The following is a 72,089-nucleotide window of genomic DNA, read 5'->3' as shown; positions in this document are numbered from 1 at the left end:
TTTCTGCTCCTGCATACCTTGTCAATTACGTGTACTTTATACATCATCATCATCATCAGCCCTACTACACCCACTGCAGGGCAAAGGCCTCTCCCATGTCTCTCCAATTAACCCTATCCTTTGCCAGCTGCATCCACCCTTTGCCTGCGAACTTCTTAATCTCATCCGCCCATCTAACCTTCTGCCGCCCCCTGCTACGCTTACTTTCTCTTGGAACCCACTCCGTTACCCTTAAAGACCAGCGGTTATCTTGCCTTCGCATTACATGCCCTGCCCAAGCCCATTTCTTTCTCTTGATTTCGACTAGGACGTCATTAACCCGTGTTTGTTCCCTCACCCACTCTGCCCGCTTCCGATCTCTTAACGTTACACCTATCATTTTTCTTTCCATGGCTCGCTGCGTTGTCCTTAACATGGCGTTTAACCAAAGATTTTACACAATATTTAAATGTAGGCTTCTTGAGTAACAAGGGCGTTTTTTTCGGTATACCTTTGTCAGTGGTGTAGCACATCAGAGCACATCTAATGAGTGCTAACTAGCAGCTCTGGTTAACTGATACTACACACTTTACTTTTTAACTGTTACAGCTGGGTTCCTTAATTACTTAGAGGGGTGTAGCCCACCATGCGTACTATCCATGTGAGTTTTTAGAATTTCTAAAACTCGGTTACCCTCGGCGCTGTGGTCGAACGAATTTTGGCTACAACATGCCAAAATACATACGCTTTAGAGAAGCTTGCCGCCAAAGCAATCTCTCCAGTGCACGTAACTTGCCGGAACTGACAAAATTTGCTCGGCCATAGCTCCGAGGTTACCCACGTTTTCGAAATTCTAAAAATTGATACGTATATTAATTAAGCTGCTCTACATGCCTCCTAGTAATTAAGAGCCTAACAGTAATAGTTAAGAAGATAACTACTCAATTTATTTCACCAGCCTGCTAGTTAGCGCGTCTTAGCTCTATTCCGATCTACTACACCGTTGACAATGCTACGCCGAAAAAGGACTCTTCTACTCCAGAAGACAATTTTAAAAACTGTTTAAAGTCTTAGGTGAAACACCCTGTATATACGGTGTCATCTTCCATTACTCTCTTTTTCTCCATATATTTATAAATGTGTGTATCTACGTTGTGCAGTGCCATCCCTGCTGAATAGAATGGGTGCACTGGCCTAGTCAAGCCTTCTTAACTTGCTACCTGGGCACTCAACATCACGTGATGTTGCATAAAGATGAATGAAAAATGCGTGTTCGCTACCCCTCCTTCACCGGCCTGCGCAGAGCAGCGCCCGGAGAAGCGGTCACGGGCCACGCGACGTGCAGCTCGGTTGCCTCGCGTTGCGCCGCGGCGTGCAGCGAATAGAACAGTGAATCCTGCAAGGGTGGCAGCTCCGGCTGGTGAGCCGCGAGCAACGCACGTTTCCGAGCCCTACGCTGGCTCAGTTGGCGCCGAAGTGTCCCTCCACGCCGTACCTGGGGCACACCCGCTTCGTCCCCCCTGGTGTCCCGTGACGATGAGGAAGGCCGGGGGCGCCCACTGCATGTCAAGTTCCATGACCCGGGCTCCGTTACTCACGTGTGTCTTCGACACGAAAACGGGCCCCGTCACCGCACGCACCTTCTCGTAACGGGTGAGTGCCGCTGCGACTGTGTCCTTGCTGACTGCTGGCGACAACAGGAACACCGTTACCGCCGTGTGGGCACGGAGGGTCAAGCATAAGCATGTGGCCTAACATGCGCTTTTTATGCTTCGTGCAGGTTTTGTAGCGATAGCTACACTACGCAAGCCACTTCGTGAGGTTAGCGTGGCTGCGCATTGAGCCGTGGCACCACCGCTCCGCCAGCTGTGCGTATGCGCGGAGTGACGTTATAGCCCGCAGCTGGTGTGCGCGCCACACGCCTCGCCGCTTCGCCGACGGTGGAGCAGACGTCGCCCGCTTCGTCAGTTGTGCGCATGCGCGGAGTGACGTCAGAGCACGCAGCTGGGGTGCGCGCCGCGCGTATACATTACGCTAGTATTTCGAGCCTGCAGCGTGGTGGCGCCGTGGCCGACGTGGCAGCGGGTAGAAGTAGCCAAGCGAAGGTTATCTGATTGGTGGCTACAATCAAGACAAGAGTAAAATTTGATAAGTCATGGCTAGGTGGCTTGAACCACCGCCTGATTTAAAGGGTTCAGCCTTATCCATCCATCCATCCATCCATCCATCCATCCATCCATCCATCCATCCATCCATCCATCCATCCATCCATCCATCCATCCATCCATCCATCCAGCCAGCCGCCGGCGGCGCGGCGCGCCGGTGAGTGAGTGAGTGAGTAAAAACTTTATTGAAAGAAAGTGTAGATTAGTGGTCAGTAAGTGAGGTCCAGACCATGTAGGTCTCGTACCGCACAGGCCCATTCGACAGCCTTGACTTGAGTGCCTCGGTCGTCGCTGACCTTTACTGAAAGCCACGCGTCAGGTGAAGGAGCAGCCATGAGATCTGGGGGTGGGGGATGTGCTTTACAGTCCCAGATTATGTGGTCTAAAGTAGCTTTTGCACCGCAGAAGCGGCAGTTAGGGCTGAAGGTTGTAATAAATATGTGCGAGTACACATTTGGGTTGGGGAAAGAGTCGGTTTGTAGTCTTCTCCACGCCACCTGCTGCTCCCTTGGCAGGGAGGGGTGCGGCGGCGGGAACTGCCTACGTGCGAGTCTAAAATGGGTGGTGTGGTCGTGATAGGAGGTTAGCGCTTCACCGGTTGCCTCCGGGTTCGGACCGTCTACTGCTCGGCCGGCTTTAACTCGAGCTTGTGCGTTGGCGGCCTCGTTTCCGGAGTTTTCTGCGTGCGCCGGGACTCATACCAGGTCAATGTCTCGGAGGGGGGATGTGTCTTTAACATTTTCCTGGATATTTCTGGCCGTGAGTGAGATGCGGCCTTTGGCAAAGTTCGAAATGGCATATTTGGAATCGCTAACGATAATTGTAGCGTCCGTAAAGGCGATAGCAGCTGCAATTGCAGCTTCTTCCGCGGTTTCCGCGTTCTTGGTAAATACTGTAGCGGCCATGAGTGTAGTGGCCGGGTCCGGGTCCTGAGGATGAGATACCCCACAGATGGCGAATCTGTGGGGGCTGTCTTGGTAGTTGGCTGCATCGACGTAGATGACGTCTTGAAGACTCTGCAAGCGTCGATGCAGAGCTCTGGCTCTTGCTTCCCGCCGACCCTGTTGGGTTTGCGCGCCGGCGAAACCGACTGGGGCAGGAGTGCAGAGGGGGAGAGAGTGAATCCACACCCAGGGACGAAGATGAAGAAGGAATGCCAAGCGAAACGAAGCGGTGAAGGACCAACATTGCAATTCGACTGAGCGAGTTCCACTCGGCCAGCTGTAGCTATCGCGTCACTCCAGGTTTAACCAGAACTAAACCATGGCCATTTATTGTTTCTAGTGGGCTTTGCCGGAACACCATCGCAGCAAAATGTGTCAAAGATTGATGCATGCTTCGCGGCTTCGTCTGTATCAACGACGAATTGTTGCTGCTTTCCTGTGCATCATGACATCACAAGTTCGACGCCGTCTACTGGCGGCGTGACGTCGTCGAGCTCCCTGTAAAAAAGGATCTGCAAGCCTTGGTGTCAGGTCCCTGATATCAGGGACCTGACACATGATTTAATATCTGCTGCTGGTCCTTGGATCCAAGATATTAAACTTAGATTTTGGAATATGGCGGAGTGCTAGACGCACTCTGGCACGGGTCGGCCCGGTATTGCACTACCTCCGGGATCGGGCCGGGGCCTATGGGCCTATTAGCGCAGCGCGTCTTTTCGTTCACTCTTTGCTCTCCTATCCTTTACCCCTCCTACCTTCAGCACGCGGCAGCAAGTGTGCCTCGGCTTGAGCCAATAGGCAGGCCCGTGCTCTTTCCTTTTCCTACTTCCTCGCAGGAACATCAGTCAGTCAGCTTCGAGTTCAGTGGGCACGGCGGGCCAAGCATAATCATGTGGCCTATCAAGCCCTTCCTCTGCTTCATGCAGGTCAGTGATTATTATAGCACAATTAAGAGTGATTGCCTTGTCTCTTGGTTTTGCTGTGCCCTGGTCAGTGCATTTCTATTGCTTGTGAAGTGTTTAGCGTGTGCAAGCTCATTCTGTGCGGGGATGTTGAGTTAAATCCCGGCCCGAATACGGGGACACCTGTACTAAATATCTACTGAAACAACTGCTGGTTGGCCAGAATACGCAAATAGATGATGTTGCAGCCATTCGAGCACAGCAGGCAAATCTGTAAAAACTTATGTCTGGCTTCACCTCTAAGTTTGCCGACATAGAAAACCGTGTAGCACGAATCGAGAGCATTGAAGCAACACTAAATAAACTTCAAGCGAAAGTCACTGATTTGGAGCACCGAAGTAGGTGCTCAAACTTGATGGGTTTTGGGTCATCTGAAGACCAGGATGAAACTGTGTCAGCACTAAAACAAAGAATTGTCGATAAGTTTACTGCCAAGCTTAGCAACACCTGCCAGTCGAACGGATGAATTCATAGGATTGAGAAACTAGGGAAGTAAAGGCCGGTCATAATCTTCCAGAACTACAAAGAAAAACAGGAAATATTAAAAAACGCATTCAAACTTTAAGCAACGGACATGTCGGTTCAGAACGATCATTCGCGCGAGACGCTCCGCAAAGGAAAGCTGCTTTGGGCTAGTGCTAAACACGAAAAACTAGAAGGAAAGAAGGTCGCCCTGAAAAACGATGAATTGAAATTAGTGTAATTTACGCGTCGGACGACGCCGCATGTGCAAGAGTTAAACTGTCCAGTCGCTAGTTCTGTCTTCAATCGAGTTCAGGCACGGACTGACGCCAGCCGCCCAGCGATAAGAACCTACGCCTGCTGAACCGTGATGCTCGTAGTACAGCAAATAAAAGCGATCAACTAGAAGCCCTAATCTTGGATTATAATCCGCGTGTTGCAGTCATCACTGAAACTTGGAAGAAAGAAGAAACAGATGATGCTGATGTTTCCCCATTTCGTATAGCGTATACCGCCGCGATAAACATTCAAGAGACGGTGGTGTTATTGCTGTTTTAGTGAAGCTCAGTATTCGAGCTTTTGTGTTACCGCAAATTCATGATCACGAGAGCGTCTCTTTAAAACTGTGCTGCCGGTGCCGGCCGTTAGTGTTATTTGCGGTTTACGAACCAGCCGATTCGCCATAGCGGTTTTTTTTTCTGATTTGCCTGATCACATTGCCAAATTCAATCAGGATAAGATTATTCTTTGCGACTTCAGCCTGCCGGCAGTTGATTGGAATTGTCCTGTTTCTGTTTCCGGCCTATACAAGCAAGAAATTTTTGATATTATGTTACAAGACAACCTTCAACAGGTGGTTACGAAACCCACGCGTGTCAGAGGCACTAGTGCCTCTATACTTGATCGTGTTTTTGTTAGCGGATCCATTGAAAAGTTTTCCGTCTCTGTAGAAAACAGCCTTTCTGACAACCATATGGTGTTTTTGTGCTAAGCCTGTTTGTGTTAAAGATTTTTCGCGTGCCAGGGATGAAAGCGTACTTGATTATCTTGATCTATGCCTAATATTTTCAAGGAAATGACATGTCTGTACTATAAAACAAATTTTAAAAAATATGCACATGCTGCCTAAAATTTTATTCCCAACAAAGCAAAGAACACCCGCAAAACTAATCCCTGGATTAAGCGTAAAATCTTGCATCCAAAACGAAAACTAGAGCGATTAAAGCGAACACGCGCCTGCCCAAACGCTATGGAAGCTGCGCAAGGTGCTCTACGACAGGCTGTCGGTCATTAAAAACGTCATTATTTTGAGCACACGCTACCAAGTTTTATTCAGAATGCTCCGCAGAACATTTGGAAACACTTGTGCAGAAAAAGCAAACCTGTCGACCAAATTCTGCACATTGGTTTTTTTTATCACTGATAAAACAAGCATTGCTGAACATTTTAATAGATATTTCCAAAGTGCCTCCACGAAATCAAATTTCCTCTTATGTCAACCTGCTGTAACATATCATCCCGAATTAAGCGTTGTATCTCCTGTAGGTTTCTTTTCAGTGTTGTTGAATCTGAAAACAAAAGTGTCTCCTTGTTCTGACGGGATTCCAAATATGTTCCTGCGCCGTTATAGCGAAATGTTATCCCAATTCCTTTCCATAATTTTCCATGCGAGTCTGTCAACCGCCACTGTACCTTCGGATTTGAGAGTTGTGCGGATCGTGCCAGTACTGAAAAAAGGTGCAACCTCATCTGTCACTAATTTTCGTCCAATATCGCTTCCACTTTCTTCTTCCAAACTTATCGACCACATTGTAGCCATTTATATAACTTCCTTTCTGAATGACAGGGACGTTCTATCGTCCGACTAGTATGGATTTAGAAAGGGCTTTTCGACCGTCACCCAAGTAATACCTGTAGTTCATAGTTTTGCTGACATTCTAAACAAGTCAGGGCAGATGGACGTCATTATTCCAGATTTTAACAAAGCTTTGGCCTTGTTTGACATGCCAAACTGATACATAAGCTTGAAAATATCGGGCTTCTTTTCTTCACAATTACATGGGTTTCTGCTTACCTTTTTGCTGCGCTCAGTTCGTCAGTATTGATGCCCATTGTTCAAAATGCCTTCCGGTCACTTCTGGCCTGCTGCAAGGAAGTGTACTGGGACCATTATTATTTTAGGTCAACATCAATGACATTGTGGATCTACTTAGTGAACCGGTGAAAATTTGGCTTTTTGCCGATTATATTGTTTTGCTCCATGAAATCAGATCCTACGAAAACCAAGTCATTCTTAGTTCTAACCTTCAGAACATTCACTCATGGTGCACTAGATGGGAGATGAAGCTTAACAATGACAAAACAATTTTTACAAAAGTGACCAATAAACAAAGTAGCCTATCATATCCGTGCGCCCTTCCAAATCATCCGCTTGAGGAAGTTAAGGAATGCAACTACTTACGTGTTACTATAACCAATAATCTTAGCTGGAATAAGCATATAGCCAACATATGTACGTCATCCTTTCGGAATATTTGCTTCCTTAGGCATAGATAAAAAGGCGCCCCTTCTAGTGCAAGCTTTTAGCCTACACATCCCTCATCGGACCGAAACTTGAGTACGCATGCACCGTCTGGGACCCTTACACAAAAACATAACATTGAGGCACTGGAAATCATGCAGCGAAACTCTTTACGATTCATATTTAATAAATATCGTTCTACTGACCTTCCAACCGCTCTTAAGGCACAACACAACATACAGACATTGCAAACACGAAGAAAAATTCAGATTGAAATTTCTTTTCTTACTCAAAAATACCAAACTCTCCATCAGCCCCGATTTATTTCTTAAAAAGATCACAACGCGACTAACACGACATCGTCACACGGAATCACTAGCACCGTATAGCGCATTTAAATACTCAATTTCTCCTCACACTGTAACTCAATGGAATGAACTTCCGCCTAAAGTTGTAAAGAGCATCGATGCCATTGACAAATTTGCTTATTGGAAGTTTCGGATTTGTTTTTCCTTGTTATTTAGTGTGTCCTATTACGGATATGTTAGTTTTCTGCGAGATAATTTGCCGCGTTTCTTTTATGTATATTTTTTCCCCTCCTGCTTTGACCCATCTTAGGGTCTGCAGTATTCTATAAATATATAAATAAAATAAATAAAAAACGCCGTCACCGCCTGGAAGACGTTGAAGTAAACGAGGGTGTTGTTGCGGGCTGGTTGGTATAACGTTGCTGAAAAGGGAACAGCTCGAACACAGGACGAAGAGAGCAACTAAGAGAAGAACACCAGCGCCTGTGTCGTACGTTCCTCTCTTCGTCCTGCGTTCGCGCTGTTCCCTTTTGAGCAACGTTGAAGTAAAGAGCTTTAGCTGTTTGGTTTCCTAGAATTGATATGAATGAGATTAAAGGAAGGTCGTAGCGCTAACGCCGGCTCTGGTAACTGCTTAGCTCTGTCGCCAGGAAGCGGCACGCGCTATCAGCAGACCCTTTTCTTTAGCGTATAGCAATCACTTTCGGCGGTTGTAACGGATGCTTGTTGGTTTTCATATGCGACACACCATGGATTTCTCTGGCCCTACCTGCGATGTGTTTCAAGAGCGATTTGAACCGCCTCAAAATTGCAGTTGGCGCGCACTCCTTACGCCGGCGGGCGGACGCCGTTATCAGCGGCGTGTTTTGAGTCTTCAGTGATGATGTTGCCATGGGCGGGGTGCTGCGGAGCGTTGTATTATTTCTTGTGCTCAGGTCGGAAGATTCCTTGTACCGCCTCTTTGGCGAAACGCAGCTGGAAATCAGTGAATGCACACTCGAAGCACGATGCAGTTCAGAATACCAGCATATGGAAGGCGAAATATAATTCGCATTTATACTGAAAGTGTCCTTCAGCACACTATTAGTCGCCGCGTTGCGCAATCAATCGGCGCTGTGAACTGGATTTGCCAAGCTTACCGAAATGAGGATGGCCGCATTAAAGGCGCCGCTCGTTCAGGGAGATCACGCTACACATCGACAAAAGTCGAACTCCTCGTGGCAGCCGTGGTGGTCGACCCATTTCAGAGTACTTTACAAAATCGAGAGGCCTTATCTCTAAACATCAATAAAGCTGCAATCCGCCGACGCTTGCACGACGCAGGATTGAGCGGCTGCGCGGCCACTCAGAAACCTTACCTCTCCCGTGCCCACTCCCGTGAATACGTGGCTGTTATTTTTGTGCGAACCAGCAAAAGAAGATGCATGATATAATCCAACTGAGTAGATGAAATGTAGTGCTGTAGTCACTGCAACCAGGCATCAGCAGACACTGCATTTCCACATATTTTTCCGTACATTTGTCGCGTTCAGTTTAGGTTTTGTGCGGAAAGAAGCTCTGAGTAACTTTGCGATTGCCATGATGATCCCCTGCTCCAGTAATTCTTGCTACAAAATATTGTAAGTGAACATTGCAAGTATATAAGAACTGAGCATTGCCATATACCCTGCTGCAGTGAATAGCAGGCAGCTGATTAAAAAATTACGATTTGTGATGAAATGAGGTCTTGTGATGTGTTAAAACATTAGTGAATTTATTGAAAACCCAAATAAATTGCACTCAGATTTACTCGCATGAGGAAAAATAAATTTTATTTCTGTTAATAATACCGACAACTGCTTTCAATTGTATGAACTTTTCTTCAAGAATGCTTGCTTTAATTGACTGATTTACACTTCCTTCTAACGACCTTTTTCCAGCTGTGCATTGAAGTGGAGCTCCGATTTAAGCGGAGCATTGGAGATAAAGAAGGAAAACTCAAAGCAGTAGCTCAAGTATTTTCTTCCAAAGAAGGACGCAGGTGCACATTTCTTGCCATTGGAAAGCATTTACAAGGCCATTCCAAGCACGCATTCATCAACGAGGTTTGCGAAATATTTCTTACTCATTCATATAACAGTTTCTTTGACATCCTGGCTTTTCATCTCATGTTTCTTGTGTACCATGTTTCACTATGGTGAGAATAACAGCCATAATTTAAGTATGAATGGTTGCTCACTGGCTCTAATTTAACATTCCACTGATCCCACTGCTCAAGTTGCAAGTGACTGCACCTCATGTATATACCTGTGCTAAACACACTTGCGTTTACGCTGGAAGTAGTAAAGAAGTGATCTCGATCAGCAGCGGCAACCTAGGGCGTGCCCTCGTCTTCTGCCTAGTGACGTTTTACATAAAATCCTCGACTATCTGCCGGAATTTTCCGCCATACTCGTCCTGCCGCTGAAGATTGCCCTGCCAGACACTACCCAAACAGCACAGGCCTTCGGCCCAATACTGCAACAGGATGGTCCTATCCTGGCCCTTTGTAGAGCCGGCCTTTGCCAATACGGCTCCAATGTTGGGCCAATTACTTGTGCTGCTTGGGTAGTACCACGTTGACTACTGGCAACCGACTTAAGAGCCTTTCCATGCTCTTGGAAAAGTTTAATTTGTTCTAATTTTCTGGAAAGAAATGTTTTTCAATTGATCACTTTCTAATATGCTGAAGTATGTTTTCTAGAGATAAATTCAAGTTCTTTTTAAAACTGCAGTACACAAGTTCATGTACTTATGCGAGTGTTGTCAGGCTTATAGCACTGTAAAATGTTACGAGTTATTGGTGATGTCATTGTGCTTCTTTGTTAATAAAGTGACTGGAGGAGTCATGAAGGAATTTTGTTTTCATGAAGGAATTCATGAAGGTATTCGCCGATGTTACGCACCTCTGAAAGCTCTTAGGTACCTCTATATCTGTGAGCTGTTTAGTTATGATGTTTAAATCGATTGATTGTTGTTTAGGTTTGTATGTGGCCGCAAGCTCTTGAAGTCATGTTATCTGCACTGCTTGTATCTCCTTTCTTGATTTCTTATTGTAGTCATTTTAATCTTTCTTTTAAGAAGTGTGATAAAATATGTGATCACAATACTGCCTTCTCTGATATTTTTACCATTTATATTCTGCCTGTTGTATTCTTTACACAATGTCAAGCTGACTTGGCACTTGGTCTTGAATAATTGGGCTTTTATTTTGTTCGTTTTTGTACTATAATTACAGTGCCTATTTTTTTATTTAAATTGCAATAAGAGTGATATATGCTGTTGACAAGCTCTTTTCGAAGCGAGACTTGATCTGAGCTTGCTTTATTGAGTTGCTTGTTCAACGGGGTTCTGTTTGGCAACAGTAATAATGTAATATTGGCCCAGATTTCAGTGCGTTGCATGCTCATTTATTGCGAAAAGTTTGCAAAAAATGGTGCCTTGAACATACCTGCATCTGTTACATTCCTTAGTTTTTCTATAATGTAGACAATATTTGGGAATTTTTGTTGTTTTGTATAACCTCTAGTCTTCAAGATGTTGGAGTCAATGAACAATTTGACTGTCATATACCGATGTTTGTCATTTTTCTCCTTTCTGAACTATTCTCTTGTTTGGCCAATTTTTGTTCCATTCAAATCAAAATCCAGCAGAGCTCTGTACTTCATCACCTTCAGCAAGTTGCAAAGGATATTTTTGCCGTTTTCAGGCCAGCCATTGTGGCGGACAAAGGTTACAAATTTTGTAGCATGTAACCTATGCCTAACTCAATGATGTACACCTTTGTAAAGGTTACAGCACTAAAAAAGTTGCGCAACCTATGCATAAAAAGAAGTAACCTTTACCATTTGTAACTTTTACAAAGGTTAAAAGTGGAAAAGTTACATTGTGTAACCTTTAAATTATAGGTATACTTCAATGTAAAAATGTGCACCTTTACAAAGGTTACCCAAAGGTTACCGTGTTTAGAGTGTACTACCAGCGTGTACAACTAGCTTTCTACTATCTAGCGTTCGGCGTTCGTGCTCACGGTTCGGTGCTGATGCAGCGTTCAATGGGTCCAGAGGCCGGCGTCGAGGTGGCGTTCGAAGTGCTCAGGCTGACGCTGCTGGCGTTGTACGAGCTCCCGGCCAGCAACCGCATGGTAGCTGCTCTCCCGTGCCCATAGTGTTCCCGGGTCGTGTGTATTGGTAGTCTGTGTTTTGTGTTAGTTTTGTGAGTTAGTTTAGTGTGCTAGTGTATGTGTCACGTAGGGCTTAATAAATGTTCGTCTGTGTGGGTGCACCTGTCGCCTAGTCCATTCCTTCGGCCCGAGTGTTCTCCGGGGATCCGTGGCAGACTACTGGCGCCGAAACTACGCACCCATGAGGCCAGGCAAGGAGTGAGAGGGCGAGGCCTCTCTTAAGAGAGCACCCTTTATTCCTAATCTTGAACGACGCGTTGTTTTGTTGGGCGCTGTGCGGCGGGGCTAATGCCTTAATGCCTGGCAGTAACAATGTTCTCCATCTCCTCCGAACATCCAGATGTTGGCCATTCGCACCGATTCACAGCCAGATTTTCAAGGCAGGGGTCTACATATCACCATTCGCCAGGCTGCTGATCACAACGCTGGTTTTCAGGATCTTCATGTTGCACCCACTCATGCCACCAAATTAAACTGCAGAACACAGACCAGGCGACATCGCACAGGCCCAAGTCCACTACTCGGCAACTAAGCGGCCTCCTCAGCACTGACGCACCTGACAGACGGTTCAGCTGCAGGGGACTCTGCAGAAAACTGTCGGTCAGGAGGCAGCTGTCCTTTTGGAGAAGGATGAGATGCAACAAACACGTCTACAGCAAGTGCGACACTGGAAACAGCGTCTTCATCTTTTAACGAGGCATCATAAACTGCAGCACTTCTGCAGGTAGGTGCCACTTCTGATACACCGCCAGTCGCATCCAGTACTTCAGCAGCATCTATAGCACGACACCCCACGCGCTAAACTTCCTGTCTCTCATGCTGGGTTTTAGTATCGTCGTCTTCATCAACTTCCATTCGGGCGGTGCGAACCGATCAGCTTCACCGGCCACTGCATTTAAGAAGAACGCCATCGGCGCAGACGAACACAAAGCGTGCATGCTTTTGTATTCACGGCACCTAAGTCACCGTAAGTGTCGCGCGTAATTTTTCAGTTTATAGTGTACTGGTGACAGGGTTACACATCTTCAGAGACTGCATTTTTAACGGAAAGCGCTAGTTACTGAGAACATCTTCGCATCAAGCTTTGTATGCAAGCTCCTAATAGTATTGAATAGACAGCCTGCAAGTTGTATGACATGAATTCAAGACAGTGGACTTTTAAAGGGTTGTCAAATAGTACCTGCCATCGGAGAACACGCTATGTTTTGTCGCGCGATAGAGGACAGTTTGCAAATGGACGGTCTCGTTTTGGTGCGGTGAAGTCCTTGATGTCGCTTTGCCGCTCCCTTCAAGGCGGGAAAAATATGGGACGCTAAGCCTTCGGAGCACGTTTCGTATGACCGCCTGTGCGCCCTGCAGCGGGGTGTTGTGAAATGCATGACGTGATCCAGGTCACCTCATCCGTCAGTCGCAGCTGCGGCAGAAGCCGGCGGAGCGGCGAGGGAGCACTAGAGCATGTTACGAGGGAAACTATGAACTGGGCACTCCCGTTAGCTTTTTTTTTTCTAGCGATTTATGTGATACAGCCGCTCCGGCACAATGACACATCTCCAACTTCAATGGGGAAAGGAAGTCGATTTTGTTGAGCGGACTGTGTATACCGAATTCATTACTTGTCACAGGCCGAGTCGGCGCTAGATCAACTAAGCTGTCTCGCTCTCGTACAAACTCACTTCACTCGGTGCGCATCACAGGCCGTCAGGGCTGGAAGTAAGGTTTTGATTCCAGTAATCCCGCTGTTTCTTCTTCAGTGTGTGTCTCTATCAATGTGCAGAAAAATTTGGGCAGCGATAAGCCATTTCTTAACGTGTGCAAATTTCTCACGCAAACAGTCATTTCGGGTAATGTTTTATAGTTCATATTTACTGAGCTCACTCGCCAACCTCGCATGGGCATGGTTGACAAGTGACGTGCATGCGAGCATTTGAAACTCAACCTCAGTCGAGCTTACAACAAAATTGAAAGTCACGCAGAGTTCGTTCGTTAAATCCGATGTTCGCAGTAAATGGATTTACTGTGTTACAGTCAAACCACAAAGCCCATCAAAACTGCCGTTTATTTCTTTTCAAGAAATAAACGGCGTTATACCCATCTGTAGAGCCTATTAATGCGCTTCTTAGCTCTCTACAGTGGCAGTGCTCCTCGCCTGGACTCTGGCAACCAACGAGATATTTTGGGGATGCAACATTACTAATCGCTGTCGATGATTTTATGGAAACTGGTGGTAGGTGGGCCTCTTCTTCTTATGTACGATTAAGGTGCCCTCCCGGGAGTGTATGACTATAAAATAAAAATTGCAAAAGACAAATAGGCTCCGCCTTAAAGGTATGGCGCAATATCGCAATTGGTTAATTAATGACCATATATGCGGAAGTGGTCATTCTCGCCTTTGCACTTCTAGATACCTAGTAGTCATCACACCACACCTTACGCAGTGAAGTAGCGGTTAAACGATGCACCACTGCCCTGCGATGGCAGTTGATGCCGCCCGTGGGGCTTGTGCAACCCAGGTTCCGCTTCCCGAGAGACGAATCATTAATTTATCTGCTACGTGCCACCGTCGTCAGTTTCCTCACAATCCGGTGGGCACGTTGTAATGACGCTACATGTCACGTGACATGGGTAGCCCGCTTGGTCGCTTCTCCAAAGATTTTTCGGTCACAACGCCGACGACGCCGGACTTTCTGCAGAACAGGAGCCTTAATCTATCGCGTTAAATGTCTTCCTCCTCCTCCTCAACTTTGATCTTCGACAAACTGGTAAAGATGCAGCGAGAAAGACAGCGCAGCGCGTGTGCGCGTTGAAAGTGGCCGCGTACAGCAGCATCAAAGGAGGTAGAGAGCCGAATGGAATGTGCAGTGCACATATGGCGCCACCGCGCTCCTTAGATTGTAAAGACGACGCACGCCACGTGACCGATTAGACCAGCATTGCATTCCACGTAATGGGCATTCAAACTTCTTAGGTCGCTGCCATTCGTTGATAATCGACAGTGTGCAGTAGTTTAATTTTGAGCACTCGTGCTTTGAACACTCAAGCTTATCGTGGAAGGCACTGACGCAACAGTGGCGGACGCGGTAAAGATGGCGGCAGGTTTTAAATCGGTAGAAGTTAAGGAAGATATCGTACTCGTCAACCACAAGCAAAAATCGATTCTAATAAGCACTTACAGCATGGAGAGGATGGAAAAGTATGTGAAAATAGGCTTCATTTCAACGCCAAAGGGACGAGTTGAAGCATTCGTCTACCTGGCTACTCCGGACGGCTGTGGGAAAAGAGTTATACATGGAATTCCGGTCTCACACATCGTGGAATGCATTCAAGATATGTTCGACTGCTCGCATAACCGGAGGGCGCTGAGACTCAGGCGAATTGGCCGTGAGTCACACACCGTGTTGAGACAGATGAGACAGCTCCGCACTGGATTTACTACGGAGGCATGCCGCTGCGCTGCCATCTCTATAGAAAGAAATATGAAATCTGTGTGACATGAGGCCAAATAGGACATCGAGCAGACGTATGCCCGAACCCAGACAACATCAAGTGTCGAGGATGTGGCATGAGCAACCCTCCTCAGGAACATACTTGCGATCCAAAGTGTGCCCTATGTGGGAAAGGGCACATACTCGGAGACAAGAAGTGGCGGGAACTGTAAAGGGCCCCGCACAAAATAAAGAAGCGACAGTGGGAAGGACGAACGCAAGACAATAAGAACAAGGCAGCAACAGAAAGCGAGAACAACGCATCTGGACGACAGAGCAGACCAAGAACCAGGGCAGAGGGGGGATTTCGCATGCGATATGACTCCTTCCCGCGCCTGGTGTCGGGGAGAGGCTATGGCGGGCACTCCAAGTCCACAGGCCCCTACAACCCCCGATTTCACTCGGGTTCCCAAGACACCCTCAGCCGCAAGGACCCTTCCAACTCACAGGGTCCTTCTAGCTCCCGGGTTCGTTGCAGCTCCAGGGGATGCTCCAGCGCTCGCAAGCGCTCTGCCTCCAGTAGGCGGGTCACCACTTGCACCAATGAAACACCGGAGCCCGGCCCAAAATTGAGTGACACTCTGACTCCCATGGGCAAGGGTCAACGCCACCCAAGGACAAGACCAACGTGCCGGATGACCGCAAGAGGGTGAGCTTTGTGGATGAGGTCTCCCATACTAATCCACCCGGGCTGTCTGAGGGCACCTAAGAGCTTAAACGCATGGCGGAAAAATAAACCGGGCCGGTTACGGCCCTCCAAAATGAAAACGCGGAACTTAAGAAGAAACTGCAGCTTAAGATCCAGATAGATAAGAAACTCCATGAACCCGGAAAACCCAAAAATTACCAGGAGAGTACGATGGTGGTGGATGGTGGTTGAGCAATCCCTACCACCATCCAGCAACAAAAATCGCGAGAGGGCGCACAACCCGAACTTGCGCTAGAGGAAGTCTGCCATAAGCTGGAGGCCAAGATTCAGACCCAGATTCAGCCCCGGAATACCAAACTTTAGGCGCTATTCCAGGCAGTCTGTCTTGCGCTGCAAACTGGAAACAAGGGACAAAATTTCAACAATATCTGAAATCGCTACGCTTGAGCTCCTAGTGCCTACATACCCGCTACGCCGTCTACCGCACTACACCCTTAACGCGCCACGAACTACAGATGCTTAGATATTAGCCTCCCGCACTACTCAACCGTCTCTTTGATGCAGACATTGACATTAATAAATGCAGCAATGCTGACCTCCGGGCGTTCTTTCACTAAATGATTCTCTTTTTTGATTCTTTGTGGTTGTTATGTCTATCTATACGATCGAAATATGCAGTCTCGTTAAATGCTTAGCGTAACCCGTCAGCACGCCATTATCATGTTGTCTACATTCATGTATGTTGAAAATTGTTCTTTTTTATGCGTTGTCAATGTGTTCACTGCCGTGAAATTAAGTGCTATAATGTCTGTATATAGAATTTTTAAATAATGCTTTCAGTGTATGCTTTGAATTTTGTATATTACTTGTCCTTCATGTTTGTGCCTAGTTTGTTTAATGTGCGCTTAGTTTGTGTTTCCGCTGTTCGTTCATAGATTGTGGATTTTGCATTAGGTTTATGTATGCCTTTCTTGTTTGCATGTGACCAATGGCGCCACTCTTGCTGGAGGTTGTGGGCCTCGGGAGCTTGTCAAGCTACGCCTTTTTTTTCCGGGGCCCACTGCTCTCTGTAGCAAGAAATAAATAAACTGAAACTAAAACAGAAATATGCAAAGCCAAATTCAGTCGATTCTCTCCGCAATACAGGGACTCACAGACGTAACACAAGGACACTGGAATGAGCTCTTAGCCATTAATATATGGCATCAAACTGTGTAAAATATTATCCAGCAAATTCAACATGGCCATATGCACAAATACCACCTACTCGCTGTGGCAATGGAATTGCCAGAGGTATCGGCGAAAAATGCCGATTCTTCAGCAGCTCCTTGCGTCTCTGAAGGCCCACCCAGATGTTATCGCCTTCCAGGAACCTGGAGGCGCGTCAAAATTAGTTGGCTATCAAGCTTTTAACGCCGCAGGCGACAAACCCAATGTTACCACATTCCTTAGAAGGAACATTACGACCATTGAGCATGATACCGGCATCCGCCACATAGAGCATGTTCTCGTCGAATTTATTCCGGCAAAAAAGACCTAACGTAGTCTCTTCTTTCTCAATATCTGCAGCACTCCAAGTCAAAATAAAGTTAAATTCGACTCGCAATTCAGAAAAGTCACGCGTATGGGCAACAAGCAAGCACTGGTCAATCTAGGAGACTTCAATCTCTACAACCCTGCGTGGGGCTATCCGAGGCACTGTGCAAAGGGAAGAAAGCTGTGGCTAGACATACCGCTAATGGGCTTCACCCTGCTCACGAATCCTCTCACCCCCACAAGAATGGGTAACAGAATGTGTGCTGACACGTCCCCAGACCTCGCCTTGGTCAAGAATGCGGGTACAGCTAATTGGTAGAACTCCTTGGTAGAAAGAAAATTAATAAAAAAAACCTAGGCAGTGATCATTACATCCTTGCCACGGAAACTGACGTTCGCCCTGCAAAGCGCCAAACGCGCTACCCGCATATTATCGAATGGGAAACTTTCCGTCACGCTTGCAACCAGAGCGAGAGAAAGGCACAAATTATAAACATCCATATGGGCGGAGCAACTCCTTAGTGATGCTAAGAATGTGACTAAAACGCCCGACGACAATGCGCAACTCGAAGTACTAGACAGCCGCCTTCTTCATATGTGGTAGGCCAAAGCTAGTGTGTAAAAGCGATTAAAGAAACAAAAGTGGAATCGCAGTCTCAGAAGAGGCCTAGCGCGCCACAACAAAGAGTTTGAGGAGTATGCACTTAGACTCTGCGATCAGAACTGGGAAACCATGTGTGACCAGCTTGAAGGCAACATCGGCCTCGTCAAAACATGCAACCTCCTTCGGCACCTCCTCGATCCAGAAGGTAGTAAGTTAACACAGTGACAAAATTTACAGAAATTAGGTTATGAATTTGAAGGTTCGGAACAGGAACTCCTCTATGCAATTCGCTGTCTATATATAGGCTCCGCCATCAAAACTCCCTTAGCGCGTTATGAGTTTTAAATCCAACAGCAAACTAGACGCCCCTATCCACGAATTCGAGGTTCGAGCAGAAATACTAACGCTCAAAACCAAATCAGCCTCAGTTCCGATGGTGTAACTATCAATGCTTAGAAACCTAGACGAAAAATCGATAACAGCGCTGACGAATTTCATGGAAGAATGCTGGGAGAAGAGGGAGATTCCCAAATAGTGGAAAACCTCTAAGGTAGTTTCCTTACCTAAGCCAGGGAAACCGTCCGACCTAGAAAATCTAAGGCCTGTATCCCTCACATATAGCGTCGGGAAACTGCTGGAGCATGTGATCCAAACGCGGCTAAACAACTTCATTGAAGACAGCGACTTATACCCCCATTCGATGATAGGTTTTATATCGCACTTGTCCACGCTAGATGCAATGATACAACTCAAGCATGGCATATGAGACCCTAAGTCACTCGACGCGAAAGTAAAGTGGGCCCTGACCTCACCAAATGTTTCCATAATATAAAACACGAGGCGATACTAGAAAACCTGGTTCTTTTAAACGTCGGTGTATGCACACACAACTACACTGCCAATTTCTTTTCAGGCAGGATAGCACGCATCCACTTTGGTGAAAGTCCGTCTCAAGACACACACTTGGGCAGAATAGGCACCCCAAGAGTTCGGTATTTTCCCCTCTTCTCATCAACATGGTCATGATACCGCTACCGATGAGGCTGGAACGGAGAGATGGCTTGAACTTCTGCATGTATGCGGACGACGTCACCATGTGGATGACCCGTGGAAGCGACGTGCACAACGAATGTACGCTACAGAAGGCCATAAATGAGGTCGAAAACTATTTCAGCCGTAGGGGCTTGCAATCCTCGTCGTAGAAGTCTGAAATTATTTTTTATCGACCTCTGCATCAAAGACAAACACGAACCATCCCTAACATCAAATTACAAGCGCAAGGTGCGGAGACACCTCGTGTTGAAAAAAAAATCGGAATTCTAGCACGATTATACAAAGCAACGCGTATCACGTTGATGCAATAAATAAGATGGAGAACTAACTACGCACAACAGACGATGCGCCTCATAGAGCGGATTGCCAACAGGAGACACGGCATGAAAGAGCAGAATCTGCTGGGGCTGGCACAGGACAGGCCTTCGTATTTAGCCGTATCTCGTAAGCTGCCCCCTTCCTCGACCTTAAAGTTGCAGAAAAGGAAAAGATAGATGGAATTATCAGGCGGTGCACAAAGCAGGCTCTAGGATTGCCTATCCGTACATCCACTCACAGCCTCCTAAAGCTAGGCATGCACAATACCCTGGAAGAAATTACGGAAGCAGTAAGAACGTCCCAAATCGAACGCTTAGCCGGGACCACAACCGGCAAGGCCATTCTAGACAACCTCCATCTGAGTCGAGATAACAGAACAACCGCCAAAGTTGACATGCTCGGATAAATTCTGGACAATATAATTGTACCCCCAATACCCGGGAATATGCATCCTATTCATTACTCAGTGCACCGGGACGAACGGGCAGAATCGCTCGAGAAACGCTTCCGCTTCCACGAAGATGATGACGTGGTCTACGTGGATGCCGCTGAGTGTGGTAACAACACGATGACTCTCGCGGTCGCCAAAAATAAACAACTGCTCAAAATAAGCGCCTCCTTACTCTCGAGTAACCCAGAGACTGCAGAGGGAGCCGCCATAGCACTGGCTTGTGTAGCCACAAAAGCGGGTACAACATGAGTGACTCCAAAGTTCCCGTACTAAATTTTAGCAGGGCTCGGATCTCCCCTCTAACGAATAAAATTCTAAGCCGTCATGTAATATATCCGAAAATTACACTAGCCTGGACACCAGCACATACATCCCTGCCTGGTAATGAGACGGTCCACGAGTTCGCCCGAGGCTTTTCCTTCCGGGCGGACCGGAGCGAGGTGGTCTTCAGAAACAGGAATCGCATGGTGACATACAGAGAAATTACACAGCACTATTTATTTATTTATTTATTTATACAGAATACCCCTAAAGGCCCTCGAGAGGGTATTACATGGGGGGGCACAGGCAAATGAACAGAATAAAACAAAACCACAAATATAAAACAACAAAAGCAAAAATAAGACACTTCGCACGACATAAGTAAGCAAAAGAATCAAAAGAATGGCAGCGCGGCAAAGAACGAAGATTACTGCAGTATTAAAATTATACAAACAGAACACTAATGCAATGAATCATTTAATAACATACCCTGCAATAACATACCCTGTAAAGGAAGCCATGAAAAAATAACAATGAATGTGAAGAGTTAAGCAGTAGTTACTGAAGATATAAGATTAAAATATTTATCAGGATCAGTGGTGGTTGCGATATGTGAAGACAGAGTGTTCCAGTCAGATATTGTGCGTGGTAAGAATGAATGCGCATAGTTAAATGTTCTGCACGTTAAACGCCTAACTTTAAAGGGATTATTGCGGCGGTCAAAAATCGAAGGAGGCAAAGAAAAAAAGTCGTTATGAAGTGATGGATGATGATAAAGTTTATGAAAAAGTGATAGTCGTGCAATTTTGCGGCGGAGACATAAATCGTGGAGACCTGCGCGTTTTTTAACGCTGTGATGCTGGTGTTACGTGAATAATCGGAGTAAATAAAACGAACGGCGCGGTTCTGCAATGATTCAATGTCATTTATTAGGTAAGATTGGTAAGGGTCCCAAATAGCCGAGGCATATTCAATTTTAGGTCGAATTAGAGTGGTATAGGCATGGGCACGGAGGTGAGGAGGAGCATGCTTTAGGTTATGTTTTAAGAGACCTAATGACCGATTAGCAGATGCAAGCATAAGGTTAATATGGTGGTTCCATGCTAAGTCTGAATGAAGGTGAAGTCCTAAGTACTTATACGTGGTGACTAGCTCGAGTGAGCTATTATTTAAGGAGTATGCTGTTTGAATTCGAGACATTCGGTTAGTAAAAGACATCAATTTAGTTTTTGAATGATTAAGTTGCATAAGCCAGATTGAGCACCATGCTGTTACTGAATCCAGGTCAGATTGAAGGGATTGGCAATCGGTGTTAGAATAAATTTTGCGATAAATTACACAATCATAAGCAAAAAGTCTGATATGGGAAGAAATGGAATCCGGTAAATCGTTGATAAATATTAGGAAAAGTAAGGGGCCAAGCACACTCCCTTGTGGGACGCCAGAGTGTACTTGACTGAAAGACGAATTGTGGTTATTGACAGCTCTAAATTGAGACCTGGAAAAGAGAAAAACTTTAACCCATGCAATGACAAGAGGGTGAATATTAAGCAGTGCTAGTTTTATTAATAACCGGTTGTGAGGTACTCTGTCGAAAGCTTTAGAAAAATTAAGAAATATAGAGTCTACTTGAATGCCAGCATCAATCGATGAATGTATGTCTTGAATGAATCCGGCAAGTTGCGTTTCGCATGAGTAGCCTTTACGGAACCGATGTTGATATTTAAAGATAATGTTATGTTCTTCAAGATAGTTAATTACCTGCGAGTGAATTACGTGTTCAAGAAGTTTGCAAACAGTGCTAGTTAATGAAATGGGTCGGTAATTTAGTAGTGAGGAACGATCACCAGACTTGAAAATTGGCTCAACTTTAGCTAGGCGCCAGTCCAGCGGAATCACGCCTGATGATAGAGATTGTGAAAAAATAGCGGACAAGATGCGATGAATACCATCAGATGAATTTTTGAGTATTTTGTTATTAAAGCCAAGGTGATCTGATGCTGATGTTGTTTTAAGCTTCCCTAGTAAGGATAAGATACCTGTCTCACTGATACATATTTCGGACATTGACGTATTAGAAGTGCTGACAGAAATAGGAGGTAGAGGGAGATCTTCACGGGTAAAAACGGATGTGAATGCTTTATTGAAAACTGCTGCCTTCCGCGTTGGTAAGAGTAATGTCAGGATAATTAGCGGGGTTTATTATCTGCCAGAACTTCCGTGGACTGTTTGTTAGCATTGCCGGTAGATCGTGTGTGAAGAAGTGCCTACGTACAGATATCAACTCAGACTGATATTCCTTATCACATAGTTTCTACTGTTGACAAGATTCGGGGTGTCTGTTCATGTCGACTTGTCTGTAAAGGCGCTTTTTCTTGTTATTAAGGCGACGTAGATGCCTATTAAACCAAGGTGCTGTGTTAGTGCATGGGATACTGATGACTGGTATGAATCTGTCAATGAGAGTAGCAAGTTTCAGGCTTAACAGGTTCCAGTTCGTTTCCACGGAGCGTGACGAAAAATCGTGAAGAAAATGATCGGCAAAGACTGAAAACTGAGCGTTTATTTCACCGAAGTTTGCTCGGTTGTAGCACCTTATTTGTTTAGTGCGAGTTACCTTTTTATGGGGCACAAAATTCAGGTTACCCGTGATTATGGAATGGTCGGAAAGGCCTTCTAAGAGCGCAATGTTGGAGCAAAGGTAAGGATCACTTGTCAAGATAAGATCGAGAATATTGGCTGTAGTGGCGGAACGACGCGTAGGTTCAAAAATAAGTTGTTGCAAAGAGAAATCGAGACAGGACTGGAGGAAAGCCTGAGCTTCAGGATCATTGCCAGGAGCTGTAAATGACGACCAGTTAATAGCCGGAAAGTTAGTCACCAAGTAAAAGTAAGCTTGAATTCGGGAAACGACAAGTTAGATCGCTTAGTAAATTAGAAAACTGACTTGCGAATGAAGAATTCATGTCCGGAGGGCGGTAAATGACGCCAATGATGGCGACCGTGGGACCACAACTCAACTGCACCCATACCGTTTCTTGGTACGACGTGACCTCGATAGGCACAGCAGTGAGCCCTTTATTGACAGCCAGAAGGACACCGCCACCTCTACGGCCCGTGCGGTCACAACGAACTATGTTGAATTCGGAGTCACAGGTGAAAACGACATCATCAGGAACCATGTCATTTAACCAAGTCTCGGTAAGCGCGATGACCGAGGAGCAGCATAAATCAATTAAAGAAGAAAGTGCTACGTTTATAGAAAGAACACTCCTTATGTTAGTGTACAGAAAACTGACATCGTAATTGGAGCAACGCTGCGCGTTTGGCCGCACGGGTGGTTTGCCAGCCACTTTACGGGAACTGGAAGGGATGCGTCAGGCAAGGGACACGCGCACTGCGCTACTGGTTTCATCATCCCAGAAATACGACACACCATTGATAAGCAGTTTATCAAAAGACAAACGGACCTTGTCACCTTCTTTTTTTACTGATTTGGCATACTTCCACAGTTGGCTGCGTTTCTCACGAACCGTTTTCGAGTAATCCCGCGAAATGCTGAAATCGTTATTTTTGAGATTATAGCCCTTACTCATAAGCGTTTCGACTTCTTTTTCGTTGAACAGCTTTGCAATAATGGGTCTCTTTTTTTCCTGAGAAAAACGGCCTGTGCGGTGAGCACGGGCTAAGGAAGACAACGTGATACCAAGTTTGCTAGAACAGAATTCGTTCACATGACGCTCAGAGTCTTCCCTAGTTTCAGACTCATCAGTGTCCTGAACACCATGAAAAAGAATGTTAGACCAGCGGGAACGATTTTCCAGGTCGTCAAGTTTTACTTGAATGTTGGATACATCATGTGTACAACTAGCGGTAGATAATGTGGTAGGCACTGACTGTTTTTTAAGTTCCAGTTCCTGCACACGGGTAGCTAAAGACTGTAAGTCACTTTGAAGAACTGGAATAGACTCGATTTTAAGATCAAGTTCATGCACACGATCTCATTTCATTTTGCAGGCCAATATGAATTGTAAGAATCTTGTTAACACTTTCGAGGACATTCGCGTGGTTCGTCTCAAGCCTTTGAACAGTTACATATACCAGTTCGAGCTTTTCCTCTTGGCCCTTCGTCATAGGGCCTGGGTTTGTTTCAACGTCCCCACCCAGGATCAAAATGCGCCAAATGTACACTGCCGCCAAGCGGAAACTTTTCAGAATATGGGGTGGCCACGACACTGCCACAAGACAGACATCATCATCACGGTAACAAGAACACTCGTAATAACCAACCTGGAACAGCAGGAACGGTGAGTGACGGGGCATTTCGTGGACAGTGCCGTGGCCCAAGGGGGCGGTGAAATCCGAGTGCTTTATGTAGGTGTCCTCGTCAGCTGATAATGTAGCATGTTGCCAGGCCCGAAGGTCGAAAGTGTCCAAAATCGGCAGGGGTGCGCACAGATGATCAGATGAGCAGCCGCAGATGTCCAGAAACCAGCTAGCGCCGCATCGTTTGCAACGAGCCAGACTTCCTCCAGCGCATAGATCCTTCACCAGATATCAAGCAGTCAAGTGTCGCCGGTCACAAGTTTAGGCCTTTCCAAAACCGGTGCTCAGGAGCCTTATGTACCGAGGCCAATTTTCAGAAAAATGCGCAGACTGCGAACTTAGGGCCAGCTTGGACCACATACTATGGGAATGTCCTCATGCCCCCCGGGAGGGACGAGGCATAAAGAATAAGGACCAATGAGAGACCTTGCTATTGAGCTGCTACCAGGGGGCTCAGCTACAACTCATCCGACTGGCCGAAGCCGCCGCCGAGTGTCCAAAGCTTTCGGCCACCGTCTAGGCAGCTAGCCCTCTGGTTACTGCCATGGCGCAGGGGTTCACTCGAACCCGCGCTCCTTCGGGTAGCGTGTCCGAGCCTTCGGTCTGAGGAAAGATGGAACTTGAAGGTTGGGAAACCGAAAAACGAGCAGGTTTACTGCCACTTTGAAGAAACTTATTTACATAATTGAGAAAAGAGAAAAGTCACAAATTAAAAGTTCATAGCGTCGAACGACTGGATGAGCCTTGTCGTCAGGGCCCAAAGCGATCGTTCTCATCCAGATCGCCTGTTAAATACGCTTACGCTCCGCCCTCTCACCCCGTGGTGGCCAATTCCACACGAGACACAGATTGGAAGAGTGAAACAGCACATAGCACGCGGAGCACCGTAGAAATGGGCGAGAAGGATTCGGAGGTCCGCTGTACTTCGCCCGAAGCTGCACGAGTCTATCCACACACAGACACGGCACCATGGCTACAACCTCGGTGGGCTCTCTCCGGTCGGGACGGCTCTTGTGAGACACGGCTAATTAAAGAAAGGCACCGTTCTCCTCTTCCTACCGCCGTCCTATCCATCGGCGGCGGCGTCTCGCGCCGAGCCAGACAAAGGGAAGGTAATATCCCCCCCCCCCCCCCCTCGTGAAGAGCGTGGGAAAGATTCCGCAGGCAGCTTCTCAGAGACATCCTTTTTTTTCGTGGGGTCAACGAGGGGTCAAATGACGCGTGCCCAGCAGGGTTGTAACAGCTTCCTCCCCCGACAGACGAGGCTCGGTGGGTAGCAGTCACCGCTGCTGCCCGAAGAGACGACTGAATTGCTTGCCTATGAACCAACACTTCTCCGTCGCTCGTAGCATTGTCTTTGACGTTGACCACAATTTTTTAGGCGTCTCTGAAACTTCAGCCGCATGCACTCAAACCCGCTCTAAGAGAACCAGTTCAAAAAAGAAATTGCTACAATCTGGTTAGTATAGCTGTTGGAGAAAAGCCCGCACTGAAAACTCTCAGAACCAACGTATCCAGAGAAAACCAAACATGCTACTACACACATTCACACACATAAACGCCCGAAAACAAAAAACTTAGGTAGCAATTTTGGATAGCTGAACACCATAACGGACCGCTTAGAAAGAATGGCTAAGTGCGTCCACGTTTCCTTTCAATTTGCCCTTCTTGTACTTTATGTCGAAATGAAACGCCGTCTCGTCGACGTTTTCACTCGGCGCGACGGCGCGCCCTCTAAATATGAATATATTTTCCCCCGCAAGTCTAGCTGCGCTTAAGATTTGGATTTGTCTTGTTTAATTCTTTTCCCTATCTGAGGCATATAATCATGTCAAGGAGTCAACATGGCAGTTATGTTGGAATGAATCTACACAAAACAAATAAAAGCAACCCTGCCGTCCACGCATCTATGTATACGTATCGTCACCATACGACGCAACGTGGCATTCCAAAACTTCGTCAAAAGCGCAACATGGTGCAACGATAAGAAACAACGGTTTCGGAACATCGAAATCACGACTTGAGGGTCGCAGGCACTGTGGGCGCGGGTGGAATCAGCGATATGTCTCAAAACGGCATGAACGCATCGTAACATATATCAGCTAGAAAAATGTTCACCTGCTGCAAAAAAGAAAAGTATTTTATATCCTTTTTTTCCGGCAAAAGGCCCTTATGAGAACAGTTACTTCAAACAAATGGTGATTAATATTCAGAACAAGTGATTTCACAAACTGCCCAGACGGAAATATTTGTGTTATAACGTCTATTGGTTGGTTGACAGGTAACGGGCTCAACCAAGCAAACGTTCCCCTCGTGCAGGGTAGCAAACCGGTTATTCTTCCGGCTAGCCTCCCGGTGACCGTGCCTGAAATCAAAGTGTTCTTGACCCTGCAAAACAAGTAGGCGTGTCGATGTTGATGACTTGCAGATTCAACCGATTAAGCATGCCATTGATATTTTAGCGCCCCTGTTGGAACATGTTATCAACCTTTTCCTTTTCGAAAAAGCATTTTCCATCTTGCTTACAAATGGCAAAAGTTTCTGTCATTTTTAAAGGAGGAGACAAAAACCACATGTCTAATTACAGAGCGATATCAATTCTACCAGTCTTCTCAAAGGGCGCTGAAAAATTCATGCCTAAAAGAATAAACAGTTTTCTCGCTAAGCACAACATATTAACGCCTCTGCAATTTGGGTTTACAGCGCACCGTTCAACTGAGACGGCGTTACTAAGACAAAAGGAAATCATTTTAGACTCTTTTGAGCGAGAAAACACTGTGCTGGTATTTCGTGGACTTCTCGAAGGCCTTCGGAAGAATTAATCATACCACTCTTCTAGCTAAACTAGAACACTACGGTTTTCGAGGCATATTTCTGATGTGTCTGCAAGGTTACTTAAGAAATCGACAGAAGCAAGTACAAGTGAATAGTTACAGTTCAAATTGTACACGTCTCCGGTGTGGTGTACCTCAAGGCAGCATTCTCGGCCCATTTTTATTTAACATTTATGTAAATGACCTAGTAAACATTAGTGATCATACTAGATTTATCGTATATGCCGATGACACGAGTCTTTATTTCCTGGACCTAGCTTGACCATACTCAAATATAAAGCAAACAGTGTACTTGAGCTTTTAACAAACTGGAGCGTGGTAAACTCTCCACTTATAAATGTTTCGAAAACGAAAGCAGTTTTATTCCGCCCGAACAACAAACCGGCGAACGTAACCCTCAATCTTAGCCTTGCTGGAACCAACGTTGAAATGGTGTCCGTTGTCAAAAGTCTCGGAGTTTTTTTCCAAGAAAGCATGTCGTGGGACGCTCACGTTCAGATGATTTGCTCCAAAATATCTCGTGGCGTCGGAGTAATATCGCACTTGCGCTTTCTTTTGCCGCAAAACATAAAATGATTGCTTTATCATTGCCTGTTTTTCTCCACACTAAGATATTTCTACTTAGTGTGGGGTACTACCACTGCTACGAACAACACAAAAATACATAAGTTGCTAAAAAAAATTGTGCGTATCATTTCTAATGCTGCTTAAGACGCATACAGCCCCGCCGCGGTGGCTCAGTGGTTAGGGCGCTCGACTACTGATCCGGAGTTCCCGGGTTCGAACCCGACCGCGGCGGCTGCGTTTTTATGGAGGAAAAACGCTAAGGCGCCCGTGTGCTGTGCGATGTCAGTGCACGTTAAAGATCCCCAGGTGGTCGAAATTATTCCGGAGCCCTCCACTACGGCACCTATTCTTCCTTTCTTCTTTCACTCCCTCCTTTATCCCTTCCCTTACGGCGCGGTTCAGGTGTCCAAAGATATATGAGACAGATACTGCGCCATTTCCTTTCTCCCAAAAACCAATTATTATTACTTAAGACAGTGTTCACTTTTAATGTTTTTATGCAGTGTATATCTATTTTATGTAGTGTACTATTTACCTCCCCCCATGTCTTTCTTCTGTCCCCTCACCTCTTTTATTTCATTTCTCCCACCTGCCTGCTATCCTTTCTTTCCGCTGCCCCAGCTCAGGTGCCGCCGCACGTGATGGCAGATGCCGGGGCTAGCAAAAATCTTTTACCTTCCTTTTATGTTATTTTAAATAAACCACTACTACTACTACTTAAGACGCATACACCGGGCCAATTTTTGAGAAACTAGGTCATGTCCCACTTCCTATTCTTTACAATTCACTGCTTGCCTCTTGCTATCAAACCTCGATGAAGAAAAATGACCCTTATCTCAAGGAACTTGCGGCTCTGAAATTACGTCACACTGTCTATGACAAAAGGACCTCGAAACAGTGGCAGATACCGTACACGCAAACAAATTACGGTCGTCAGATGCTACGGTACACCTTGCAGATTGTGTTAAATTCTGATTTCCTTGCACATTCCTAACGCGCCTTGTGTAATGTTGTCTCTTTCATGTATGATATTGCTTTTTCTCGCGCCTATAGCCTCCTAGTTTGCATAAGTATACTTACTTGTTAGCTACATTTTTCCGCGCCTTTTTTTGCTTTGTGTTTTTGGCTCCTTGCGCTGTTATGCATTGACATTTTTCTTTGATTGTTATTACAGTGTGAAAAAAATGACCAAGAATTTGTTGTAAAGTTTTGTAGTGCAAATTCTTGTCTACATATATCGTTTCTTTTTCGTTCATGAAGTGAAAATGTACTCGCCGTGAGTTTAATTTTTGCTCACATGTGTATTTTTGTTTCATTTTCTTTTTTTCTGTTTTTTCATTTGCATACACCTTTTTATGTCAGCACTGCGTCGCTGTCATCTGCACGGGGTGCGGGCCTTATTGTCAAGCCCTTTTTAAGACATTGCTTGCCCCCCTCCCCTCAAAATCCCTCCTGTCCAGTGGACATTGGATGCTGAAAATAAAGTTTACTTTGATCTTTTCTCCTCCTCCTCCTCCTCCTCAAGCAAAATTTGGTCATAGAAGAGGTCTGTTTCTTTTTTACGTAAAGAATAATGTATAGACAATCTCATTTAGAACAAGTGGAAGTAGGATTAACATATCGGGTGCCACGTGCGTCTGCGCCGGATTAACAATTCTAAACGAATTCACTGACTCTGCGCAATGTAAAAATGCCTGTATAACCGAAGGATAGAAAAAGAGAAAACAATTGCGACTACGACGCAGAAAACAAGAGCAAGAAATATATAAACACAATCAACATACGCGCTTGTGATATGTGCTATTTTTTATTTAATATGGCGCCTAAAAAGCAAAAGATTTACAGAAAATTTTGCATTTCTCTCACCCTTCCACCCCTCTGTATTTAGTATTCTGAGCGCTTGGTACTAAAAGCTCGAAAATGTCAACCAGTTTAGTAAAGAAGGCCGAAGCGAAATAGCTTTTCAAATTTGCGCTTTAGCTTTCCACGCCGCCGGCGCCGCCGTCGAAAAATGCCTTTGCGCCGCCGCCGATGAATAACCAAGCGCCGTGCCGCCGTGCCGACTAGAAACGACCGCCACGCCACCGCCGTTCGAAACCGTCACGGCGCACCCTTCTATGTGCGCCTGCTCGAGCCGAGGCTGCACGGTGCATCGCGTGAAAGCAAACAAAGGGGACTGCAGGGCAGATCCCCACACACTGGACCGTGGATTCTCGGTCGTAATCCGGAGTTCGCAAAACCGGGCGGCTAATTAGTACTGCCTTCAGGTTTAAGAAGGACGCTTCCGTCTTGTCGTCCCAGACTACATTTGTCGGCTCTGTCCTGCGGAGAGCATCGGTCAGGGGGCTTGCCAAAGCGGTATAATCGCGGATATAGTGATTGTAATATCCCGTAAGCCCTAAGAATGCCCTAATGTCCGTCTTTGCTCTTGGCCGCCGGTAATCTGCTACCACCGATATCTTAACCTCACTGGGTTTCCTGAAACTTTGGCCACCTTTGCCTATGTTGTGGCCTAAATAGTGGACGGTTACTCTCACAAGGCAACACTTCTCGGTCAGCACTGTTCTCAGATGCAATAAATGGTCCGCCTATGAATCTGAGAAGACAGCAGTGTTGTCCAAATTGGGCACCGCAAATGCTTCACAGCCCTTTAGAACCCTGTCCATTAGACGGGAAAAGATTGGCAGCGGCTTAGCTAGGCTATGCCAGGATATACGTAGCGAGAGGTACGTTTCCCTGGCTGAGCTTGTTTTTAGGAAACTCGAATGGTGTGATCAGTCACCCGACGGGCCTTCATATACTCTTCTCTTGGCTCCCGCTGGCTGACGCCTTCCATAGGCTCCATCTCGGCGGTTATGCGCCGTCTATTACGCTGGGCAGTCTGGCATCTCCGCATGGCAAGCCGTTCCTCTTTCTGTTCGGGCGTCTCCGCTGCTCTCTTCACCTTCTGACGCTCATTCTCTCTTTGCTGACTAGGCAACTGCCAGGCTACAACCTCAGGATAGGAAGCGTTAATCTTCTCTCGTCTATACCGCCGTTTAACAGCGGCTGGACTCTCCTTCTCTGTATCCATGTCGAAGATTTTGATACAGACGTCGATTACATCTCCGCCTTGTATAAGCTAGTGCGCATACGACGGGCTGTTCGGGTGATAGAGCGGCGTGCGGCGTGCGGCGAGGCGGCGACGAAGAACGCAGTGACTCTGTGGGGTCTGTCTGGTTACCATAGTATCGGCGCCTCCTCACAACTGCTCATTCGCGTGACGTCAAGCTCGACATCGACGGTGGAGCGGGCCCGCGGCCGCAGGGAAGCGCACGCCGCACCTTGTTCTTTTCCGGTTGCCATGGTAACGGCACATGCGCACAACTGACCTGTCCCATTGACAGCGAAATGCTCGACTAGTTGCCCAGAGTAGCTCTCGCTACAAAACAAAATGGAGCATTTTTGAGCCCGAAGGTCATCATTGTTGGTTGATAGATCCCGTTGGAGTGACGAAAGCTGCGTATCTGTTAGCGCCGGCACTTGCCGGTACCTTCGAGTAAGGTCTAGCGTTGTTACATAGGCTGCTCGACTTACTTGTTCCACTCTCTCCCCGATATTTGGAATATGGTACACTTGAGCCTGGGTGACAGCATTTAACTTCCGGTAATCTACTACAGGCCTTGGTCTTTACCCGGAGCTTCCACCGAGATCATAGACGAAGCATATTCGCCTTCGGAGTTCTTGATTACTCCTAATTCCAGCCTACGCTTTACCTCCCTATCAAGGATATCTCTCTGCCTTGGAGAGAGTCGGTAGCACCTTGACCCCACTGGCTCCACAGTACTTAGCTCAATATCATGCTCGGGCAAATCAGTTCTGCCTGTCCTGTCTATGAAGCAGTTATCAAGCTCTACTATCACTTCGCCGAGATCAGACAACTGAGATTCTTTTAGTTCTCTTCTCCGCTCAGTCCTAGTGAAGAGTTCCCGCGCGCTGCTTTCCTCTCCGCTTAGGCAGATAAGGTTGGCTTCCATTTCCTCAGGAAGATTCAGCATTAGATTTATCGCGGCCTCTCTCTTCACGTAAGGCTTCATTAGGCTGCACTGATAAATGCGCGCTTCTTCCCGGGAGTTTTCGCCAAGTAGTTGGTGTTAGAGAGCTTAGCAGTTATTTCCGCAGGCTCTTCCCACTGTAATTAGAGCCTATTCTGCCTTGAAGCTCTCACCAATATTACCTTGGCAGCAATACAAAATGTCCGTTGGCGTGCTGTCCGATCATAGTACACCTTAGAACGAGCCTGGTGTCACAAAATTCGGCGCATTTTCGAAAAAAACCGGCGCTGCGCCTTAGCAATCGCGCGCGCGCGCGGTAAAATAAAACAAAAACAGCGGGGAAGGACCCCCGGAGAGTGCGTAGCTTTGCGTAATGCTGCAACTCTGCTCGCCGGCGCGGCGCCGAGGGGGGCATGGCCGCGCGCGGCATCGATTTTTCTCTAATGTTGGAGAAGTTTTGCTTGTTGTCGACGGAAAGGGGGTAGCCTGGTCTGCGCCAAAGTGATAGCCTCTCCCCTTCACTCCTGCGCCGATGACTCAGCATGCCGCGAATGACCTAGATTGCTCTAGAAGGCGGTTTCCGCGCTCGACCAATGGGGCCGCGCGCCCAGCGCGAGAAGGAGGAGTTTGTGCAGTTGAAGCTGCGTGTATGTGCACGCCTGCCTTGGCGCGAAGAACAAACAGACGCGGTCTGCGCCTATAAATGAGGGGCTGCAACCGCTGTCTGTTAGTCTGAGCCGCCGTTTAAGCTTCCGAGAAGTGCGCCCGCTCGACTCCCGGGAGAACGCCACTCGACCAGCCCGGATTACCGAGGCAACGTGCGCCAACCTGCGGGACGGCCCCGTCGAGCCCCTCAGGTCGTCGGACTGTCGCAGTTCCCGGTGAACAAATTGTGTTTTGTTTATTTGTCTCTCTCTGTGTTAGTGCACTTTAGGTGCAAAGATTTTGTTGAATTTTATATCTCTCTATTGTTACTTTTCACGAGTGCATTGTATTTGTAAGTCACTTCCTATCTGCCAGTACGATTGATAGTGAAATCCTCTGTATCGTCTTTTCGCTCTATAAACTTTGTTTTGTTTTGTCAACCTTTGGCTCCGACCCATTCTCTGTCTTGCGACCGGCAAAAGCTGGGCACCAAGCGACCAATCCCCTTGTCCCTTGGTAGCTGGTCTCCGGCTGAGCTTGCCACGCTGAGTCGAGGGCATATCCTTTGTGACCGAGACCGCTACCCCCATACGCTCTAAGGGTGTCTGGGAGCGCACGCAAAAGTGCGCGAAGTGGTGACACCTGGGCTGACCTCACGCTGGCCTCCACGAGTTCTTTATTGTCATTTAAACGCTCCAGCAGAGTTAACACGAACTCTACTACTGTCGGGTCCTCTCCGCGCCCTTCCCAGGCTTCGCGTACCATTCGCAGAGGTGAGTGCAGTGACCTTCCATTCACGAACTCGGCGGGGCTAAATCCAGTGGATTCATGCGGCACAGACCGCAAAGCGAAAAGTGCCGCAGGTAGGCATGCGTCCCAGTCGCGCTTGCTTCTATAGCACAATCCCCTAAGCACGCGCTTTAGAACAGAATGCCACCTTTCTACGCTGTTACTCTGCAGATGATGGATTGAGCTGTGCACTATCCTAATGCCGCACCGCTCCAGAAATGAGGTGGTGAAGGCACTAGTGAATACACTACCCTGATCACTTTGGATCTCGGAAGAAAATCCAACTCGGACAAAGACAGTGAATTCACAACACTCTCTGACGTCACCTCGCACAGCACGACAGCCTCTGGAAACTTCGTGACAGGGCATAACATGGTCAGGATATAACGACACCCTGACTCTGTCACGGGAAGTGGCCCAACTACATCTATCACCAACCGGTGGAACGGCTCAGTAATGATCGGTACTAAAAAAATCGGCGCTTTCTACTTACCTCGCGCCTTTCCGACCCGCTGGCATGTGTCGCATGACCTTACAAAACGCTCCTGGTCCTTAAAACATCCATGCCAGTAGTATTCTTGTAAAAGCATCTGCTTTATTTTCCTGATTCCCAAGTGGCATCACCACGAATTGCCCCGGAAAATTCGCAGTAAGCCTTGTCGATACTTCTGGGGAACGACTAATTTGTCTCGCTCCACTCCACGCTTATCCTTGTATAAGCGATAAAGCACACCGCCTCTCATATGGAAAGCAATATTCTCTTTTCTTCCCCTTACTCGCTCTGTGGGGCTTCCTTATCTTTTGTATAGTCGGGTCATTTGCTTGTTCCATACCTAGCTCTTCTTGCTTCGCACTCAGCAGCGTCATGAAGCTGTTTTACACTGGCGGCAAAAATCACTGTCCAGGATTTCCTTGTTCCGCGGTTCGTCATGCTTACTGCCAGGCTGACCGGTCTCGGGTGCCTCGTTAGCGCGATTTTCTGCACCTTGTTCATCCATTTCTGCCCTAAGTTTAACGGCTGTTTCCTCCCCAGTGAAATTCTCAGGAATAAGCTGTGTTGCAAGTTCTCGCGCCTTCGAACGAGTTAAGGCCTCCACAACTCTGTCTCTAAAATAGATCCCCTTCTCTCGCAATAACATATTCGATTTGTTGGAGAAAAAATACGGATGGTACTTAGGTAGCTTTCCTGAAACTGTGGCTTAAGTTGTAAGCGTACCGAAAGGGCCCTCAATTCCCACTGTCGCTATGGGCAAGCGCACACTTTGTTCCCCAACCACCTCTCGGATCCATGCACATTGACCTGTGTAATCGGACGGCGACTCATACGACGGATGGGCAACATCCATCGTTGCTGACTACCAGGTCATGCATGTACGGTAACACAGCTTCATGTTTTCATCGCAGTTACTGACATACGAGAACGCAAGCTTTTCTTTTTGACAGTTCACTGCAATGTGACCCGGATCATTGCATCTGTATCAAGTGAGCGTCCTCCTAGCCTAGAAAGCGACTTTTTATTTCTGCGCTTTGACAACTTTTGCACCCTTCTCATTGTCTCCCTTCGTTGAGGTTTATCGGAAGAAACCCTTCTTTCGTCTTTCTCGTCTGCAGAGATCCGAAAGTTCTCGTGACGGCAATTCGCACTTCTTCCGAAATTACGGAGCCTATCAACTCCAGTGTTGTTAAACTGCCGGCGCGAAGCGTACTCCTCAAAGAGTTCGGCAGCTTTTGTCGCAGATGTCACGTTGTCCCGGTCCTGTAGCCAATTTCTTTCCTCTATCGGAAGGCAGTTGTAAAACTGCTCCAATAAAATTCTCTCAACTACAACGTCCCGGTCACTATAGGACTCGGTGCTCTTTAACCATCCGACCAAGTTCGCAACTTGTACATAAAATCGGGATAGCTCTCATTTTTCTACTTCTTGGCTCCACGAAATCTTTGCCTGAACTGTAGAAGAACTGCAGATTGGGCTAGTTGGTGATGCATAGTGGTGGTTCGACAGCGCAACAGCACGTGATGAGCGCTGGTTTGTGTGTCTCGTCTCCTACTTGGACTGTGTGTGCTGTTGCGCTGTCGAACCACCACTTTGCCTGAACGCCTCGACGCTAAGTCTGTATTTTCGTCGAAGGCAAGCCTTGACCTTCTCGTAGTTGTCCGCGCCCTCTTTGCTGAGCCGGGCGACGACCTCCGCTGCCTCGCCGGGCAGAACCGTCAGTAGCCTCTGAGACCAAGTGTTTCGACTACAGGACAGTTTCTCTCACGTTCGTTTATAATCTGCTAGATACAGACCGATATCCCCTGATAACACATATGGCTGCATGTGCCTAGACATCTTGACAGATTGGAAGAGTGAAACAGCACATAGCACGCGGAGCACCGTAGAAATGGGCGAGAAGGATTCGGAGGTCCGCTGTACTTCGCCCGAAGCTGCACGAGTCTATCCACACACAGACACGGCACCGTGGCTACAACCTCGGTGGGCTCTCTCCGGTCGGGACGGCTCTTGTGAGACACGGCTAATTAAAGAAAGGCACCGTTCTCCTCTTCCTACCGCCGTCCTATCCATCGGCGGCGGCGTCTCGCGCCGAGCCAGACAAAGGGAAGGTAATATCCCGCCCCCCCCCCCCTCGTGAAGAGCGTGGGAAAGATTCCGCAGGCAGCTTCTCAGAGACATCCTTTTTTTTTCGTGGGGTCAACGAGGGGTCAAATGACGCGTGCCCAGCAGGGTTGTAACAGCTTCCTCCCCCGACAGACGAGGCTCGGTGGGTAGCAGTCACCGCTGCTGCCCGAAGAGACGACTTAATTGCTTGCCTATGAACCAACACTTCTCCGTCGCTCGTAGCATTGTCTTTGACGTTGACCACAATTTTTTAGGCGTCTCTGAAACTTCAGCCGCATGCACTCAAACCCGCTCTAAGAGAACCAGTTCAAAAAAGAAATTGCTACAATCTGGTTAGTATAGCTGTTGGAGAAAAGCCCGCACTGAAAACTCTCAGAACCAACGTATCCAGAGAAAACCAAACATGCTACTACACACATTCACACACATAAACGCCCGAAAACAAAAAACTTAGGTAGCAATTTTGGATAGCTGAACACCATAACGGACCGCTTAGAAAGAATGGCTAAGTGCGTCCACGTTTCCTTTCAATTTGCCCTTCTTGTACTTTATGTCGAAATGAAACGCCGTCTCGTCGACGTTTTCACTCGGCGCGACGGCGCGCCCTCTAAATATGAATATATTTTCCCCCGCAAGTCTAGCTGCGCTTAAGATTTGGATTTGTCTTGTTTAATTTTTTTCGCTATCTGAGGCATATAATCATGTCAAGGAGTCAACATGGCAGTTATGTTGGAATGAATCTACACAAAACAAATAAAAGCAACCCTGCCGTCCACGCATCTATGTATACGTATCGTCACCATACGACGCAACGTGGCATTCCAAAACTTCGTCAAAAGCGCAACATGGTGCAACGATAAGAAACAACGGTTTCGGAAAATCGAAATCACGACTTGAGGGTCGCAGGCACTGTGGGCGCGGGTGGAATTAGCGATATGTCTCAAAACGGCATGAACGCATCGTAACATATATCAGCTAGAAAAATGTTCACCTGCTGCAAAAAAGAAAAGTATTTTATATCCTTTTTTTCCGGCAAAAGGCCCTTATGAGAACAGTTACTTCAAACAAATGGTGATTAATATTCAGAACAAGTGATTTCACAAACTGCCCAGACGGAAATATTTGTGTTATAACGTCTATTGGTTGGTTGACAGGTAACGGGCTCAACCAAGCAAACGTTCCCCTCGTGCAGGGTCGCAAACCGGTTATTCTTCCGGCTAGCCTCCCGGTGACCGTGCCTGAAATCAAAGTGTTCTTGACCCTGCAAAACAAGTAGGCGTGTCGATGTTGATGACTTGCAGATACAACCAATTAAGCATGCCATTGATATTTTAGCGCCCCTGTTGGAACATGTTATCAACCTTTTCCTTTTCGAAAAAGCATTTTCCATCTTGCTTACAAATGGCAAAAGTTTCTGTCATTTTTAAAGGAGGAGACAAAAACCACATGTCTAATTACAGAGCGATATCAATTCTACCAGTCTTCTCAAAGGGCGCTGAAAAATTCATGCCCAAAAGAATATACAGTTTTCTCGCTAAGCACAACATATTAACGCCTCTGCAATTTGGGTTTACAGCGCACCGTTCAACTGAGACGGCGTTACTAAGACAAAAGGAAATCATTTTAGACTCTTTTGAGCGAGAAAACTATGTGCTGGTATTTCGTGGACTTCTCGAAGGCCTTCGGAAGAATTAATCATAGCACTCTTCTAGCTAAACTAGAACACTACGGTTTTCGAGGCATATTTCTGATGTGTCTGCAAGGTTACTTAAGAAATCGACAGAAGCAAGTACAAGTGAATAGTTACACTTCAAATTGTACACGTCTCCGGTGTGGTGTTCCTCAAGGCAGCATTCTCGGCCCATTTTTATTTAACATTTATGTAAATGACCTAGTAAACATTAGTGATCATACTAGATTTATCGTATATGCCGATGACACGAGTCTTTATTTCCTGGACCTAGCTTGACCATACTCAAATATAAAGCAAACAGTGTACTTGAGCTTTTAACAAACTGGAGCGTGGTAAACTCTCCACTTATAAATGTTTCGTAAACGAAAGCAGTTTTATTCCGCCCGAACAACAAACCGGCGAACGTAACCCTCAATCTTAGCCTTGCTGGAACCAACGTTGAAATGGTGTCCGTTGTCAAAAGTCTCGGAGTTTTTTTCCAAGAAAGCATGTCGTGGGACGCTCACGTTCAGATGATTTGCTCCAAAATATCTCGTGGCGTCGGAGTAATATCGCACTTGCGCTTTCTTTTGCCGCAAAACATACAATTATTGCTTTATCATTGCCTGTTTTTCTCCACACTAAGATATTTCTACTTAGTGTGGGGTACTACCACTGCTACGAACAACACAAAAATACATAAGTTGCTAAAAAAAATTGTGCGTATCATTTCTAATGCTGCTTAAGACGCATACAGCCCCGCCGCGGTGGCTCAGTGGTTAGGGCGCTCGACTACTGATCCGGAGTTCCCGGGTTCGAACCCGACCGCGGCGGCTGCGTTTTTATGGAGGAAAAACGCTAAGGCGCCCGTGTGCTGTGCGATGTCAGTGCACGTTAAAGATCCCCAGGTGGTCGAAATTATTCCGGAGCCCTCCACTACGGCACCTATTCTTCCTTTCTTCTTTCACTCCCTCCTTTATCCCTTCCCTTACGGCGCGGTTCAGGTGTCCAAAGATATATGAGACAGATACTGCGCCATTTCCTTTCTCCCAAAAACCAATTATTATTACTTAAGACAGTGTTCACTTTTAATGTTTTTATGAGTGTATATCTATTTTATGTAGTGTACTATTTACCTCCCCCAATGTCTTTCTTCTGTCCCCTCACCTCTTTTATTTCATTTCTCCCACCTGCCTGCTATCCTTTCTTTCCGCTGCCCCAGCTCAGGTGCCGCCGCACGTGATGGCAGATGCCGGGGCTAGCAAAAATCTTTTACCTTCCTTTTGTGTTATTTTAAATAAACCACTACTACTACTACTTAAGACGCATACACCAGGCCAATTTTTGAGAAACTAGGTCATGTCCCACTTCCTATTCTTTACAATTCACTGCTTGCCTCTTGCTATCAAACCTCGATGAAGAAAAATGACCCTTATCTCAAGGAACTTGCGGCTCTGAAATTACGTCACACTGTCTATGACAAAAGGACCTCGAAACAGTGGCAGATACCGTACACGCAAACAAATTACGGTCGTCAGATGCTACGGTACACCTTGCAGATTGTGTTAAATTCTGATTTCCTTGCACATTCCTAACGCGCCTTGTGTAATGTTGTCTCTTTCATGTATGATATTGCTTTTTCTCGCGCCTATAGCCTCCTAGTTTGCATAAGTATACTTACTTGTTAGCTACATTTTTCCGCGCCTTTTTTTGCTTTGTGTTTTTGGCTCCTTGCGCTGTTATGCATTGACATTTTTCTTTGATTGTTATTACAGTGTGAAAAAAATGAGCAAGAATTTGTTGTAAAGTTTTGTAGTGTAAATTCTTGTCTACATATATCGTTTCTTTTTCGTTCATGAAGTGAAAATGTACTCGCCGTGAGTTTAATTTTTCCTCACATGTGTATTTTTGTTTCATTTTCTTTTTTTCTGTTTTTTAATTTGCATACACCTTTTTATGTCAGCACTGCGTCGCTGTCATCTGCACGGGGTGCGGGCCTTATTGTCAAGCCCTTTTTAAGACATTGCTTGCCCCCCTCCCCTCAAAATCCCTCCTGTCCAGTGGACATTGGATGCTGAAAATAAAGTTTACTTTGATCTTTTCTCCTCCTCCTCCTCCTCCTCAAGCAAAATTTGGTCATAGAAGAGGTCTGTTTCTTTTTTACGTAAAGCATAATGTATAGACAATCTCATTTAGAACAAGTGGAAGTAGGATTAACATATCGGGTGCCACGTGCGTCTGCGCCGGATTAACAATTCTAAACGAATTCACTGACTCTGCGCAATGTAAAAACACCTGTATAACCGAAGGATAGAAAAAGAGAAAACAATTGCGACTACGACGCAGAAAACAAGAGCAAGAAATATATAAACACAATCAAGATACGCGCTTGTGATATGTGCTATTTTTTATTTAATATGGCGCCTAAAAAGCAAAAGATTTACAGAAGATTTTGCATTTCTCTCACCCTTCCACCCCTCTGTATTTTGTATTCTGAGCGCTTAGTACTAAAAGCTCGAAAATGTCAACCAGTTTAGTAAAGAAGGCCGAAGCGAAATAGCTTTTTAAATTTGCGCTTTAGCTTTCCACGCCGCCGGCGCCGCCGTCGAAAAATGCCTTTGCGCCGCCGCCGATGAATAACCAAGCGCCGTGCCGCCGTGCCGACTAGAAACGACCGCCACGCCACCGCCGTTCGAAACCGTCACGGCGCACCCTTCTATGTGCGCCTGCTCGAGCCGAGGCTGCACGGTGCATCGCGTGAAAGCAAACAAAGGGGACTGCAGGGCAGATCCCCACACACTGGACCGTGGATTCTCGGTCGTAATCCGGAGTTCGCAAAACCGGGCGGCTAATTAGTACTGCCTTCAGGTTTAAGAAGGACGCTTCCGTCTTGTCGTCCCAGACTACATTTGTCGGCTCTGTCCTGCGGAGAGCATCGGTCAGGGGGCTTGCCAAAGCGGTATAATCGCGGATATAGTGATTGTAATATCCCGTAAGCCCTAAGAATGCCCTAATGTCCGTCTTTGCTCTTGGCCGCCGGTAATCTGCTACCACCGATATCTTAACCTCACTGGGTTTCCTGAAACTTTGGCCACCTTTGCCTATGTTGTGGCCTAAATAGTGGACGGTTACTCTCACAAGGCAACACTTCTCGGTCAGCACTGTTCTCAGATGCAATAAATGGTCCGCCTATGAATCTGAGAAGACAGCAGTGTTGTCCAAATTGGGCACCGCAAATGCTTCACAGCCCTTTAGAACCCTGTCCATTAGACGGGAAAGGATTGGCAGCGGCTTAGCTAGGCTATGCCAGGATATACGTAGCGAGAGGTACGTTTCCCTGGCTGAGCTTGTTTTTAGGAAACTCGAATGGTGTGATCAGTCACACGACGGGCCTTCATATACTCTTCTCTTGGCTCCCGCTGGCTGACGCCTTCCATAGGCTCCATCTCGGCGGCTATGCGCCGTCTATTACGCTGGGCAGTCTGGCATCTCCGTTTGGCAAGCCGTTCCTCTCTCTGTTCGGGCGTCTCCGCTGCTCTCTTCACCTTCTGACGCTCATTCTCTCTTTGCTGACTAGGCAACTGCCAGGCTACAACCTCAGGATAGGAAGAGCCGAGCCGGCTTCGAAACGTTGGGCTTGAAGTTAGTTTTTTGGTTTGAGATGTGCAGTTTAATATGTCTTCAAACCCAACCAGAGAGGCAAATCTGTCAAAATGTTCAGTCTTGAATGTTCTTCCATGTTAGTTCTTATGGCGATGGTAGGGCAGTTCTGCAGCTGATCAATCATGGCATCTGTCATTCTTCGTTTCCCACTGAGACCCCGTAGTGTCTTCAGGTTTCGAACATTTCTTTTGTGGTTGTTCGTCGCCAATTATGTACTTAGCCAAGCGTAAGGATAGCAATCAGCATCGTAAACAATAAAAATTACTTAAAGTAAATCATGGAATTAGATACACAAACTTCTTATTATTGGTTTCAAAATAGGAGTGTAGAAGTTCTTAAATTGGCTGTAACTTCCAGGCTATAGGCAATGTAGGTATAGAAATTTTTTCCCTACATATTTCCCAATGTGTAGCGGCGACGGCGCGATCGCGCGCCCGCGCCTCTCTCTAGTCTGGCCGTGGTTGCTCTTCCCGTGGTTGTCCTTCCCGAACAAACCTCTCGCGACAAATAATTTATTTAGCGTCCACCTGCCACAGCGGTCAGTTTACTCACAATCTGGTGAGCAGGCTGTGATGACACCACAAGTTCATGTGGCCTAGATGGCCCACCTAGGTTGCCGGAGCAGCCGCTCCGGCTGCGAGGCTGCAAATGGTCGCCAGCACCACGACCAACACTGGCGTTGGCGCTGGGCTATTTATTCGACATGGCACTAACGCTCTCGCGTCAAAAATCGAGCTTTGAATCTGGCCTCGCGCCCCGCCGCGGTGGCTCAGTGGTTAGGGCGCTCGACTACCGATCCGGAGTTCCCGGGTTCGAACCCGACCGCGGCGGCTGCGTTTTTATGGAGGAAAAACGCTAAGGCGCCCGTGTGCTGTGCGATGTCAGTGCACGTTAAAGATCCCCAGGTGGTCGAAATTATTCCGGAGCCCTCCACTACGGCACCTCCTTCTTCCTTTCTTCTTTCACTCCCTCCTTTATCCCTTCCCTTACGGCGCGGTTCAGGTGTCCAAAGATATATGAGACAGATACTGCGCCATTTCCTTTCCCCAAAAACCAATTATTATTATTATTATTATTAGTATTAATCTGGCCTCGCACTTAAACTAGACGCGAGCAAGAAGGGCGATTTAGATGTGCAAGCCTGAGGTAATTCGTTCATCTATCTTCTCTCTCATTGCAGAGCGGAATTGCGCTTCGTCTTGAGCGTCGAACTCGCCGCGGTGGCTTACTCGTTAGGGCGCTCGGCTCAGCAGCCGAGCGCTTTAACTACTGCGCCGGAGTTTCCAGGTTTGAGCCCGGCTGCGTTTCAATGGAGGCGAAACGCAAAAGGCGCCCGTGTGCTGTGCCATGTGGTCGAAATTATTCCAGAGCTCACCACTATGGCACTTCTTCCTTATTATTTCACTTCCTGCTTTATCCCTTCCCTTTTGGTGCAGTTCGGTTCGGTGTCCGCCGAGATGCGAGATAGATACTAGGGCCATTGCCTTTCCTCAAAAACTAATTTTCCAAATTTCGGGAGTGTAGTCTGCTCGCGGCGTCTGCTAACGCGCGCAGCATGACGGACTGCACCGTCCAGTGTGCTGTAGTGCGGTGCCACACACTCTTGTTGCTCCTGCTGAACGTGCATGAGTCGTGCAGAAAAACGCTGCTGCGCAGAAAACTTCACGAGTGCCATCGCCCGAAGACATCAGAGGGTTGTTTTGCATGGAGGATACTTCCTCCATGATGCGGTGCATGCGTGCTAAGGTCGGAGCTTCGTGTTGAAGATTATTTTTGCATTGTGTGCAAAATATTTACAGCGAAAGAGCTAATGTAAATATATTCAGTCATCAAAAATTTCTTGAAACGAAAGTTTGTATAGGAGTATGGACGCCTAATTTTGGTGGCATTTTTTTTCTCTACAATGATGCGGAAGACACTACTCCGCATTAATCACCATGTGATATTCGCCTACGACCGCTTAATAATATATAATAAATTTTTTTCTGTTATGCTGTTTCGGCTTCGGTTTCAACAACTGAACGATGGTTGTGACGTCAAAGAGTATTTTGTGTCACGTGAGGCATGGAAAAATACCTGTATATTCGCTGCTTCATCGTTATGAATTACTGCAGTGCTGAAGCCAGTCTTCCTCAAGAGCCGGAATGGTAACGAATGTGCAACCAGCGATCATATTGCAGTTTATTCATGTCTCACGTGACCTGTAAGCACACGTTAATGTCACAGTCCTCATTGGGCTGTTGAAACCAAAACCGAAACAGTGCGAGAAACAATCGCCATTATAAATTATTTAGTCGTTGTAGGAGAATACCAGGTGGTAATCAATGTATAATAATGCGTTACGCATCGTTACGAACAAAAATTGGGCACCCAAAAGTTAGGTGTTTATACTCCTTTAATAAGGCGTTGTTATATTTGTGACTGAAAGGTGTCCCACAATACCCGTGGTCAAGTGACTTTTCCAGCGCGCCTTTCCTTCCTTCCTGCTGCGCGCGCACGCCATTTTGCTTTTTCTTCTCGTTGGCATCAGCCCGTCAGTTGCACGCAAAAAAAAGACGCAAAATGTCTCACGTGTTGGTAAGGTGGGTTACGGAGCGCGCGTGCGACGTTTACAGCGTGCGCGCCCTCGTTGACGCCGAGCTGAGCGTGCGCCTTCTCACAGAAGAGAATGCTGTAAAGAAAGGGCGAGGCCAGGTGGTCTCGGTTCGCTGGAAAGACGGCGAAGCGTCTGCAGAAGCGGAGCTCCTAGATTTCGGTGAGTGCGCAGCGTGGTTCCGGCAGTCGTCAAGGCGCAGTATAACTGGCTGTCTGTGTTATATGGTGTTAAAACAGCGCAGGCTCCGAACGAAGCGTGGAGAAGAAAAGGGCGAACCTTGCAAAGGCTGCCGTGGCAACCAAGGAGCCGGAGGCTGCCGCAGAGGTGAGCGCTTGTCATTGCTACATTTTTCGGATGGATGGTATAGTGTGTTTCTTTATTATGTTTTTCAACACGCGGTCTGACACGATCTGTGACCAGTGGTTTGTGAAGAAACCATAGTGAGGGTACAGAACGGAGAATTGGTGAGCAAGACGAACACGTGCGTTCTTCTCGTGTGTCCCGTCACGTTCTGGATCTGTTGCGGTGTTTTCGATGTAGATAAGAATAATTCTGATACGATTAAAATGTGTGCGGTTGCGTTCGTGCCCTAACTGCACCTAGATGAAACCGCTTCTTGGCAAATTCTTCAGTGCGCCCGGTTGGTCAGAGATGACTGAGCGGCTTTTCAACGCTCTATTCTTTGCTTATATGATCTTATTTTTTTAGGTCATAGGCTCGTTTTTTCTTCATACGAAGACTGCTAATTGCACCTTAGGCCCACTAGGCGCTGGGCCCACTAAGCTTTCTAGTAGCAGGTCGACAAGACCGGATGGTATTCAAATTGCTAATAAAGCAATTGGGCCCAAAACCTAAGCAAACATTGAGAGGTAGTGTTCAAAATGATAATGGATGGAAAATGCCCTGATGAATGTAGACTAAGCTTGATGGTCATGATATAGAAAGGAAAGCGGGAAAAAGCTGATACGCAACTACCATCCTATAACAGTGAAGTCAGTGGTTTACAGGGTCGCCATGCAGGTTATAAAGGACAGACTGCAGGCATGGTTGGAGAACGAAGGTGTGTTAGGGGAGCCACAAAATGGGTTCTGGATGCAAAGAAGATTAGAAGACAAAATCTATCGACGCAGTGTCTCAAGCTCACTGAAAAGGAACACAGGTCCCTATGGCTAGCATTTCTGAGTATCAAGGGAGCTTACGACAGCTTAACTCAAGAGGATTTGTAGGACATACTTGGCACAATAGATGTGAAAGATGCAGTAACTATCTTTCAAAATGTATCTATAAAAGGAACTAATTGCATATAAAATTTAAAAAAATGTCTCTGAGCCTATAGAGGTAGGGGGCACAGGCAAGAGGGTCGTCTGTCACCTTTAATGGTTACAATGCACCCTCAAGGATTGAGACCAAACTAGAGAGGAGGGGACTTGACGTTAACCTTTTTTTTTTCAAACAAGGAGAATGAATTTGGACAGTCATTACCGGAATTGATGTGAGCGGATGATATAGTACTAATGGCTGACAACAAAGATTTGCAGAGGTTGATGGACATCTGTGGTAGAGAGATACAGTAGGTCTGAAGTTTAGTAAGGAAAAGTTGGCAGTCATGATTTTAATGATACTGAGGGCAGTGAGCATAGGACTTAGGAGGTCCTGCTGAAGGTAGTGAATAAGTACCAGGATGATGCGGTATGGATTAATAATGGTGCAGAGTAGCTAAAGCAGTGTGATAAATATGTAACGACTAAAGTTAACAGGAATTCAGCTGTCATGAAAAATATAGCATTGTGGAATTATGATACGTACGAAGTGCTAAGACAAATCTAGAAAGGTGTGATGGTTCGTAGCCTGCCTTTTGCCAATGCATTCGTGTACATGAGACTCGAGCTTCAAGCAAGATTTGAAATTGAGCAGTGTCGAGTAGGTAGGCCTAAGGCAATACACTAAATCATGGGGCACAAGGTGACTTGGAACGAGCATCATTCGTGGAGGAAGCATGACGCCACGCGACCAGCCTTGGCAAGCAAAATGCTGACGAAGCCGTTCCCTTCCGCAATTTTTGCTCTCTGTACCAGTCAACTATGTTTTGGTGTTGGTATGTTTTAGTGCACATGTCCGCGCGACCCATGGCGTGGGCGTCTAGTTTGCCACGCTGGTCCGCGTGTGCAGCGGGTGACTTGATAGCTAGGCTTCAAGGTCATTGCCGGATGCTCCCTCCTGAGTGTTTTCTCCTTCATGGCAGCGAAGTAAACTTTGACGAGCCGTTCAGAGAAATGGAGGTAAAGCAGTGGGCTAGAAAAAATACCTACAATAATTATAGAAGCCTGGACGGGAGTACTCTCGACTAAGGCGCATGGAGAGGTAAAGCTGTGGGCTAGAAAAAATACCTACAATAATTATAGAAGCCAGGACGGGAGTACTCTCGACTAAGGCGCATGGAGTCAACTACCAAAAGACAGAGACGTTGTCCAGTGCATGTGGAAAGGAGGAGGGAACGGCTGAACACTTGATACTTTTGTGTAAAAAGTTTTGGCCAACAGTTTAAGGCAACGGAGCTGATTTATTCAAAATATTTTGATCTAAGGACAGTGGAGGTATAATAATTTCAAATGGGCAGAAGTAACGAAGCGAAAGTTAACCGACGGGTGACTGAAATCAAGACAAGATTGAAATTTCATCTCCACTCTGCAAAATGTCATGGAATGGCTCGCACTAAAGGTGAAGAGGTGTGTTCCCTGTCTCCAGTTTAAGTACAACATTTATGTTGCGAGTGATGACTAGGTGGCGTGAGCTGCCACTTGATTTAAAGGATTCAGCCTTATTTATCTATCCATCTGTAATTTATTTATTTCAACATACTGCAGACCCTTTTCGGGCCCTTGCAAGAGTGTTAACAAGGCATCAATATGATCAAACACAAAAATACAGAGATCTTCTGTGATCTAAACACAAAAATAATAGAGAAAATTAAACAGAAAAGTCCATTTTTTCAGTACAATTAACAAATAATTTCACGGACGTACACTTCACCGCATCTTCAGGCAGTTTATTCCAATAGGATATAGCATCTGGAAACAGGGAGTACTTGTGGATATTTACACGGCTGACTGGTTGACGGACTGTTTTACTATGGTTAGTTCTAGACGAGTGTTTGAAAGGAGGGTGTAAGTATTGTGAATTTGTTATTTTGAAGTGGCCGTGAAGAAGCTGGAACAAAATACTTTAATCTTGAAATGATTCTTCGCTGTGACAGGCTTTGCAAATTTGATTGAACTATTAGACTGGTAGCGGTAGTCTGGCGAGAATACTTTGAGTACACAAACCTTACTGCTAGTTTTTGGATGCGCTCTCATTTGTTGATTAAAATTTTTTGATGGGGGCTCCAGACTATATCCGCATATTCTAGGGTAGGTCTGATGAGAGTTTTATAGGCACTGAGTTTAATATGGGCCGGCGTGTTACGCAGCTTTCTCCTTAAATAATGTAATTTGACTTCAGCTTTAGAGCAAATTGATTTGATGTAGGGTTCCCAACTCAGGTTGGATGTTAGGATGAGTCCTAGATATTTCACCTGATCATATTTTTTGACCTGTGTGTCGCCAAGTGTGTATGTAAAACTTAGAGGCTGCCTCTTATTAGTGAATGTGATGCTTTTGGACTTATTCGCGTTAAGTTTCATTCCCCAGGTCTTACACCAAGTGTGGATTGATTCCAAAGAATTAAGGAGAATTTGATCTTCAAATTTTTTTACAGCTATGTATACGACACAGTCGTCTGCAAAAAGGCGAAGCTGGATCGATGAACTAACACAAGAATTAATATCATTTATGTAAATGAGAAACAAAAGAAGCGCAAGAACTGATCCCTGGGGTACACCCGAATACACATCCAGGTTCTGCGAGACGTATTCACCTATTTTAACACATTGTTTTCTGTTCTGTAAATAGCAAGAAATCCATGACACAATGTTACAATCAATTCCAAAAGATAGTAATTTTGTTATAAGGTCATCGTGAGGAACATCAAACGCTTTAGAGAAATCTAAGAATATTGCATCTGTCTGGTTGCCTACATTAATTGTGTTAGCGATGTCATGAGTAATTTCAGCAAGCTGCGTTACTGTTGAAAGCCCTGTTCTGAAACCATGTTGAAACCAGATCCATTTTCACGCTTTTAGTGTGCAGTTGTTGCAGCCTGGCTTTTTCTCAAATTCACTCGCAAACCTAATGCAAAGCGCTTTTTCCCAGAGTGGCGTTTTTCTTCTGGATCGTTTTTCAGGGCGGATTAAGCATGCAAAAGGGTGGGTTACGTATCCGTCATTTAAATACCACACACAGAGTGTACAGAAGTGAGCGCACTTGTCTCACCACGTGTAGATGCCTATCTGGCTGTGTCCGAGTGCAAGTAATAAATGTGAAATCAATACCTGCATTAAATTTTGCTTCATAGCCTCCACAGATCATCACTAAATAGCTGTAAATAAGGGTGCGTACTATAAAATTGCAATGTATTTGTTCAGCGCATGTCTTGGAGTAGTGAGTGCTGGTTAATCAACTGTGGGTACAATTAATACTTCTCATCTAAGTCTGGTGTGTGAATTCTCGTCACAAAAGTTTGTTATTCAGAGATGTATGCAGTTTAGAAGGGCTTGGTTGTAGGCCAGTTGGTAGGGCATCGTGAGGAGCAAAACTGCAAAACAGGACAGGACTGAGACAGGCGACAACACACGGTGGTACTGACAACATTTAATAAACATTTGACATTTGAATATTTATTGAAAAAAAAAAACAGCAGAGCTTATATGAATCAGTCGCGCATGCACTCTGGCAAGCAATGGTAAAATGAAGATGAAGCATGAGAAAAAAGTTCAATGGCAACCATGACGAAAACAATCGGTACGGCGAAGGGAAGGAAACCGAGCAAGGATGACACAACTAACTTGCGAAAAACCAAATCAAACAACCTAGTGAAACGCTGAGAGAAACGGTAATCCTTTATGAAAAATAGACACAGAAGGCGTGCTGACACACATATCTGACACCGATCCCAGGATCGCAACAGCCTCGACAATTTCCCTTTCCAACTGCGCCTTTCTTCTTCCTGTGATTTCTGTGCGATTCAGCTTAGGATAGCAGCCTTTACAACTGCGACAGTGAACGGGCAAGGCAGGTCCTCCGGGCTACTCAAGGAACGCGCCTGCTCTTGCGAACGAATGTTTAAACATCTGCCAGTTTGGCCGATATAAAATCAGCCGCAGCTGAGGGAATTCTTATAAACCACTCCAGTTGCGCATGACACATACTTCGTCGAATGCTTCATGCCGCAAACTACATGCGTTGCAGTCTGCTTCCCCATCAAATTGAAGCGCTTTGAAAGCTTGCAGGGCGCAGACATGACCACGTCAACGCCATATCTTCCCGAGATCTTAGGATTATGGGAAGTTCTATTAAGATATGTTTAGACTACATACTTAATTCGGCTAGCTGGCTCATGGGAAGGCGTCATTTTTCGCCGTCTGGCAAAGCTTAAGATCAGTGGCTGTTAAGATCTGTGGCCGAATCGCTGCTCAAAAAGCTTCACCAGATAACGAAAAAAGGCACCTTTTCCCGGAAAATACCCGCCGCGGTGGCTCAGTGGTTAGCGCGCTCGGCTACTGATCCCGAGTTCCCGGGTTCGAACCCGACCGCGGCGACTATGGAGGCAAAACGCTAAGGTGCCCGTGTGCTGTGCGATATCAACGCACATTAAAGATCCCCAGGTAGTCGAAATTATTCCGAAGCCCTCCACTACGGTACCTCTTTCTTCCTTTCACTCCGTCCCTTATCCCTTCGCTTACGTCGCAGTTCAGGTGTACGCCGATATATGAGACAGATACTGCGCCATTTCCTTTCCTGAAAAACCAATTATTATTATCATCATTATTTCCGGTAAAATGAGCCAGCTAGCCGAAAGAAGTATGTAGTCTTACCATATCTTCATAATATTTCCCAAAATCTTAAGAAGATCTCAGGAAGATATGGCGTTGACGTGGTCATGTCTGCGCCCTGCGAGCTTTCAAAACTCTTCAATTTGGGAGGGAAGCAGACTTCAACGCATGCAGTTTGCGGCATGAGGCATTCGAAGAAGTATGTCTCATGCGCAACTGGGGTGGTCTGTTAGATTCCCCTCAGCTGTGGCCGATTTTATATCGGCCAAACTGGCAGATGCTTAAGCATTCGTTTACAAGAGCATGCGCCTTCCTTGAGTAGGCCCGGAGGACCTGCCCTGCCCGTTCACTGTCGCAGTTGTAAAGGCTGCTATCCTGAGCTGAATTGCACAGAGATCACAGGAAGGAGAAAGGGGCAGTTGGAAAGGAAAATTGTCGGGGCTGTTGCCATCATGGGATCGCAATCAGGTATGTGTGTCAGCATGCCTTCCGTGTCTATTTTTCAGAAAGAATTAGCGTTTCTGTAAGCGTTTCACTAGGTTGTTTTTTGCTTGGTTACGCGCAGGTTAGTTGTGTCATTCTTGATCGGTTTCCTTCCCTTCGCCTACCGATTGTTTTCATCATGGTTGTTATTGAACAGTATTCTCATGCTTCATCTTCATTTTACTATTGCTTGCCAGAATACACGCGCGACTCATCCATATAAGTTCTACGGCTTTTTCTGTAGATGTTCAGTTATCAGTACCACCCTGTGGTGTCGCCTGCCTCAGTCCCGCCCTGTTTTGCGGTCTTTCTCCTCATGATGTATGCAGCTTGCCAGCCGCACGTAGTTCTTGCTACCAGAAAAGATATTTCTCTTTTTCTGTGGCCTTTCCAGTGAAGAATTTCCAACCTGCTGTACAAGAAATGCACTGACTTCTTGTACGAAACCTCTGTCTGTTTGAACTCTTTCAATATTCACGGCTGTAGGTTTACAGCGTGTGCCAGTGAAATGCAGCAAAAGAGTTAGCGGAGATGAAGGACTATGTAAGGAATCTCGAGGGCCGACTTCAGGTGGCAGAGGAGAGGCTACAGGTGGCAGAGAACAACGCTGGTGAGTTAGTTACATGTGTTGTCAAATGTGATCATCTGATGCTAACTATGAGGCATGTAATAGTAACAGGGTAACATTGTGCGCAGCATATCGGCAGTCAGCTAGGCATTCTTCGTATGCCAAGGCTATACCAACCTGTGCCATTGTCCTAAACCTTCTACATGCAGCAACAAATTAGTGGTATTTGATGAGGTTGCGCCAAGGCTGTGGCAGACTAATATTTCAGCAACCAAGAGCTGCGGCTGATGTAAAGAATCTGAGGCTACCACCCAATGTGCACAGCTGCTACTGTTTAACAAATTGAAGCATGATTCTGGTTCATTCTCCTGATATGTGATGAGAAAGATTATAGGCTGAATCCAACCCTGTCTCGTTTCTTGGGGAATGCACATGCAAAATAAAATTGGTTCTAAGAGGCTCGAATAATGCTAAATTTTGGTATTGCTATGTATAGGGCTTCTTGTGCAGCACCATCACGTGTCCAGCATTGTCTGTGTAAGATAGCGAGAAAGGTTTCAGATGCATTCCAAATCGTATAGGTTGATCCCTCGTATCTGATTCGTGCTTGCTAGCGGTAACTGTGCTGCAAACATTGGAGCTTCCGATTTGTTTAGTAGACCATGCTAATTTGGAATGTCAGCGTGGAGAGTTGTTGAATAGAAGTTGTAACTGAATTCTGCGAATTACAGTCATGGGTCGGCATACTGTGACTACACTGTGCAAGCGTGATCTCGATCCTGTCTTTGCCGGATGTCTTAGCCACGCAAGCTTAAAGTATAGGTTACAGTTCGAGGAGGGCCGAGCGTCTCTTCATGACAAACACTTCACAAGGAAGCAGCAAATAGTGCGGAAAGCACACAGCAACGCTACTCCTTAAGACTACTCCTTGAGACGAAGACTGCATTTGCGCGATAAAACACTGTCTCTGAAGAGGTGCCACGTCTTTTTGCAAGAAACCTGTCACAGCCTTGTATAAACTTGTCTAGTAGTCTAAGTCTAGTAGTGCCTAATCACTGGCCTCTGCTATGCCTTGAAACGCAATAGGTCACGCTTGCTTTGTGATAAAATAACTTCAGCGAAGCAAAGTGGCCGTGCTCATCTTGGAATGATCGTTATGCTTGTGGTGGCCTCTTGATTCATTGTGTTTTGCTTACTGAGTTCCTTGAATATGAGTGCATTTAGGAATGCTAGCTTGGTTATATAGGAGCGCTGTCGTACGCCAGTTTTTCAGTCTCGAGGGCTTCTTTTAAATGTCAAAGAAACCACGCTACAGTAATATTTAAGAGCCCAACTGAAATTAGAATCTCTCAGCTTCCTTTGCAATTTTTTCACTGAAAAATTTGCACTAATGCTAAAGGTACGAAGTTTCCCTCGTTTTAATTTGTTACACAAGTAAATTTGGGGGACCCCAACCTGTACGCATGCTTCCCTTACTTAATGCTTTCGGGCTGTTAAGAAACCAATAAATAAAATTTCAAAAAATAAGTTTGCAGAGCCGGCTAAGACGGCTGCCTACAACTTTGCACCACGAACGTATTGGAGCAACACGTCATTTTTAAACCTATCATTTTCACTATAGGGCCTGCATGCTCCAGAATTGTTGGCCATTCCTGCCACTGCACTGTATCTAGTCGTGAGCAATATGAGAGGACAAACAGTTTGAGCAATCATTTACTTGTTATTTTATGATTATGTGCGACACGCCCACCTTTTTCGGTCGTATGCTGGAAAATTGCGCTAGTTAGTAAAGATGCATTTAGAGTGGAACAGCGCAAACAGACGGACTGAAAATGAACAGGGAACACAAAGGCGATTAATCATTTGTGAGCTCCTTGTTCTTTTTTGTCCTTCGTCCATTTGCTCTGTTCCAACCAAAAATACACCTTTTTTGTTTTCCTTTTGGTTTCTCATGTTCATAATTTCAAATTTAATGGAGAAATAACGAAAATATTTACACTTCAGTGCTTCTGTTCCCTCTCCCATTGCTCATGAATGACTACTGTGGCCATTACGGCTGATTCATAGGACGGACAAAAGTACAGATTCCAGGAGTTCTCTAAAATATTTTTAGGTGGTCTGCTGCCGTGCAACTTTTGCATGCAATGCAGTGATTGTGAGTATTCCTGCTTCAACTTGAGCTTTTCATGCCTGTCTCTAGAATCTTTTCCCATGGTGAAGAAGACCAACAAACTGTTCAGGAGACTGCAGGCTCTCGATGAAGCGCCAAGGCAGGCAGACGTGCCAAAGGCAGACACTGTAAGAATTTGCTTTCTAAAATGTATTTGTCCTAGTTAGAAGGAAAGCAAGAGTACTGGCACTACTGCAGATACTTGCAGGTACACTAAGGACCAAGCATTCAGCAATGGACAGCAAGATATTGGTGTGACATTCTTCGGTGGCAAGAGGGCAACATTAACAGTGCACCAATATAAGTTTCTGGTTTTCTGCTGGAATTAAAGAAAAAGAAGTAGACTTGGGTGGGTGGTGATTAATGCAAACCAGAGAAGTGATGATCTACAGTGTGCTGCATGAACAAACTGGAATGTAGAGGTATCTAGCATGATATGCAAAATAGTAGCAAAACTGGGGGAAATTGCATACATGGTGACGGTGGCTGGCCTTATACCGGTCATTTCAAACCTTTGGTAGGCCCGTTAACTTAGTTGATGATCAGCGGAGGGAACTTTTGTACGCTTGCCCTGTCGATTCTTGAAGTTTGTGTAAATGTGGGTAAGTGGGTGGGTGGATATGTTTGTATGAGGCAAAATTGGCACAAACATGTTCCAGTACTAAGCTAGCATCACTGCATGGAAATAAATGGTATGGAAGTGCACTGCTGAAGAATCGCAGTAGGTTAGGGCAAAGTGATTAAATGTTTTGAAAATTTGTTCATCAGCTTTTCAAAGAAGCATGAAGCCTTCAGCAACCTTCTTTACGTTAGTACTGATGTTAACAGGCAGTGTGGTCCGAGCAGGGTTAGTGCACTCCATGCATACTGCTCTGAATTCGATTTTTCAGTATCACAAGGGAGAACTGGAGTTATAGTCTTCGCTAGTTTTTCTTGCAATAAAGTTTATTTACAAGTACAGCTAAACCTCGTTAAAACATTTAGCTCGAACAGAAACTTCGCTATTGCGAAATCAACCTACAACGTACTATGACAAATTGAATAGATTTTCCATCATGTTTTCTTTGCACAAATCGCAGATATTCGGCCCCTTTTGCTGCTTCAGCATCAGTGCTAGGACGTATATTTCTTCACTCTTTTGGCTCGCAGATATTGTCAACCAATCTCTCAACTTTACTGGTACTGTTCGAACATCTGAAGGGAAGAACTGAAAAATTTCTTTTTTGGCTTCTTAATTGCTAAGTGGCTGGTAGTTTTGTCTACAGTGTTGTAGCTGCGTGCAAAAACATCACTCCATAAATCAGCCAATGTTGTGCCTTCAGTGCACACAGACTACAGAATGGTTCCTGCTTCCGTGCAACATGTTCTCACTGGCTGCACCGGTGCATGATTGTCGACATGTGCATGTGTTTGGGTCAGTTCCAGATAGCAAAGCAACGCAAATGACAGGAAGCATGAAGAAAAAGAGAAGGTGGCAGAGTAACCATTACAGGTGGCGCTTTGTCATCACTCGCTTTAGTAATTAGGCTGAAGTGTTCAGCTGGGCCTATAAGCTGCAGGTCCATTAAAGGAGGTACCAAATTTTAGTTGCACTTTTTCTTCTTTGTAATGATGCTAAGACATTTGTACATGGATCGCCACAAGGTTTTCGCCTGCGACCTCTAAATATTTTGTAATCAAGTTTCTTTTGTCACTTGCTTTGGTTTCAACAGTGGAGTGATAGTTTTGATGTCAAAAGTTTGCATAGGTCGCATGAAGCTTAAGAAAAACGTGATATAACCACTGCTTCTTCACCCGTGTTCAGTCTTGAGGCAGGCTGGCTGTAGCATTATGGTGAATTAAACACCAAAGCAGCAGTTGTATCACAGCTTTTGTCAAGCGTCATGTGGCCCATATGGACCTTCGAGGTCATAGTGAGGGCTCGTCTTTTGAAACTGAAACAAGTGAGAGATGTAATCCGATTATAAATTGAACGATCGTAGACTACTGCCATGTGGTAATCGATGAATAAGTCTCATGCATCATTACAAAGAAAGCTCGCAACGAAAAGTTAGGTGTCTATACTCCTTGATGTTTACGCTTGATGAAAAAAATAAGATGAGACAACACAAATCTTGTTAGTGCCTTTTGTTTCATGCTTGCTATCCTCGCTTTGAAAGAGTTGCATCATTTATCGTTTAGTCTTTGTATCTCCTCATTGAGTTGTCTGCTTTCTTTTCGTGAATTGGGAGCAAAAGGCTCGGGAGTGCTTCCGCAGCAAGGATGTGCAGCGACGTTTGAGTTCGATTTCGCATCTAGTTCATGATATGGCCGTGTGCAATCCGTGTGGTAGGAAGCCTACCAGTCATGCTGCCACAGCTGCGAGTGTGAGATGCATGCTGACTTTGGCAGTTGTTTTTGTGAAACGAAAAGGGGGGCACCTTTAGACGCGTGAAAACAAATTTGGAGTGGAACCTGAAATATTTGTTTTGGGGGAGAGGAAATAAATTTCGTTGCGATGTATGGTTTGCAGACAGGGAATCAAGGAGACAGTAATTGAAGCAGAAGAAGGGTTTCATTGTAGTGCCTCGGCATTAGCTATTGCAAAAAGAAATGGTTTAAAAAGGATATAGTGCATATCTATTCAGTAATATGCTACAGCTTGTGGGGTTTGAATTGGGGAAATAAGTACGTTCTCCCCACTCAATCGCGGCTGACACGGTTCAAAGACGCCCGGACCCCACCCCGTGATCGCGTACGCTACCGAGCGCTCGCCAACCACGGCGGGCCTTGCTCTGAGGGAACAAAGGAACGACACATTGGCTGACACAAAAAGGCATTTATTGCTATAGAAACAATAACGCCAGCTAGTAACAAGGTAAGCTAATGAATCAAGGTCGTCCGACTCACCAGCAAGGTTCCGAGCGAATGTTCGCCCGCGCTAGGGCAAGGGATGCTCCGCGCCCCTGGGCGGGACGAGTACGGGAGCCAGTCTCCCCGCCGCTTCCTCGACCCGCCGGGGAAGAGCGGAGCCGCGAGCGACATGCCCGCTCGCGCCGACGATCCCATCCGAAGATTCCATGCCCCCTCTCCAGCGCGCGGGCTTTGGCAGTCTCCCGCGCAGCGATGCTGGCGCCCCTCTTGCCAGTTAATGTAACTGACAAGGGAATGCGTTCATCCTTGAGGTGAGACTGCCGCAGCCCGGTGCCTCGCGGGAAAGCAAACACAGGGGGCTGCAGGGCAGGTCCCCACAAGCTGCAAAGAAAAGGCAGAAAGGACAGTTGCAGATAGCTAGACAGTCACCACACTGAACTGATGGGTCAAGGCCTATCAAGGACGCGATGGTCAAGTGTGCTACCGCTGATCACGGTTGTGCTATGAGGAAAATGTGACCCATTGTCCTGAGAAGAAACAATCCGAAATTAGTCAAATTGCACATGCTTGTAATAGAGATTGCTTTTGTTTACTGATTGCATACCTTTTCTGAATCTGCTTCGGAAGTGCAGCAGGTTCTAGAATCGAAATATAGTCCTAAACCCGCTTCCAGGGTACCATTTTGCTTGAATTTAATGCACCTTGGAGTTCAACAGACATAAAAAAAGTGTATTGGCTTCGATTCGAACCTGCATCATGTGTTTAAGCTTTGATAAAAAAATTTACCGTCTTTTCATTCGTAAAAATGGTCTTTTGTTGCAATCGCTTGAATGTCCTGACATAAATGGTACCACTGGCTCACTTGCCTTGTCCCACTTGGCTGGCAAAATGACCTCATAGCTGTGGGAAGCCAGCTTGCTTGTCAGGCTCGTGGCCCACAGCATTTCACCCTCGATGCAGACCGTGGCATTTGAAATTTTGCATTTCTTGAAGGCCTTGTTGGCCATGAAAAATAGGGCTGCGTACTATGCTTCCTTCACCCGTCTAACAAAATCCTTCACAAGCAAGCCAAATCTCGTTACTTGGTGTGGATATGTGACAGTGTGTGAGAATGATTGCTAGCACAGACCGATGGATCAGTTGTGTATCTATGGCTGTTGTGCTTTCATTTTTGTGTAGGAGGACATATGGGGTGGTGTCATGGTAGAGAAAACTGTGATCAGCAGGCTCCATGCACACTGCCAAGGGCTGCCAACCAAGTTTGCCAGAAGCCTTTTTCTGCATCTTTTTACCGAAGAACTTCGGGGAAAATCCCTTTATGGAAAGGTTATATATGCCCATAAAAAAGGACCGGCCAGGGATGGGCTGTATCCTGTACGCCTGAATGCCGCGCTAGGTATGCACTGTCTTGTTTTCGAATAGTTTAGTTAAAAGTACGGTGTGCGTCTGTGAGACTGGTAGCAAGGGTATTTTGAAAAATTTTCACCTTAATTCAGAGCTTGACCACCACACGTCACTTAAATCGAATTTCAACTTGATATAGCAAAATGGTTATTGATATAGAAAATGAATTTTAAGCTACCTTTTTTGCATTCTGGGAGATGAAGGCGCCAGCTATTGTTTCACTTTTAGGCAGTAAATTAGGTTACATTTTATAAAATGCGAACCTCGCTTTTTTAAAACTTAAGTTAGTTAACAAAGTAAATTTCAGTTTATGTTTGCCAAACTTGAATGTATAGACCTTGCAGAAGTTTCGCATTCTAGAAGGCTATATCTTGGTGCTGAAATTAGCGGCCTTGTATGATACAAAATTTCGAGATATATATTCTGTAATCATTAAGTAAAGTCCTTTATTCGGATAGGTGCAGTACAGTGCAGACTCATGGCTTCTACAACACTGCCAAAGTAATATTCATACGATGGCCACAGAAATTTTGTCTGCCTCAGTGCAGAAATGCTTTGTTCAGATTTTTTCGCATGGGGATATACTGTCCACCAGCATTTTCTTTGAGTCCGTAGAGGTGTCCTGCAGCTTATTGTTCTCACTCCTGCTAAAAACAAAACGGCTGTAACAGGTGCCAGCTTGTCTCAAACCAACTCCACGCATCCCCGTTTCGTGCAGGTGGTTGTGACAAAGCGGGGGACATTTTTCAGGGATGCCTGTTTACATGAGCTATGGAGAATAGGGTATACTTTGTTTTTCAACATATTTAGCAGTACAGTAATCTCACGCTAGATGTATATTGAGGAAGGCTAGCATCAGTGTCATAGTGATTGCTCATTACTGCAAACTGACTCGTTTTGCTGTGCAGTTGTACGAAAAGTTCCACTATTTACACCTTTGCAGTAGCTGATATTGTGCTTGTTATCACATTCTGCAGTGAACCATGTGTTTGGCAGAGTTTCTAATAAGTCTATTTTCTACGTTAACGTTGCCAGTCAGTTGCTCCATGTACATGTAAGTTGACTCGAATGTAAGTCGACTTCCCCGTATCAAATTTCAGAGAATAAAGAGAAAAACTTTCCAGTGGGCATATTCCAAAATCAGCATGTATATATTAGTCACTGGACTACTCGTCCACGCTTTCGCCATCGTCGTCACTGCCGCAGTCCCGCAGCACATTGCTCTAATGCCGCCGTCCAGCGAAATCCCGCACCATGACATCGCGTGGAAACCTGAACATCTTTCCTCGCTGCAGCTGCCACACCTTCATCACCCGTTCTGAAACATCAGACTTGCTGCTCGACACAGAGTTCTTTGTTCCTTCGCCGCAAAGCATGACAGCCATTTTGAATGTAGCTCTGAACGAGCGCTGAGCCCTTACCGTCCCCGGAGCACAAATGACGATAGACGCAGCGCTGCATAGAAAACTGATAAAAGAAGGCTGGCAGTGGAGTAAATAGAAAATATACGTGAGTGATGTCGGGTCTTCCATCGGCTACTGATACCCCCGGAAGCGCTACTATTTGGAGTGGCAGCATCACCTGAATTGGAGCAGCAGTCCCTGCCGTCTCCTACTGACACTCCCATGAGTGCTGAGTGCACAGCACGGTGGTGGAGGGCATTTAATTGTAAAAAATAAATCTTCCGAACAAGTGCGCCGCATAGCCGAATGATACTCGGTAGAGCCGTATAGCAAACGAAATTGGAACCACGCTTAAGCATCCCTGATATCTCATTTGTCACATCTTTATTTATGGTGGCATGCTTTGGCTTCCATTATAAGTCGACCCCCCCCCCCCCCCGCTTCGGATTTTCGAATTTAATAAAAGGTTGACTTACAGTCGTGTAAATACAGTACTTAATACATTATTCACCATTTCCTGAATTAGGTTTTTAAATTCTGAGGGCGTGCGTGTATTAGGGGTTGTTTAATTGATTGCCAGATGGTGCATTGGAACTCTCTCATTTTGCTGTATAATGATTTCTTTTCATTCCGCTAGTGTCTTTTTCTGTCCAACTATTATTGTCTATTGTATCAGATATTTGCTGAAGTTTGTAACATTGCTGCCTTGAACTGCATATGCAACTAGCAAATTGCATGGATTCTTTTTTTGTGTGTGTTTGCAGGGTACAGGTGCGGCCGATTTCCTGCCACCCCACTGCTGCAGCTGAAGAATAGTCTCTCTTCTATGCTGAGTATGGAAATAAAATAATTTGGCAGAAGTTAGTACGTAACTGACCATGCATGCAAGCCAGCTTTTGATTTTAAAAGTCTTTTGGCTGTTTTTTGCATGCCTTTCCAAACATATTGCCACAGTACTGACTCCTATAGTGGCGCCGTATCGCGGCTAAACTGTATTACCTGGCAGTTGGCAAGCCTTGAGCCATCTCGGGGCTTGATGCCTCCTCCTCTTCATCTCTAGAGCTGCCTGCTGCCTTGCGCGTTCCAACAGCGTCTTGCACGTACAAGTAAACGAGCCATGCGTACGTCAACCGTTTCTCGGTGACATATTTGGTGGATCCGCTGCGTAACAGTTCAGGAAACGCTCTGCTGTTTCCGCTTCAGTGGGCACGGTGGACCCGGCGCTGCAGCAATGCTGACCAGGCGCCTGTTCTTCATTGTGCAGGTCTTGCTGGGAACCACCGCCGTATCAACGACAAGCTACGAGGGCTGCGTGGATCACTCTGCCAGCTTTGATAGGAGCGAGCTCGTGCCAACCGACAAACTTTTTGTACCGTCAACTGATACGTGTGTTGATCTTCTGGCGACACCTTTCGATCAAAAACGCATGACGTCATCGACAGCCGAAACTATAAAAGAAACGCTCTGCTGCTTCCGCATCAGTGGGCAAGGTGGACCCAGCGCTGCAACAATGCTGACCACCTGTTCTTCGTTGTGCAGGTTGGTCCTTTGGTGACATTTCAAAGTGTGTGTAGCGACAACTGTTGCATTGTGGTCCTGCCGTGCCCCGAGCAGTGTATCAGTCTTGCTTACGAATTTTTGTTAGTCTGCAGGCTACTTCTTTGTTGTGATGTAGAAATGAATCCTGGACCGACACAAAAGGCCAACAAGCTATCCTTACTGATGTCAGTGAAATTAAAGAGCAGTTATGCAGCCTAAACAATGTACTGGCCAGTATACAACGTACACTACAGGACGTACAAACTCAGCTCCCCGACTTTACGGCAACCCAGGAGCAGGCTGGGCAAGCAGAGACGACTTTGAAATCTTTACAACAAGTAATGACATCTCAGACAAAGAAACTATCGAGCTTGGAGGACCATAGCAGGCGTTCTAATCTAATTATCTACGGGATACAAGAGTCAGCTGACGAAACCGAATCTACCATGAAAGAAAAGATAGTCAATGAGGTATTCAAAGACAAGCTGGGCGTGAAGTGCGAATCTATTGGAAGAATACATAGGCTCGGAAAAAACAAAGGGAACCGACCGATAATAATTTACCTTCAAGATTATTAAAAACAGAAAGCCCTTTTTGCAAACTGCCCGAAACTCAAAGGGTCTAACATCGTGATTCAGAATGATTATCTCCAACCACAATGAAAAAAAAGAAAACTCCTCTGGGACAGTTGTAAAGAAGAAAGGCAGCTTAAAAAAAAAGTTTCGCTGGTTCATGATAAGCTGAAGATTGGCAAGGACATTTTTTATAGGGGTGAAAGCCTCAACAGACGCGCTCTAATTCCGCAAGGCTCATCTCGTATTCACACAGCGGACGTGCAAAGCGACTTTTCAAACACACAGAATTGACGCGCGACCCAAACGGCTGATAAGCAACTGAGGCTAATCAGTGTTAATGCTCGCAGTGTCAAAAACAAACTGACGAGTTAGAAATTTTATTACTAAAGCATGATCCTCATATTACTGTCTTGACTGAGACATGGCTTCATGAAGAAATAAGTGTTGATATATTTCCTGCTTCCTATGCAGTATTCCGGAAGGACAGGCGCACTCGTGTGGGGGGGGGGGGGGGGGGGGGTGTAGCCGTATTCATCAAGAATAGCATATCTGCTCAGCTCTTAGAAGATATCAATGATGTTGAGTGCTTGCGCGTGAAGATAAGTGCTTGGGGACACAGCTTTATTGTTTATGCCCTTTACAGACCACCGGATGCTTCTCCAGAATATTTACAAAAGTTAAAGAATGAAATGACCGAGAATTAACAGGCTAATATTATATTGGCGGGCGACTTTAATTTGCCGAGTATCGATTGGCAGTGCCTCAGTGCCAGAAACGCGTAAAACAAACACTTTAGCATTATCTTTGATGTTATGGCACGCTATGATCTACAACAGGTAGTACACGAGCCCACACGAGTACAGGGTAACTGCAGTTCTATTCTCGATTTAGTATTTCTTAGCCAGGAGTTTCCGGATACACTTGTTTGTGTAGGGGAAGGATTGTCCGATCAACACATGGTCAGCTTAACCCTGCCACTTGTACAGACGACGGAAAACTATTCCTCACTGCTCAGTTACAAAGATTATTCTCATGCCGATGACGTGTCCATTATAGAGCATATGGAAAACTTTCTTGTCGAATTTAACAGCGCTGATGTGTCTTTCCTTTGGAATCGGTTCAATGTAATGTGCCACTACTGCATAAACAAATTCATACCTACAAAGAAAAAAAGTTCACAAGCGTACACCTTGGATGACACGCGATGTTATTCTTATTAAACGTAAAATAAAAAGGTTAAAGAAGAGACATGGGAACCCAAATAAAATAAGAGAAGCGAAGATCTCTCTTGAACAAAAGGTGTACGTAGCAAAAGAGTACTATTACAATATTTCACGGCCTAACTTTATCAAATATGACCCTGAGAAATTTTGGAAGCATATGAAATAAAAAAGAAGTCAATTTCACAAATAATGATAGATGACACCACGATAACTAAGGAGGAAGACAAAGCACAGCATTTTAATGAGTATTTTCAAATCGTATTTTCAGTATCAAATGTTTGCGTGACGAATTTTCTAGAAAGACCGGTACACGATGTGGATTTTATTTCTTATGCTGGAACTGTCAATATGCTAGTAAAGGAGAAAGCAAAAACTTCTTGTGGCCCTGACGAAATCCCAAACATCTTTCTAAAACGATACCCAGAACTTATTGCCAGATTTCTTGTAAAAATTTTTTCTCTCTCCCTTTTGAGGGGACAGCTGCCGGATGGCTGGAAGGTGGCCCGCGTTGTTCCTATATTCAAAAGAGGGGATCGCTTAAAATTACAAAATTATCGCCCTATTTCTTTGACCTCTCAATTCTGCAAACTCCTGGAGCACATTGTGGCCAACTGTATCAAGGAATTCCTGGCTGCAAACAATGTGCTCACGGAGTTACAACATGGCTTCAGGAAGGGTTATTCTACTGTAACACAGTTCGTATCAGTGATTCATTGTTTTGCTTTATCCCTTGACAATAATGGCCCAATGGATGTAATATTTTTAGACTTCACTAAAGCGTTCGATAAGATTCCTCATGACAAATTAATAAATAAACTTAAAATTATTGGCATACCTGATATTTTTGTAAACTGGATTATTGCGTACCTGACTAAGCGGACTCAATACGTCACAATAGGTGAACATAGCTCGGCCACTCTTCCAGTCACGTCAGGGGTACCGCAAGGTAGTGTTTTGGGTCCCCTACTCTTCCTACTGTACATTAACGACATATTTAATGTCATATCTCCCGGTGTGAAAATGAGGCTTTTTGCCAATGATTGTGTACTGTATAAAGAAATAACCTGTCCACATGACCGGACTGTCCTTGAAACAGACTTAAACAGGATATTAAATTGGAGCAATGAATGGGGGATGTTTCTCAACGCTGAAAAATCGGTATATGCCTTCGTGTCACTCGTAAAAAAAACACTTTTTTTTTCTTATATATTAGGTTCTTCTCCACTACGTGAAGCTATCAACTACAAATATTTGGGTGTTACCTTGGCACCAACATTGTCGTGGAACACACATATTAATAATATTTGTTCTGCTTTCCGCAAACTGTGCTTTTTGAGGCACAAACTAAAAAACGCCCCTACTAATTTGAAATTACTCTGTTACTTTTCATATGTTCGACCAAAGCTCGAGTATGCATGTATTTCATGGGATCCTCACACTAAGTCAAATATCAGTCGCCTTGAAAGAATACAAAGAAAGGCACTTAGGTTTATATTTAATAAATTCGCACGGCTTCACTCTCCCTCTAAAATTATGGCAGACAAGTGTACACCTACTCTTGAATCAAGTCGAAAGCAGTTAAGATTTGAATTCCTTTCCCTCCTTTTTAACAACAAACTTCAAATGAATAAATCACCTTATATAACGCCTGCATTAACGCGCCTCACAAGACATCATCCTGACTCATTCACACCCTATTATGCTCGAATTGATACGTTTAAATTTTCCTTTTTTGTCGGACAGTATCGGACTGGAACCATAGTTTGCTGACTGCAGTGTGACTAAACTTGTATAAATGTGTACTTGTTTGTTCCTGCTTTGTTCAATATTACCTGTATATATACTAATGCCACTCTGCTTGGACTCAAGGGTCTGCAGTATGTAATAAATAAAAAAAAAATGATGTACGCTGACCTCGAGAACACTTTTGACGTCAGTTCCCAACACGTGGCTAGAGCACCAGTCCACAAAGCGAGCCGCCGCCTGCGCGGCCTACAACCAGAGTTCGGCCAACTCGCAAGATCAGTAAGGCCCATGACGTCCGCTACAGCTAGCCAGACAAGTCAGCTTTCCAGGAATGCACCGCCGTTCGTCCTTCACACACCTCGTTCGCCCCCAACATTCCACGGTTAGAGGTTTGAGGACGTCGAAGACTGGTTGGCCTGCTTTGACCGTGTGGCGGGCTTCAACGAGTGGGACGGCGAGCGCTAATTCCGGAACGTGTACTTCGCACTACAGGACTCGGCCAAGACTTGGTATGAGAACCACAAAGCTTCCTTCACTAACTGGGAGATCTTTCGCCGAGAGCTCTTAGCCACGTTCAACACCCGCGAACGAAAGGAGAAGGCTGAAATTGCCTTGCAATCGAGGTCGCAGCAGCCGAACGAGAGCGTCGCCATGTTCATCGAGGACATGACGCGACTCTTCAATCGCGCCGACCCTGCTATGCCGGAGGACAAGAAAGTACGCCACCTAATGCGCGGCGTCAAAGAGCAATTGTTTGCCGGACTGGTACGTGACCCGCCAAGAACGGTGGCCGACTTTGCCAAGGAGGCAACAAGCATGGAGCGTTCTATGCAAGAACGGGGCGCGCACTACGGCCGTCAGGCTAGTGTAGCAGCCGCTCACCACTGTACGCCCACGTCGCTACCCACTGAGGAGCTTCGAGAGCTTGTGAGGAGCCTGGTGCGCGAAGAACTCGAGAAACTTTGCCTCGAAGCTCCACAGGCCAGCGCCGCTGCCATGCCGGACGTGGTCCGAGATGAAGTCCGGCGAGCTGTTCAGTCGCCACCAGCTCCGTAGCCAGCGCCCTATGTGATGACATACTGTCAAGCACTACAAAGTCATCCTGGGCCAGTGAGACAAGCCTTTTCCCCAGTCACTCATGTGCCTTCACTGCGGTACCCAACTGCAGCTGTACCCGTCGTACCGCAGGAGCCGCTGTCCGCCATGAGCAAAGCGTGCGTTTGGCGTACGCCAAACAATAGGCCCCTCTGCTACCACTGCGGGGAGCACGGCCAGATCCTCCGCCACTGCCCCTACCGCAGAATGGGCTTAAGGGGGTTTTCACCTGACTCACCTCGACCACGCTACGGAGAACAGCCGCGAGACATCGAGCAGTATCTGTCCGATAACGTGCAGCCAACGACCTCGCGGCGACGCCAGTCCCGGTCGCCATCCCCAAGGCGGTTATCTTTGCCAAGCCGCCCGTCTTTTTCTAGCCAGTTCAAAGGCGCGTCCCCACATCGAGAAAACTGAAGACGGCGTCCCCCGGGGGTAGGGCCGCCGCTATTGGATCAAGTCAAGAGCCTCCACCCGACGATTCGCGGCTACGATCCGACCGACGACGACCTCACCCGACAACCTCAACGACAACGCTGTGCTGTGGCCGACGGGTGTCTGCCGAACTCCCAATAATCGCTTAAATCGCGATGTGACCACACTTGTGGATACCGGCGCTGATTTTTCTGTAATGAGCAGTCGGTTAGCCACGGCCATTAGAAAGGTTCTGACCCCTTGGTCGAGACCAGAGATCCGCACTGCTGGCGGCCATGTGGTTATGCTAATTGGTGTCTGCACGTCACGAATCCAGATCCGCGGTGCTACTTTCCCTGTTTGCTTTGCTGTGCTGCCCGAGTGCTCCAAAAACCTGACACTTGGTTTGGATTTCCTTCGGAAGTACGGTGCTGTCATCAACCTTCAGGAGCTGGTCGTGTCATTTTCCACTCAACCCGCTGTAGACGGCGATATCAAGCCACGCGGGATATTAATTCCGTCAAGAGCTAGTATATTTGTTACCGTACATTGGGACAAGATCACTGGAACTCGTGGCATCGCTGAAACTAACATGTCGCTGCTCCTTGGTCGGCAAGTCTGTGTTGTTCGCGGAATTAGTGAGTTGACCAATAGCCGAACCGAGCACATGTTAACCAATTTTGGCTGTGAACCTCAGTGTTTGCCTGGCAGAACAGTTACTGCGTATTTCGAAGAACTCAGCGAATTCGTGGGACTGCACGCTTTGTCCGAAGCCTCGGCCTCACTGGAGGCACCGACCACTCTTATAAAAACTGGCCAATCAGAAACGCTGCCTCGAAACCGTTATCCAGTCTTTCTGTGACTGCTTCGCCTCGACCTCTAAGGTTAGGCGGGCACCGCTCACAAAGCACCAAAATATAGTCGACGCCAACCGGCGGCCGTTATGTCAGCCGCCTTACCGGATCTCTTCAAAGGAGCGTGATGCCATTCACCGCCAAGCTAAAGAAATGCTCCAGGACGACGTGATATAACCGTTGACGAGCCCGTGGGCGTCGTCTGTTGTTCTAGTAGCTAAGAAAGATAGAACCCTACGGTTCTGCGTTCATTACCTTCGTTTAAACAAAGTCACAAAAAAAGGATGTTTATCTTCTGCCGCGCATTGATGACTACATGAATCGGCTGCGCAACGCCAAGTATTTCTCATCGCTAGATTTACGCAGCGGCTATTGGCAATTCGAGGTGGACGAACGCGACCGGGAAAAGACCGCCTTTATTACACCGGACGGTCTGTACGAATTCCGGGTGCTCCCTTTCGGCCTGTGCTCGGCTCCTGCAACCTTCCAGCGGAGGATGGATATCGTTCTTGCCGATCTGAAATGGCAGTCATGTCTAGTGTACTTGGGTGACGTTGTCATCTTCTCTGATACGTTCGAAGAGCTCCTGAGCGCTGTGTTCGAAGCAAATCGGTCGGCCGGTCTTTCCCTGAACCCCGAAAAGTGTCACTTCACTTTCGAAGAGTTGAAGTTTCTGGGCCACATCGTGAGTGCTAAAGGCGTTAGCCCCGGCCCCGATAAGACAGCCGCTGTGGCTGCTTTTCCTGTGCCCACCGATAAGCGAAGCGCGCGCCGCTTTCTGGGTCTCTGCGCCTATTATCGGCGTTTTGTGCAGAACTTCTCCCAGATCGCTGAGCCCCTCACCCGCCTCACGAAAGATTCCGAACCGTTCTTCTGGGGCCCGGAGCAACAAAAGGCCTTTGAAGACTTCCGAACTCGTCTCCAAAATACGCCCATCCTTGGACATTTTGACGAGTCGGCTGCCACTGAACTGCACACAGACGCCAGCAACATCCGTCTCGGTGCGGTCCTTGTGCAGTGGCAGGGTGGTCTCGAACGCGTAATCGCATACGCGAGCAGCACTTTTGTCACGATCTGAGGCAAACTATTCCACCACCGAAAAAGAATGTCTGGCGATTGTGTGGGCAGTGACCAAATTTCGCTCGTACTTATATGGCCACCCTTTCAGGGTCGTCAGTGACCGCCACTCACAGTGTTGGCTGGCGAACCTCAAAGGTCCCTCGGGACGGCTTGCAAGCTGGAGCCTTCGACTTCAGGAATTTGATGTCACCATCGTCTATAAGTCTGGTAGGAAGCACAGTGATGCCGACTGTTTGTCTCGAGCTGCTATCGAGGACCCCCGAGCTGACCTCGACGACGATTCAGTTTTTCTTGGCGCCATCTCTACCTCCGTTCTGATTCAAAAACAAAGAGACGACATTGAACTACGGCCCCTCATTGAGTATCTGGAAGGAAGCGCTCGGTCTCCCCCACGAATCTTCTCACGCGGACTGTCGTCGTTCTGTTTACGCGACGGCATCCTGTATAAGAAAAAATACAGCCCGACGGAAGCTCGGCTCGTCTTGCCTACGGCTCTTCGCGACGAAGTCTTGCAGGCGTGCCATGATGACCCATCTTCTGGTCACCTGGGTTTTTGTCGAACTTTGGCACAAATACGGCAATATTACTACTGGCCCAGGGTTACTGCAGTTGTGAAGCATTACGTAAGAATTTGCCGCGAGTGCCAGCGTCGCAAGACGCCGCCGACTAAGCCAGCCGGCCTACTGCAGCCTCTACCTCAGGTCCCCTTCCAACAAGTCGGCATGGACTTACTCGGCCCATTTCCGAGTCCACGCTGTGTAACCGCTACATTGTGGTCGCCACCGACTACCTCAGCCGATACTGTGAAACAAAACCTCTTCCCCGTAGTGTCGCTGACGAAATTGCGGACTTTTTTATCCAAAACACTGTGCTTCGTCACGGTGCACCCACCATCGTTTTAACTGACAGGGAAACAGCGTTCGCCTCTGCCCTTAGGCAGGAGGTTATGCGCCTCAGCGGCACCAGTCACCGCAAGAAAACCGCTTACCACCCTCAAACCAACGGCCTCACCGAACGGTTCAACAAGACGATCGCCGACATGATTTCTATGTATGTCGATGCGGACCATCGGAACTGGCACGCCATACTCCCTTACGTCACATTTGCCTATAATACTGCAGTCGAGGAATCTTCTACGCCGATACTTTGGCCCCTAAGAGGTGCTCCATCAGCTCAGTGAAGTCACCTACGCAGTTCTTCCCCTGAGAACCGTTCGCTCTTCTAGACGGCCGACCTCTGAAGTTGTCCACGTCCCCCGGATGAAGCGGTACCACGCCCGCTAGCGCATCGCGCGTGTCTACACCATACGCCGGACACATGCGACTACCCTTATTGTCCTGCCTCCGATTGCTGCCGCACCGAGTCAGTGACTTTCAAAGAGGGGGAGTAATGCCACACTACTGACTCCTATAGTGGCGCCGTATCGCGGCTAAACTGCATTACCTGGTAGTTAGCAGGCCTTGAGCCATCGCAGGTCTTGATGCCTCCTCGTCTTCATCTCTCGAGCTGCCTGCTGCCTTGCGCGTTCAAGCAGCGTCTTGCACGTACAAGTAAACGAGCCCTGCGTACGTCAACCATATCTCGGTGACAATATAGATCCTTGTATTTATATCTTTACATGTACCCACCAAAATGATGGTCTCCACCTCACAGGGCTCGCACAGTTTTCAAATCACACATAACACATTTGATGCTTCAAAGCTGCAGTAGCTAGATTCACAAGTGTGTGATGGTACAGTCCGAAAGCACCAGTTGACTTTCCACATGCCGCCCAAGTTTTTGCCCTGTCTTGCCGGTATAGCAAGGAGGACTATTTTTATTTTAGATACTGCATTAAAACATGCCAGAATGTTACCCTGCCATCACATGACACTGAACTATGCACTGGGCAAAAAAGCAGTAAAACATTAGAAACGCAACTAACCAGCATCAAAGATTCTAATGCAGAAGCTCTTTGATCTGACATCAGAGACCAAGAAGAAGGCATCAGAAATGCAAGAAATAGGAACATACTAGAACCACGGTGGCCAATTTGTTTTAGAAAGCCATCAGGAATTCATAAAGAAAAGTCACAAGAAATTCGTGAGACACTCAAATGAGCCTAATGCGTAAAGTCATCAGAATTTTCGAAGACATAGATTGCATTTTTTCTTAAGGCAGCGAAGACCGCTGTTTGCATTTGACTTTTCAGATCGCGTTATGGTGTTATCTTCAGTCTCATAAACAGCGCAGTAGTACGACATGATTCTAAATAGAATCTGTAAAGAAGCGTTGCTAAGAGCAAACTAGCTCAGCAAAAGAGTGAAGGCAGCAGTATTTTAAGGCCAAAGCCTTTATAGGCTCAAGATTCGCTCATAAGAAAAGTTTCACACATTTACCCGCCGTGGTGGCTCAGTGATTAGCGCATGCGGCTACTGATCCGGAGTACCGGGTTCGAACCCGACCGCGGCGGCCGCGTTTCGATGGAGGCGAAACGCCAAAGGCGCCCGTGTGCTATGCAATATGTCAGTGCACGTTAAAGATCCCCAGGTGGTTGAAATTATTCCGGAGCCCTCCAATACGGCAACTCTTTCTTTCTTCGCTCAGTCCCTCCTTTATCCCTTCTTTTACGGCGCAGTTCAGGTGTCCGCCGAGATGTGAGACAGGTACTGTGCTATTTCCTTTCCTCAACAAGCAATTTTCAAATTTAATAGCTGTCAATCAAACGGATGACGTCATCAGTGGTGTAGTGAGCCGGGGGAAAGCATAGCGATCATTATTGCAAAAACATTATTAGTCTCAATATGAGAAAAGCCGGCAGCGTGTGTGTTCTTACCAATGCGTAGAAAGTCTCAGTGATGGAAGGAAAACGGTGACATCATCAAGTGGCCGTATGACGCACACAGCAAGCCGAACACTGCCACCTCAGACAATCCTCAGATCAACCCTCTCAGCGAGAACCCAAGAGGCTGTCCAGTTCCTGGTTCACCTCTGTTGTTTCTTTGCCCGCACTTTTCAGACGCATAGACGAGTGAGCATTCTTAGTTCTCAAAGCACTACAACCTTCTCCACGAAGTAGTATGCTGCATTCCCGCTTAACGGCGACTGAAATTAGGCAGACAATCTCGGACCAATGCTTCGCTGTTCGAAGCCCGATCGTATTGACAGTAGGATGGACAAACAGATGAAATGACCGCTAGGTCGCCCTTCTTCGTGGAGGCATTTTCTTCACTTTCATTTCCTCTCAGTGAAGAAAATGCCTTCAAGGTGCTTCGTAGTTGGATGCGCACGCAGCCACTGGAGTAGATCCGCGACTCGGCAGAGACTGCCAGAAGATTAAGTCTTGAGTCGTGTCTGGCTCCAATGCATCGTTCTTGCAGACACAGCGGTTCAGGGTTTGTGAAAACACTTCGCTCTGGATAACTACGTCCACGATCCAAGGCTACTGCAGGCGATGAAGAGGCTTATTCAGCCGCGGCTGAAGTCAGCATTTGAAAACATCTTTTCAGCGCACAAAAACACGGACGAATAGCGGGCAGACAACACAAACGCTGGACATCAACTGCATTTTATTCACACAAAAAAAATAGGCATTTATGTACACAGTGAGGCGCCACAGGTGACAACGTGCCGGGAATTCTTGTCCGTTTCACTAAGCAGGGAACCAGGGACACATCGCTTAAGAAAAAAAACGCCCCGAGGAATGAAACTGCTGCAATTTTCTTTCAAGAAAACTTGACTTGGCATAACAAAGACCTTCTACGGTCGGTAAAGGAAGCAGCAAAAGAAAAAGGCTATAAGTTTGTTTGGTACGTGAACGGTAAGGTCCTTGTTCGAAAGACCGACGGAGCTAATGCAATTCACGTCAGGGATAAGGGAGAGCTGGACGACCTTTAAAGGGTGCGTTGTTTTTTTGCAACAAAAGAAGGTGGCATAACGAAGTGGATTTTTACTTGCCTGATGATGTAGATGAAATTGTCGCAACATTTCCCGCATCTCACTTAAAATGTATCCACATGAACACGCGTTCTGACAGAAATAAGGTGTCATCCCTGGAGGAGTTATTTACTGGTTTCTCTTTTCAATTTTCGGTTATTATGTTAACAGAGACATGGAGCACTAATGAATGTGATATTTTTAGGTTGCCTGATTATAATACCCACTATCTAAACCGGTCGGACTCTCGAGGGGGCGGAGTGTCATTGCTGATCACAAATGATGTAGAATGTCAAATCATTGATTCTTACACAGTGCTTTCACCAGACTATGAAATGCTGACCCTGTGCACTGCTAGACATGTATTTCTGTGTGCTATCGACCACCGAATGGTGATTTGCCTGCGTTTCTGCAGTTCTATGATCAGTTCCTGACTTATGTGGTTCAAAATCATAACTCTAAACCTCTAATAGCTGGTGGAGATTTTAACGTCGACATGAGTGTGAACAGTCCATCATCAAATGCTTTCAATATGATCATATTATCGAATGGTTTTGCTAACTTAATTGACACACCAACCAGGATTACACCTGAAGGCCAGTCCACTCTGGATTTATTTATTACCAATTCCTTGGGGCCGAATGTTAAATCTGGAGTTTTGTCATGTTCTATCAGCGATCATTTGCCAGTGTTCTTGTGTGTAGAATCAAGCAGGTCAATAAGAAAAAAATCCCCACCAATAATGTACCAACTAATAACAGACACAACACTGAATTCCTTTCGTGACGCCCTGTTGTCAGTGGAATGGGACACGATCGGTAATCTCACAAATGCCAGTGAAGCATACGATAAGTTTATGGATATACTGACCCAACTATACCACAAGAGTTTCCCGTCAAGAACACGCAAAAAAAGTAAAAGAACACGCAAACCATGGCTTACACCTGAATTACAGAGTGAAATGAAAACGAGGGACAAGCTATATCAACATTTCCTTCATACGCGATCAGAAGATGATCTTGTCCAATTTAAAAAGCATCGTAATAAGCTAACAAAGAAGTTTAGAAATGCACGATCAGCATATTATTAATCTTTGTTGGATATTGAGTGCCGTCAAAACAGTCTGTTATGGTCGAGGTTGAACACCATCCTTAATCGTGGTCACTCGCATAAGCCTTCATTGAAATTACAAGTTGACG

At 46.2% G+C, this 72,089-nt stretch overlaps 1 protein-coding gene across 2 annotated transcripts; it reads left to right on the top strand.

Moving 5' to 3' along the window:
* Positions 1-43,819: 43,819 nt before the first annotated feature.
* LOC144107517 (uncharacterized) lies at positions 43,820-60,039 on the top strand. Of its 2 annotated transcripts, XM_077640557.1 has the most exons (6): positions 43,885-43,966; positions 50,538-50,661; positions 52,820-52,917; positions 56,822-57,038; positions 59,214-59,282; positions 59,714-60,039. In XM_077640557.1, the coding sequence occupies exons 2-6, from the start codon at positions 50,583-50,585 to the stop codon at positions 59,782-59,784; spliced, it is 534 nt and encodes a 177-aa protein (XP_077496683.1). In that variant the 5' UTR covers positions 43,885-43,966; positions 50,538-50,582; the 3' UTR covers positions 59,785-60,039. The 2 variants fall into 2 exon arrangements, with proteins under 2 accessions (XP_077496682.1, XP_077496683.1); XM_077640556.1 differs by lacking the exon at positions 50,538-50,661 and having other exon boundaries at positions 43,820-43,966.
* Positions 60,040-72,089: the final 12,050 nt, after the last annotated feature.

Source organism: Amblyomma americanum, chromosome 10 (genome assembly GCF_052857255.1).
Source record: "Amblyomma americanum isolate KBUSLIRL-KWMA chromosome 10, ASM5285725v1, whole genome shotgun sequence".
Classification (NCBI taxonomy): domain Eukaryota; kingdom Metazoa; phylum Arthropoda; class Arachnida; order Ixodida; family Ixodidae; genus Amblyomma; species Amblyomma americanum.
Note: the sequence above shows the minus strand (reverse complement) of the source record. Positions and strands in the feature narration are given on the sequence as shown.

Excerpts from the sequence above, each read along its gene's own strand:
- LOC144107517 (XM_077640556.1), top strand. The coding sequence starts at position 43,864 with ATGGTGTTAAAACAGCGCAGGCTCCGAACGAAGCGTGGAGAAGAAAAG. Across the intron at positions 43,967-52,819 it reads AGCCGGAGGCTGCCGCAGAG|AATCTTTTCCCATGGTGAAG; the intron begins GTGAGCGCTTGT and ends GCCTGTCTCTAG. Across the intron at positions 52,918-56,821 it reads ACGTGCCAAAGGCAGACACT|GAGGACATATGGGGTGGTGT; the intron begins GTAAGAATTTGC and ends ATTTTTGTGTAG.